The sequence below is a fragment of the Seriola aureovittata genome, chromosome 14 (genome assembly GCF_021018895.1).
Source record: "Seriola aureovittata isolate HTS-2021-v1 ecotype China chromosome 14, ASM2101889v1, whole genome shotgun sequence".
Lineage (NCBI taxonomy): Eukaryota > Metazoa > Chordata > Actinopteri > Carangiformes > Carangidae > Seriola > Seriola aureovittata.
Genome location: NC_079377.1, coordinates 19,738,185 through 19,799,132, shown reverse-complemented (window position 1 = coordinate 19,799,132; position 60,948 = coordinate 19,738,185). Strand labels below are relative to the sequence as shown.

The window sequence follows — 60,948 nt, the reverse complement described above, 5'->3', positions numbered from 1 at the left end:
GAAAAGAAAAGAAAAAAAAAACTGAATCAACAAAACAGCAAATTGAAACCACAAATTGAATACTGTCTGTGTATCCAGAGCCTGATGCATCTAATTCCTCTGTGCCATAGAGATCCACTATTAAAAACTGAGCCACATTGTCACACTGGCAAACAGTCTCATTCATTAGTATGAACATGGGCACTGTGGTTTCATTTTTTACACTGTCCTGCTGCTGTAAATACTCACCACTAGAACATTTATGTATTAATTCGCTTCGAGTTGATTTAAGATAGGTTGAAGGAGTTTCTCAATCAGTGGGGGAGCAGTTTAACTGCTTCATCATATCCAAAAACACTGCACAGCTGAATGTCCATATTTTATATGACAGACTGTATATGGTTTCAGCAGGGACACTGAGGCTCATTGCATCATGACCAGCATCTATTATAAAATGGATAGAGAGATGGATTTTTGTATTCATGTAACTAGAAATACAAAGTTTTAATCCAAACACGACAACTGGTTCTGAATTTGGTTGACATTTTGAAGGTACAAGGTGATACATAACAACACATAAAAAAGTAAAACATAGTTTTTGTTATTGCTTTCCTCCACATTCCAGTGTAACTTTGTTGACTTGAAAGCTAGTGTGTAGTCGCTCTACAGCTTTTTAGCAATGCATCTACTAATACTAGTGTCATTCTACAGGGAAATAAGGACATTGATCGGGTTCTTGCTGCTCTAATCAGTCTTCTGTGTCTATTGACAACCTCTGAATACGCACCTGTTTTTGTGGCGAGCTGAAGGAGGATGGTAAATGTGAAATTAGCATTTCTCCAGCTTTCTGCACCGCTGAGCAATACCTTATCAGAGTCATATAACCGTGACAGATTCAAGGTCCATATTTTCCTTTACAGTTTCTTAGAATAACAGTGATTCCCTGCAGCTTAATGGGTAGAAAACATGCCTCAACACTGCCAAGGCAGAATATGACTTATATAGCAACTGCCCTTATTTTACAGCATCACTTTCATTCTATTACAGTTAATGTGCACTTAAATTTTCCATGGTGTATATAAAAAATCTATCCTTGGAAAGAATCAACACTGATCCTTTAAGTCTTAGCGTACAGACAGATTTTGCCCGGTCCCGCAGGTCGTGGAAAGTGGCTGCTCAGCTGCATTTCAGCCGGGTTAGGACAGGTTCAGTGGCCATGAGCCAGACTCGCCACAGAGATGCTGGGTGGTGGAAACGAGGCAGTGGACTCAGCAGGTTGTTGTGGTTGTCCGGCAGCACAGATTCTCACTCTGTTAACAAAGTCAAGGTGACTCATGGCGGGCGAGAAGTCCTCTCTAGTCCAATCTGTGCAAAGCAGTAGAGGAAGGCCAGCATAGGTGGGGCCATGGTCGACCAGCCTGAAATGAAAAGAAAACTGATATACTCATCTGTAACAGGGAATATTCAGATTTACAGAAAGGATCCTATGTTATGTACCGAGACTTGCATTCTTTTACAAGCTCTACAGAGACAGAGAGTAATAGTTTGGTCAGTTCTCTCTGCTGCACTGTGTTGTGTTAGGGTTATTTTCTTTTTCTATTTATAGCTGCTTCTTAGAGGGTCGAGCCGGCAGGTAAGGACAGCTGTCTGCACCTCCTCCCCAACTGGCGTGGCTCCAGATTATCTCAGTAACCCGCACCTGCACCCACAATGCTCTTCAATGGTCTATTCTTTTCTATTCATGTCAAAATCTAATTCACATACACACATGCTGCTTTATGCACAGCTGTACTGTCAGTTTCCTGTCTGCAGAAGAGAAAGGTGACGTGTGTTAAGGCTTGCAAAGCCATATTTTGATGATAAATATTTTTATGGTATGCTGAAGTGAAGTTTTGTTTTGTGCGGTTTGGAAATAAGCATTATTTTATACTTCGCGTTTGCCTTTAAAAACAGCCTTGATGATGTTTCCAGTCCATGCGAGGTGATTATTAATCACATAAGACATTTGAATCATTTTCAAGCGCACTTTTTGAATATTATGTAAATGAATCATTCAAAGCATTTTACCCTGCGTGCACCATGAGTAAGCCTGCAGTCGTACCAAGACGTCCCAGTGTTTTGTCTTTGCAGGTACATACATTTCATTAACACCCTCAGTGTGAAACATATTTCCTAAACAGTCATCCAACCGTTGCAGAAGACAAGCAAACACCACTAGCCAAATGTTATTAGGAGGCAAAGCTACTAATTACTAAGCCTTGGTAAAGAGCTGGAGAGTGGAAGATCTTAAAACCTATTTCCTCCAGTTGCATGTTACTATGGCTCTAATCAAACAGTGCTGTAATTACACCAGTTTCTTTTGCCACTTGATTAGCAGAGTGTGTCTAGTTCAAACGAGGTGAAAAAGGCCACTGGCAGAGAAGCAGCTCAAGACTAAATATAAAGCTGATTAGTGATCAGGAGGACTGCGCCACTCAGTAAAGTAGAGACTGACAACTTGTAGGTTTAGCTCTGATATTGTTAGATGGACAGAAACTAGGAACAACTCGTGGGTTTTAGAGAATAATACAGCGAGACTGAGCTTTTTTTTCAGCCTTGCTAGTGGCATCGCTCGAGGAATGGCAGTGTCTTTCTGATGGTCCAGAAATATCTCAATATTGGATGGACTGGCATGAAATCTGCTGAAGATAGTCACGGTACCCAGAGAATGAATCCTACCAACACTGGTGATCCCCGGACTTTTGATTGTTTGGTCTAAAAAACATCAGAAAATAATGAAAAATGAAGATAAGAATTTCTCAGAGCTTGAGGTGATGTCTTCAAGTAACTTTTTCCATTTGAGCAATATCGAAAACCAGAGGATATTTAGTTTACTGAAACTTTACACTGGAGTAAATGGAAAGTCGTCTCACAGGAGAAGCTGCAACAATAAAATATTTGGCTTCTGATTAAAAATGGAAATAATTCATTGATTATCAAAATACTTAACGATCACTGTCAACTAATTAATTCATTAATCATTTCACTTTCTCAGTGCTGACTAATATAAAGTAGAAGTACTGATTGATGACATAGTTTGGAGATGAGGAGTTTTAAGTGACTTCTTCATTTGAACCATAACCATTTCATTTTCATTACAGCCATTATAATTTAATGGGATGATTAATATTATTGAACTAATACGAAGCACTGTGTCTACTGGTATGTTACATTCTCAGGACCATGTCTTCAGAGTGATCTTATCAGTGGCCACTTACACTTACATTCTCAATATACACATACAGCTATAGACACACAGTGTGATGAGGAATTTGTTTTTCAGCAGAGGTCAGAGTGCAATTACGCTACTGCCTGCACTTGTAAAAATCCCAGACAGGCTGATTTAGAAGCATTGATTTCATGTTAATGAAGCAAACCGCAACTCCCCCCTCGGTGATTTATTACGCAGACATCACAGACATAAGTAATGACTTCAGGCATTTCTGGTGGATCCATTATACCTCAATTTAAAGTACAAAAACACAATTACTCAGTGGAAGCGACAACATTATGAAGTTGGGTATTCAAAGGTCTATTTAAAATCATGCATTGCCAAGTTTTATCTTTATTTTTAGAACTTTAATGGTCCGAGTGAATCGCCGTAAAAGCAAACTGAGATTCCCTGTTAGTTTCTAGTTCTTACTTTGAATAATTCACAACAGAAATGTTTTTTTTTCAAGCACGCTGTTCTTATTTTTAGGTTTCTGTTAACTTATTTACACCCGGGCTACAGTATTGTGTGTGTGAAAGGGGTCAGGAGTGCTAGAGGAAGCATAGTATTTTGCACCATTTGCTGTGAGCCTGCCAGGCTTCCCACAAATGATCACTGTCACAATAAAGCCTAACTGGTGACTAGAATATGACCTTCATCAGGCAGCAGATGTTTGATGAACCCCCTGTGCTCTACCTGGCCGGCAGAAAACAGCTCACAGACAAAGTTAGCGCCTAGCAGGTGACCACGGTTGAGCATTTAGCAGCTAAAGAGCCGGATAATTCCCTCAGGATTTGGTGAGGCAAAGAGAGAGACACAGGGAAAGTGAATTATGTGCCAGAAACACAACTTCAAATAAAAGCTAAAGTTGCCCTGTCTCTGCTCAGTGGTAAATAGGCAACTGTTTGTTAACATGTAACACTAGTACCTAGTACTAGTAACTTTATAAGATGTCAGTGTTGTGTTTACAGCTTGTAAACACAACAGCTTGTTCTGCTGCATCTAAGTGGCAAAAACTCAATTACCGGTGCTTTAAAAATGAGTAAACCATGCATTCTAATTCAGCATGAATTAACAGTGCTTATTAATAAATTATATGAGTTATATGATGTTGTATCAACACCGGGCTGAGCTCTCAGCGCTGACTCTGCAGCAAAGTGAAGCTCAGACTGCTTATCATGTGTGGACAGGCTTGTGGAGAGCCTGCCATCTTGCTTTAGGTACCAAATGAGGCAAATAAAGACACAGGGAGCAAAACAGGGACTGGCACAACCATGAAGCAGATGTTTCTCTATTTGGGAGAGTTTGCCCAAGCAGATGCTGAAAATGCCCCAGTAATGACCGCTGCCTCACTCATCCACTGAAAATACTGCTAAATATACAGACCTACTGAACGGCAGCATTTTTAATCACTGCATTATATTTTATTTATGATTTTATTTTCAGCCTATGTGAGCCGGCCCCTCTGTTGCTTTGGACATACTATGTTTAGCTGGAGGGAGCATCTGTGATGTCCTACAGTTCAGCATAATGTCTAATGCTCCGCGCATTTATAAATGCCAGCTGAAAATAAAGCAAAATAAAAAGCACCCACAAATTCCTATTGAGTGAGTGCTGAGGACGGCAATTTACCTTGAATGAAGACACGCTTCCAGAAGATTCTGCCAACATGTACCCCCCCAAGAAACACAAGATTAGACAGGATGAGCATGGCAGTGGAGAAGGCAGAGAGAAAGGCGATGGAACGCCTTTTCATCGCCGGAGAGAAATTCTGCTCCTGGGAAATCAGTAAATAAATAAGTAAATTGCAGGAGGACCACTAGAGATTTTCATTGTAAATCGGAAAACACAAAGAACACCAAAGCACCTGGCTCTAATGAACTGTGTGACCATAAACTAGGAGGATTACACAGTACGCCATTAGATTTGATTTTTATTTTGAGAACACAAACCTTCTCGCCAAGGCTAGAGGCCAAAACAGCAAAAGCAGCCTGAATTAATCTATTGTTAATGTATTGGAAACAGACTCTTCACTGTGACAATTAGATGTAGGGATGGGAATCCAGAGCCGGTTCCAGTAAAGAACCTGTTCCAAAATGTCCAAACTATTGGAACCGTTTGTCTTAGCTTATCAATTCCTGTTATCGATGCCACACAGAAAATTGATCAGGAATCATTAAAGGAATTGATAAAAAATTGGACCAATAAGCAGAATCCATAATGGCATTGGTATCAATAAAATCTTATCAATTCCCATTCCTAATTACATGTGACAGAATCCTCGGGGCATTCTCTTATTAAATCAGATTATGTGACCCCATCATGTCGGCACATCTTAACTGAACATCCAGTCGATAGAATAACCAGGGAATTTGATCCATATACAGTTTTGCTTGGATTTCAAACTTACAACAGTGGAGTGAATCAAGGGTGAAGCAAAGAGAGACTTCACTCCGTTTTCCACCAGAACTCCCGCCCAGTTCATCAGGGCCCAGTACTGTAAGTAGTCATGGCCGCCGTGCCACAGACAGACGAATCCGAACGCAAGGCCAGTGGATAACAACTTGTAATGAAGGCCGTGTCGTGAACCTCCCAACGGCACATAGATGTATCTGAAACACGAGCACAGACATGGTAAAAAAAAAAAAAAAGTTCTTCAATGCTATTAGAAATAAAAAAAAAAATAAAAGTCAAAGAAAAGCAGTGAAAGAAATGACAGACAGGCAATATAGTGAATTATTCGTCTTTAGCAGGACAGGGATATATCGCAGCCACTGAATAGTGCAGATGTAAAACAAAAGAGGAGAGAAAATGGCACCACAATGCACCAATGAATTGCAAAGAACACCTGTCACAGAAATGATCATGTCATATTCATTGATTTTTAATCAAGTAAACGTCGCTCTGACGTCCAATGTAAAAAATAGACAGATTGAGGGCCGACAGTTAAATGAAAGTAAATATCAACCACATAACTCACGCATGTGAATTTACAGTGGTTTAAATGAGATTACATCATATGCGGTATAAAGCTGTATATTTAACTAGCCCACTTGATGTGAATAATATCCCTCCTATCAGTAAAGAGTCTGGCACATGTGGTGAAGAGAAATGGTCTCAGATACTGTGAGAACCTCGTCTGTCCCAGAGGGGCCGACAGTCTCAACATGCTACATCAGTCCAACGCACGTAGAAACAAACATCACATTCTATCTGGTGTTGCTGAGCTGGGAACTAATTATCTCAGCCACCCTGTGGCTAATCAATGTTCCTGAAAGATGAGCCAGCATTTTCTGAGCCTTAAATAGAGTGGCCAGCTTGGCCATATTGGAAGATGAAAGTGGGTGCAAAAGCAGATGGAGAGGTACCAGTGTTAGAGCCAGAGCAAACTGAATACCTAAACATGCACAGTATCTATCCATCTGGTCAAATTATTTAAATGTAAATGGGTTTAAATCAGATGCCAATCAAAATATGATAATTTTGAGATATACATTAATACCTGAATAACGTGTATATCAACGTGTTATGTAATGCCTGACTACTGCGAACCTTTACAGAGTGACAATAGGAATTAGAAAGTCCGGCAACTTTTATTGTTGTTTCCTGAGCTCTCATACAGATACACAGTTTACATGATCTTTCTTGCTTTAAGTCCAATTGGAGCCAAATTTGAATGATGACCTCTACCCAAGCCAGTCCACGCCCCCCACTTACTTACTTAAAACTAGTTTATCCCAGGATTTGGGATCAAACACTCCTTCTCATACACAGCTGCAATAACATCATTAAAAAAACACAGAGCTCTTTTGTTGGCCAGTAACTGTATATGTGTGTGAAACAGAGAACCTGAGACACACGGCGGTGTACAGGAAGGGGAAAGCGTAGTGGAATGGCGAAGAATGAGCCACTTAGCTGCCCAGGGAGACAGGGTGTCAGTGAATCATGTGGAGCACATCATTTAACACCTACGCACTCATCTAGCCCTCTTCAGACAACTTCAACAGAATTTCAGAACTGCATTAAAACCTCTTTAAAAGCACTTTCACAAGAAGGAACGTCGGGGCATTATGTCATGGGTATCATTTTGCATCTGCAGTAGGATAATTGCAAGCGATGCCATTAAGCAGGAGAAAACAATTTCCAATGAACACAGATTAAAATAGAAAGTTGCATTTGCAATTTAAATTCTAGGATCTTGAGCAAATGAATTGGAGCCACTGCCTGCTATGCCGTATTTCATTTTAAACTCATCTTTAACATTTGAAAAGCAGATGCACATGTATAACATCAAACGTGACAAAACAGAAGAAAACAACCAGACAACACAAATATTAATTAGCAAACAATAACCAAGACGAGGGAACATTTTCACAGAATATCTCTGACAACCGTGCAACTCTAGTGTTGCCTTAATGTAGCAACCCGCATCTACCAAGCGGACCATAAACTCTCAATAGGCTGCATTCAGCCAAGTGTGCATCATTAGCAGACGAGCTAATAGTGTGCGCTGTCCAAACTACAAGTGAGCAAACACATAATGCCCCCATTACATATGCACATATTAAACAAGACGGCATTTCTCCGGGGTGCAGGAACAGTAACACAACAGAGGAACTATTCACCAACAACATGCAACCTCATAATCATGAGAAAGCCTACATGCAAATGCAGCATCCTTGTCCATTGTGATGACACACACTGGCAGGCAGCTGGAGAATGGCACCTTTTTTTTTTTTTTTTAAGATATTCAACTGACAAGTTCAATACCCAACAGGAAATGAGCTCTTCACAGTAAGTGTGCAATAAATAACAGATACAGTATGATTAAACACACGCTGTTCCAAATATTAGAAATATAAGATAAGATAGATAGGTATCATTTGATTTTTATTAAATGACATTTCACACTTTTAGTGCACATTAACATCTGAATTAGTCTGTCCACCGCTCATGAAGTGGCTCTTACCTGATGAGCCATCGATACAGCCCCTCGTCAAAGTGCCTGAGAGTTAACAAAAAAATAAAGAATATTTGAGTCACAAATTTACATAATAATGTAGCACTAACACCTGAGCACTGGGCTTCATATAAACTGAGGCATGTGCAGTCTGTATGATGCATGTGTGTTTGTGTGCTCGCGCTCTGTCATTAAGAAGATTAGAAAAGGCGTTTTTCTTTTTTTATTTGCTCTGTCTGTCTATAAACTGGAGCTGTTTGCTCAGTGATGTCGGTGGACAGCTTTATGCATTCCATCAATGTTGTCAACATTGGCCAGCTCAGCACACACAGGCTGGGTTGGAGTGCATCAGTGTCAGCACATTGATGGCCGAGCTAGGCTACAGGCGATGCATTTTTACTGCAAAACCAAAAACACAGCCCTACATCTCAACTTTATGTTCTGCTCTGTATGAAGGCAGCATTTTCTCAGAGTTATTTACATTGAGGAACAGAGTGACACTGCTAATTTTATGGTTTTTATCATACGGTTTTATTGTATATTATGAGGTTTGCATTTAATTGCATGTTTGTTCTGTTTAAACCTTGTTCAGACCCTCAGTTGTCAGTTTATTAGGTACATCGAGCTAAAATGAATGCAGCTTAACACAACATTCCTGCTATAAATCCTCCCTTTATGAAGGTTTAATGTTCAGTTTGTATTGAAACTGTTTTAGAGAGATGTTAATTCAACTTTATGTTAGTGTTAGTACATTTGCCTCGCTTTACTTTAATTATTTTATTGCCTTATGCCTGCCCTTTGTAAAGCACTTTGTACATTCTGGCCATATAAATAACTTTATTATCACTATAATTTTTGAGGCTACAGTTTGTGCTGCTGTGCAACTGTATTGCATTATACAGAGAGGCATTTCTCTTATTTAGCCTCCCCTTATTGATATAAATGAAGTGGATTAAATAATAGAAACACCTGTCAGTATAATGCAACTAGTTCAACGACACCACAACCTGCAGTCTCCAAAATGATCATTCAGTTGAATCAAGGCAGTTTAAACACAAACTGAATATTACAACCCTCATGAATGTAGGATTTATTGCAGGACTGTTGTATTACACTACATTATTTTAGGCTAAGTGCAGCTAATAAACTGGCAACTGAATGTATGTTACAGCATATTTTGCAGCATATTTGTCCAGAAGTGGTGTGCATCCTGGAGGACCTTTAGCCTTTTTTTTTAAGAATATGAAGTCTTACTGATTTAGGATCTTTATCCCTGTGTAACAAACGCTGCAACGAGTGTGTTCATTAATATGAGCAATTGTGACCCCTTCAGCATAAACCAGGCATAGTCCTTTCCTTTGCTTTGTAACAAAAGTGTTGAAAGGGGTTAATAAATGAACCAGTTATAACGACATTTAATTTCATAATGTCCAGTTTTTTGTGGAGGACAGAAATAACTCATTACTGAACTGAACCGGAAAAACAAAGTAGCTTTCCTGTTTGGTGTAATAACTGGATTGTATAATATACTCATAAACTGGAAACTGTCAGATCACATTTAAAACTGACACACAGTTGTAATTCGCATTTTAGTTTTTGGTGATTTTTAAAATGCAGATGTGTTTGGTTTTGTTTCATGAATTATATTTCGGACAGCTGCTACAAACCTGTTTTTATTTAGAGAGGAAAAAAGGAAAAGATTTGGTCTGCAAACACAGAATCAGTCCTAGTGAACAAACCATTTCAGCTTGAGTCTGAAAGAATGATATAATATTCCTGGTGCTGAGGTGACCTATTGTTCTGATGGCCAGTAATAACAGAAGATGAGACAATTCACTGTGCCCAGTCTGAATCTGATTGCCAAAGCACAGTGTGCACTCAAAGCACTTCACATTACATGTACCTTTTCCTCGAGGATAGCAGGGATGCTAGCTTTACCAGTACCTGGAGTGTTGAGGAATTCTGGCTGCGAGACCAGTATAATACTATATTTATGTCAATGGTGTTAACTGGCGTGGGTTCCGGTATATGATCTTACCTCCACATCCCTGTGAAACTGTACATGATGCTGACACAAGAAGGAAGCTTTGGGGGAACTAGTTTATCCACAGTAGCCAACATGGAGGGAAGGCCAAAGAGTACCAGGTACTTCACATAGAAGAACTGGACCAGGGCCAGGGCCAGACCGCCTGTGAAGCAGAGAGAAGGTTTTCCAACAAATATAGGACTCCAAGTGAAAGGGAGCATTTCAAATACAAACAAAATCACACATCAGAAAAACTGGATTATGACTCGTGAGCAATGACTGAGTCAGTAATCAGCATATCTGATGGGAGTTTTAGAACCAACTAAATCCCGTGGGGGTAAAATGTTTTGAAATTCTGCATCTTGAAAACATGTTGAGTGTGTCTGAGTGGCAGGGGAACATTAAAGCTGAAATGATTCTGTGAATGAAAGCCAAAAATACATCCAGTGTAAAGACTTACCCAAGGCCCAAGGAGGAAGAATCTCTAAATAGGTCTCATTAGACTGGATGGAGTGCATGTACATTACATGGATCATGTATTCTGCAATGCACCACCACAGTATGATCCGTCCTGATCTGAGTACCAAGTAACTAAAAGCAGAATGGTCCCTGTCACTCTCCTCAGCAGACCTCCGCATCTGCAGGTGGAGAAAATGAGCATGTTGTTAACGGGTCCTGCATGTATCACCACTACCAAAAGACCAAATAATGAACATGCACAATGAACATGTATATATCAAATCAAAAGATGGGTATGAAAATGTTCACAAAGTGATGTGGAAGTGATCAGACATCAGTGACCTGAGAGATGACCTCCAGCAATCACCCTCCAGAATAAAAACAAAACAGGCTAAATTTCTTTTTTGTAAAAGTCTCTATTTCAGGAGTAACATCTGATGGCTCTTTTACCTGCTCAATGTAGTCTTTGTACGTGATAATGGGTCCATTGTAGAAAAAAGGATGATAGAAGGTGTATGAAAACAACCAGCAGAGCTGCACAACTCCACCATGTTCACTTGGGCACCAGCAATGCTCCAGACTGAAGCTGATGAAGCGTAGACCACAGACAGCAACACTGAAGAGCAGCAGATAGTACTCCTCCTCCGTCTTGTACCAGCCTCTCTGTGAAATACAGTGGGAAGGCCAATTATTTTAAGACATTTCTGGGGACTACTTATATAAATAGTGACAGTTTGACACTAAATTTTGATTCGCTTTTAAAATCACTCTTTACCAAATGAGAAAATTAGCAGTTTCCGAAATACTAATAAACAAATGCTTCAGCCAAATTTTCATGAGGTCAACCTTGGGAATGACATTGCTTTCGAAGCTGTGCTTGAACACAGGAATCAGTTGTATCCAATTGCATGTGTGTAGAGGGGGGTGAGCACAGGAGGGGAAGGGGCAGATTTTAAGAGGCATGCAGAGGTCTGTCGGGTCAATGTCACTTTCTAAATTCAAATTTCTAACTTTTGTGACTGGAGCACAGTTGCCCGGCTGTAACCATGCTTGATGTGTCAGATAATGTGCAGTTAAAGGATGTTTTCAGAGGAGATGATAGACTATCATACAAGTAGTGAAATACTAAGAGCCAGTTTTCATAACAATCATCGAAGTAATGAATGGAATTAAGTTCCTAATTGTGTTCATCATTGTGCTGTATTAAATAAACTGCAGTTTAGTTAAATTTAGTTATCACTGCAACGAATGTTTGACTTTGAGAATATGAGCACCGTCTGTCATAATCTGTCCCACTGCTTCTAACATTTTCACATTCTTGAAAGAAGATACTGAGTTTTTCATCTTCTAATCCTCAGGAAAAACTGGAACTAATCTGCTTGACACGTATGTTTCCAATAAATTCACTGAACTTTTACAGATATAGAATAATGGAGCTGGACCAATTGGCTTAACATCCCTTCAGTATCTTGCACCCCCTTGTGTTCTTTGTAAATATGACATTTAGTGATGATCAAATAGTGATAGCTGATTGAACAGTGATTCTCAAATTTTTATTATTAAAGGACTTGGGGGTGAATTGACTATGTGACATGCCGATCTTAAATTGATAAGAATGGTGGCCTTTATCGTGGAGAATTTTAATTTGGTTTAATAACAGTATTATTGCTTTATGTACCTGTTTAGCCTCATTTACATTGAATGATTTTATCAACATAGAAATGCAAAAGTAGTTACAGAAATTACAAAAATTTTTTTCTTGATGTAGTAAAAGTGATTGGTTTTTTGTATTATTTTTGTTCTTGTTTTAGAACCAAATTCACATTCACACACACACCAATAGAGATGCTGGCCTCCATTCATCCTAAATCTTATGGAGTTTTGTGACTCAGGAAAAAACACTGAAAAATATATTCAGAAGATTCAAATTTAAATGGAAAAACAACTTTTTTTATTTTAATTTGAAACTTTTAAATGCAAGATAAAGATACCCCCATCCGAAACCAGGAACAAGAATAAATGAGGTGATAAACCCACCTGGACCTCTTGAAGTGGTTGGATGTGAAGTGTAGAGAGCAGCAGCAGATTTAAAGCCCAGGACAGAGCAGGTTTGCGCAGTTGGGCCACTGAAAAGGACAGTCCCAGATGTACCAGCAGCACACTCACACCTTTAACCCCCAACACGCTGCTGGCTGCTAAGACGCCATATATGGTGAGTGCTGGCACCCTAAACTGTTGGAGGAACATGAAACGTGTTGGATTGAAACATCTCCCTGATAATAGCTACAGTCCACTTAACAAATACAGCACTGTAGAAGTTGCTTCCTACCTTGGGATAAAAGATGCTGGTCAATCTTGATATGATGCCATGACCAGTGAGGGTCCAAAGTAAAGATGTCTTCGCCCATTCAGTCCAGAAACTCCACTCAAAGTCTGATGGGTCCTGAAAAAGACAACTAACTTTAACGGTGCGATTAAGCCCTAATTTTTTAAAAACTGAAACTAAATTGAAGCAAGCTTTTTGAAGCTTTTTAGTTTCTGTGACACAAAATCTCTCATATTAGGACTGGACTTACCCTTTTAAAACCCTTAAGAAGGCCTTTTTCCAACTGCAATCCTCTTTCTAGTCCCGCTTCATGTTCTGAGGTACAAAAAGGAATTAACTTCAGTTTTCTTATAACATTTCACTTCAATTCACTGTACCAATATATTGATATCCGTCCATCTACCTTACCTTTGGAGAACCTGTGCAGTTGGTAGAAAGAGTAGAGATGCGAGCCAAAGGACAGCACCCAATACGCAAGGATCTCTGTCCATGGCAGGGGTGCCAACTGGGCCTTTGATCTAGATGTCATCAGGTTAAATCACTGTGCTATAATGGACCTGAAACAGAGTGATTGAGAAACATACAGTAGTTTGATTCTTTTTCAATTCACATGAACTGCTAAATGGTGCACAGCTGTTGAACTTCAAAATTATCGGCAAAAGAAATGCTAAGATGTGTAAAACTGTACTCATTTATAGACCCAGATCATACTAACCTTTAATGAAATTGAAGAACAATTTATGTTAATTTATCAATTAGTTATTTATTTATGGTATGGTTTATTTTCTGTTAGAGGTATATGTGATCTAATTTGTGATAGTTTGTTTGATTTTATTTTTATTCTTTGCCGTGTGTGACTTGCCTTGTTGTTTGTAAACGTATTTTCTCAATGAAGCACAAAAAACATATTTCACAGCTTCAGATTCAGAGAGCTAAACATGTTTTAAGTTGGTCTTTTAAAACATGTTTTGCTTTACTTGAAAAACAACGGAAACTTGTTGAGACTTGTTAATATTATTTTCACTGTACTTACTTACCCAAACGAGAATGTTTCAAACCGTTATCAAATAGAAATCACTGCCGTTGCTAGGTAAGATAGTTTTCTTTGCTAGGTAACGCTGCTGGTTCCCAGACGTTGCAGAATATGACGTCGCCCAACCGTCATAACCGCCCTTGCTTTCAGGTTGGAAAAAAAAAGAAGTATTTCCAGGTTGGGCAGTTTTTCTTTAATTGGTTAATTTCTCTTTAATTGATTGGGTAATAATTGATTCGGACGGGTTGTTATGATTTGTGATAATTTTGAACCATTCAGACGGTTTCCACCTACGAGAGGTTAGTCTAAATTCCAGGGGTTTAAACTGAAACGTGAGTCAAAGATTAGCTGTGGACGATCAACAGTTGCAGCAGCAGTGGTGGCAATTCAGGTAGGCTGCTTTACGAACCCCTAGCGCCCGTTTTCAGCAATTTCTGTGAAACATTGTAGTCTTAGCTCAGTTAAATACGAACACAGGATGGATAGGAGGATATCATTAATTTATCGCAAAAGAAACGTTCATAAACCCGTGTAGCATCATAGATAAAAAGGCGCACCCTATAACTCCAGAACTTGGCTGTGAATCATCATGTTTTTAGGTTTTCTTCCGCATCAAAGTAATTCGTTGATAGTTGTCAGAACAGCAAATAGCATGTAGCAATCACGAACATCTAACGGTGAATTCGGCTGACTTAGTTTCCCAAAATGTAAACAAATATAGATTAAAACGAGGCGATTGGGTTGGTTCTACAGTCAAATTGGGTTACTTTTTGTCAGACGAATATGGCAACACTGCGAGGCAAACGGGTAAAATAAAGACCAAATTCGGTAACGTTACTTGGCATCCTCTGGGCATTTGAGATTATGATGAGACCACTTAAACAAAGTATACGTGTGTGTACACATTTTCGTGCTCATTTGGCCATTTGTTTTATTCCCATATTGCTGAGTTACATGAAAACGTAAGCTATCCTCGTAGAATGACAGTTAGCTAACGTTAGCTAAGCAAGCTAATCATTGAAACAAGTTTGCAGTGTTACCTAATAATACTGGGCTGGTGTTCATTGCGCCGCTGTAAATTGTAGACTGCACTGTCTGACACTGCTTAGACCGTAGGAACATACCGCTAGTACACTCCTGTTTCCCACCTACTGAATTCTCCTTCTTTAACCCTGTTCCATTTTGGCAAATCACTTTTTCTCAGAGCATGACCGCCCCCATCTGTGCCGGAGTGGGTCGTCAGCTTATGCCAGGAAAACCTACTGTATTTGCTGTAGGTTTTAGCCTTATACTGTAGCCTATATAATATAATCTTCATATACAATCAGTGGTTTTTGCCTGAGGTGGAAAGTAATAAGTCATATAGTCAAGTTATAACACTCCTAACTCTCAGCCTAATGTGTATTTTTACTTTTTTAAATTTTAAGTACATTTTGCTGTTAATGCTTTTGTGCTTTTCTAAAATTATGGATGCATTTTTAAAATATGGTCATGCTATTTTTACTTAAGTAAAAGATCTCAATACTTCCTCCACCACTGGTTTTAGCCTGCATCTTTGATATGATCTGACAAAGGGAAACCAGTAATAACAGTAAGATGAAAATAAGAGATATTTCTCATGGAACGTCATACCCTGATATAATAACTGAAAATATGATTGATGACACAGTAGCAAAGTGGAGTTGACATTGGCCCTCCTTTTGATTTTTAAATGTGAAGCTATTTTGGTCAACACTATAAGATTACTGGTATTTGTGTGCAAATATGGAAAACCTGGGAAAACAAACAAACACAGGAAATTTAATTGGTAAGGATTTTCACACACACAAAATAATTTCCCCTGACATTTTAATCACTCTACTAGAGGACTGTTACAATTTAAATGGTTAACTGTGGATAAACTGTTGGTTAGTGAATCAACAACTGACTCTATGCGTGCATCCTGAATTAGACAGGTTTGTAGCATTTTCATAGCTCAACAAAAGATCGGAGATTCTTAACAACAAAAAAGGCACAAGGAAATAACAAATATGGTAACAAGTTGACATGAAGACAGTTTGTTCAACAGTAATTGGCATAAATCAATCCTTCATACATGATTCATTCTTTCCTCATTGACAAAATCTGCAACTTTTCACAAAAACAATAACTTTTCTGACAAATTAAAGGAGTGTTTAGACTCCACTTATGAACTTAACAAATTAAATGTTTGATGTTTCATATTCTTGTAACATCTAAACTTTTTTCTTTGCCTTACAACCAAATACAGAGCAAGAACATGACCACATTTCATGTATGATTTCAGTTATCCACACAGAGATTCAAATTCATCAGTACAACAGTTAATTGTAAGCTCATCTATGGTGTCTGTGCATGCTAGTGTGTATGCATGCATTCATGCTTGCGTGTGTGTATGTGCACAGTGAGTGAGTGATCACAGTATGAATATTTTTTTCACAGCTCGTCGGTCTCTCCATCGAAGGGCACAGCATCATTCTCCATATGGAAACTGCTGGGCTCACTGCTGCCCACCCAGCCAATAGGAGTGCGGTTGAAGGAAGGCCGGCAGCCGATCTCATGCTCGTACACCACTGCTGGTTCAGGCTCCTCTTTGGTCGGCTCGTTTTCTGGCAGCTGGAATTTCAGGAACTGGCTGGCCTTCTCGAAGCCACCAAAGGGCATGGCAGTCCTAGCAAAGCAAGGTAAGAGGATTATTAAAGCCCCTTTTTGTCACAAAGCTCCTACAAAGTCAGGTCCTTAGGGAAGTACCTGTTGAAGGATTTGTATTTGGGCAGATCCTTGTGCTCAGCGGGACCAGGCATTGCTGTTTTCAGAGTGGCAACCAGACCCGCATCACCCTTCATGGCCTTCTCCCATGGCGATATGTATGTCTTCACATGAATAAGCTTCTTAGATGTGTCATCTGTTCCACCTCCTATAAGTGCAACATGCACCGCGGGAGCATATGATATGATGTTTGTGGAAAAACATTTTGAGAAAAACATTTGTTTACTTTATTTATGTATTTTTTTTGGCTGAGAGTTATACAAGATACCACTTATATAATACCACTCTCATGTGTGTGCACTAAATATGTAGTTTGAGCCAGCAGGTAGTTAGCTTAGCTCAGAACATTTATTGGAAACATGGGGAAGCAGTTACCTTGGCTCTGTCCAAAAGTTAAAAAAAAAGTCTTCTTTAAAGTCCACAAATTAGTACATTATATCTCTAACACACTGTTACAGGGGTTATGTGCTTGACTATTTCTTGACGGGGTGCATAGCTTCTCGGTGTCTGCAGGTTGCCTGACCACCTCACAGGGACGACAATCTTTATGTCTGTACAATATGTTTAATATTTTCTGTGTTTATTTATTTTATCATCAATCCTTTCTTGTGGATGTGTATTTAAATCCTTTGTGCAGAAAGAGGCACCGTGCCATAAAACAGAATCCCCCTAAAAATGAGCAAAAAAGTGATACCAACCTTTTAGTGGAGACCACCCACCGGCTCCTTCACCTTTCCCATGGTCACCTCCACCCAGTCCTCCTGCACCTCCTGCTCCTCCTGCTCCTCCCGCTCCTCCTGCACCTGCACCTGCACCTTTACTTCCAGGCTTTGGAGGAGGCACAGGGGCTCCTCCTCCAGTGTGTAGCCCTATGAAATTCAGTCCACCCTGCTTGCTAACAAAATGCCCACCAAGGTTTATCATCTGACTGCCCATCTGACCTCCCAGAGAAGGAACAAACTGCTGGAGGTGTTCCTGAAAGAAATGTGATCAAAATAACCAACCATACATCAAACAGTACATTCATTTGTATCTGCTGATTAAATTTGTTTCTTCTTCTTGATGTTATACCTGACATTGCTGAGTACTCTGAGCCCTTTTTGTGTATTAGAGATCTTAACCTGCTTCCAGATAATTAAAAAAACATAATCTTGCTTGTTTGATTGATCAGTAATAATCTATGACCAAGAGTTTAACCATAATTGGTCCAGGTGACTTGAAATGTAAAAGACCAAAGACGTCCATTTATAGATGTCCTAATGCTATATTTCTTTCAAATGGTTTTAATATGAATGAAAATTAGATTATAAGGTGACAAAAATAAAATGTTTCTTCAAATATTGCCATATTTCTCCGAGTTTCAAGGTTGGTTGAAGGTTGTTTGTGGCATTTCTTGGTGCATTATACATATTGTACCATTTGAGAATAATTTACTTTGAAATTACAGAGAGTGATTGGATTTTGTTTTGTTTTTTCTCCACTAACTAGGCTCTCACCATTGACTCACTGCTGAAGATGTCAGGATTATTCTCATAGATGAACTTTTCCACTCTCTTCTGCCTCATCTTGAACATCTTGGAGCCTCGGTTCTTCATCAGGGAAAGCTCCTCCAGCATGATGTCTTTGGGAGTCCTGATCTTTGTTCCCAGGTCGAACTCAGATGCCTCCGGCTCCGACTCATACTCTAGGTAAGGGACACCCAAACAAATGGGCTAAGCATTTGAAAATGTGATAACAAAATTTTACTCAGAAGTGTAGAAAGTTTAACTCTTTCATATTTGATGAACTTGCACAAGGTAAATTGACCAGAGAAATGATCATTCACTGGCATGCTTAATCATTTCTGTTGAAAAGATTTGTCTTCATAAACAAAAATGTTTTGTTTGTCCTTGTAGCAGGATTATGATTCTCAGTAGTAACATGCCAATGTGAAAAACTAGGACAAGAATCACAAAAAACTTCAATCAATCAGCAACCAATCTTGTCTGATGATGGGTTGTTATGATATTGACATAACTGTAATCAGAACATTCACTAAAGGATAAGTTTAACCTGCTTGTTTAAACACACCTTCAGTATTCCCTCATCCTCTCTGTCTATGCATTTACTTTCCTCTTTCCTCTGAAACATTTAAAATAATAGATAATAGATTTGTACCCGCCTACAGTAACTATCACCTATCAGCCAGTCATTTACATAAACTTTGTTTATATGACAGAACTGTACTGAGCAAGGTATCCCAGCCATATGGAAATTTGATTTCACATTCATGTCAGCCTTACCATCCTGAGCGATATGTGATAGGTCAGTTATGATCTTGGAGGGCTTTTTCCGCTTGTTTACGGGGGCAGGTGTTCCCAGAGGCATGTCTGGAAGGCCAGGAGAGAATATTGTGTAAGCAGTAACAATTTTGGGTTGCAAACATACAGAGGAAAAAACCCAGGGATAGAAGTAATGAAAGTGAACCTCTTTCTTTCAAGAGACAAAAACAAAGTAATGTAAGAGTTGTTTTTCTTTGTTGTTAAGCGACACATTTTGAATGTCCAGTACAAAATTAGACTAAAGCAAGAAGAGGAATTAAAAGAAAAAAAGTAAAGCAAATAGTGTTTTCAATGCAGCAACTTGAAGAAGTTGTGCTTGGTGTCTTGAGTTATATAATATAATTCACATAACATTGGCCAAGGAATATTTATTGATAGTAATATAACTCTAAATCTGCATAGCCTCAGGTTCAGACTAAAATTCAAATGCACCAAAAGGATTGTTTTTGTTTTAGTTTTCAACCAGCTCCTCAAGATCACTCTTCTCCGTCAACACTTACAGCCATCAACAACCCCTGAAAGTGAATCCAAAGGACCTGAATGTAACGGACAGGCAGCACGAGCCCTGCTCATTTTTCAAGTTCAAGGAGGGATGTCAGTGCCCTCAGATTCCCCACATTCTCCAGTGAAACAGATGTCTGCCTCAAAGGAAATGTATAGCTTAATGCATGTTTCTGTTTTGTTTGGGGTTACAAGAGACTGAGTCAACATAAACAGAAGCATGCTGTGGTTTAGGCAAAATGGATGATCAATGCACCCTGGTGCTATTCTACTGCAGTAGAAGTGAAGGTCTCAAGATCATAAAATAGCATTTGGCATTATTCATATCATCTGATCATATTCCCCAATCTGCAGCCTGCATGGGAACATGTTGGCGGGGGAATCTGGGAGTAATACTTTGCTCTGTCTCATCTTTCAAGATATGAATCACTGTTGAAGCAAATTCGCATTAATAACCATTTTTTTCTTATAACCTCCCTAGTGTGGGATACGCATCTGGGTCTTACATTATCTCATTTGCTTATGTCACGCTGTTTTTTACCTTTCTACATGCATATCAGCACCTTCAGCTCTCAGTAGTTTCTTTAATTCCCAATCAAGTAGGAAAACATCACATCTCATCTACTGGCTGTAACTCAACCCACTGCAGCTATTTTTAAAAGCCATTTCCAGCCAAGACATTTTAGCGACATGTAATGGCGTCATTCGACTATCAAATGGGCTTGAGACAACCCTTAAGGACACAATACACACCTCCAGAAAACAATTCTGAGTGTATGTTTGAACTGCTCTCAAAACATGAATGAGGTCTGAGTAGTTGTAGATGTTTTGGACAGTGCTTTAATTCCCTTAAATAATTACAGGCTTAGGGACCACTTGTGCTCAGATTTAACAACCCCATGTCAGGGTTTAGTAACACCATATAAAATCTCTGTAACGCCCACAGAGAGGGAGGGTCAGCACATTCACTCATTCCCTTGGTCATTTTAAGACGTACCAAGAAAATCTAAAAGCAGTAAAGTGATTCCCAGAGCCATTTGTTGGGAGAATCAAAAGCGTTTTCACCAAAAGCAATAATCTGGTTTTCTGAGTTGTTGAGGTCTTCTTCTGTAATTTTTTCCGCTCCACAACTCAGAGAAATTATGTTTGGGAATATGTTGCACGTCTTTACTCTCGCTTTTTTGTAGGAGCCAGACTTAAAATCCAAACTGTTGGTTGATTAGTAGAACAAAGCACATCGATGGGATGCAGATCCACTCACCGGGTTTTTGTTGTAATCCTTGTAGGAGAAAGAGACCTATAAATACCAAACAGAGAAGAGGAGACCCAGGGTTCAATTCTGGTGATCTCAATCACAAGTTTACAAATCCCTCAGTGCCTCTGACCCTACGTATGGCTGGACCCAGGTCCCGAGAAGTGCAAAAGCCACCCTACACTCAGATGGCAGATCTTCCAGAGGGTTGGGGGTGTGGGTGGCAGCAGTGTTGGTGTCAAGAAGGGAGGAGGAGGTGGTGGTTTAGCTTAGGGGTATGAATAGGGATGGGGGGGGGGAGTCTCTGTTGGCCAGCTGAAAATGCTGATGGTGATATTAAGGGAACAAAATCATTCTCACAGATGGGTCAGAAGCCTATATTTAGTAGCAAAGAACGTGGAGAACAGAACTCAGCTATAAGATAACCTCAGAGGACTCTGGGGTGTGTTTGGGGTACACAGACCAACTGATAGAGAGGGAGAGAAGAGTATATACAAGTGGACAGTGCAAGTTTAAGGTTAAGTATATGTGCGTATATTAGGGCCAAGTTTGTGTTTCAAAGTGAGGGTTAGCTCCTTTACTCCCTACATTACTCTAACGTGACACTAGATTGTCACATTTTCAGTTCCTCTGGATCATCATGTGGATGTCATGATGGACACGTGGAGACAGAGCTGTCAGATACTCTATCTTTGTCTGGCTAAAACAGCTTGTGCAAACACTACTGTAGCATCCAAATACTAATACCAATTAAAGACAGTACATGTTTTATCATTCTGCTATGCTTTGTAGTTTTCTTCATTTTGGGAGTATTGTAGTATGAATGCATGAAAACAATTTTAATTTTATTTTAAGACAAAATTACCTTAAAGTGCAATAAAAACATCTGACATCCACGGCCATCATAAAGTGTGCTCACTCCAATTGAGACATTTCACTCAAAACCACAAATATGTAAAAGTGAGGGAATCACCAAAGTCTTTTGAATTCATCACCTCAGAACCCCAAATGTCTGAACAAAATCTCATGGCAAACCATCCAATACTTGTTGAGATAATTCAGTCTTCACCAAAGTGGTGGACTCACCGACAGACTGCTAACGTGGCTAAAATTTGTAAAATTTAAGAATAATGAATAAAAAGTAATTATAGGTAATTTTTGTGTAATTGTAGAATGTAAACTTCTCGTCATTAAAACCCACAAAGTCCTAGATTCTACGTGGTAGCTATGTTTTATATAACACTAAATCATTCTGTATATTTTTATAAATGAAAAATAATGATCACAAAAGTATGCATATCACGTCTTTCATTAGGGCTTATTAGTGTTAATATCTCATCTCGTCTTACCATATACTGCTGAAATGTCATGTCTGTGCAGCTTCAGTTGTGTTTTTGAGCGTGTTTTCCTTACCAATCTAAGTGTAGTTGTTTTATTTAAATGCAATACTGAACTTGCTGATCTCTAGTATATGTGTGGATCTGTATAACTCGTTTAGTTTTGTATATACAAAAGTGGTACATTTTTTAGCCTGGAATGTGGGCAATTGTCCAACAACAGTGCTTTTGTTTATCATAAGTTGGTCTTTTATATTTGGCATAGTTCTGCTTTATTTTAAGCATGCTCTTGTCCAGTCTCCTCTTGGAATACCAGGTCTTGACCCCTTGGCAGTAATTTTAGAGCCATCTCCAAATTGCTATTTAATCCAAAGTCTAGAGAAAGTTTTCTTTCATCTGCCGTATGATCACTTCAATACAGCCAACATATAGTAATCACTTCTTTAAACTCACTTACTGTACATAGGGCTTCTCATGCTGATTTTTATTTGTCTATTTATTGTGTTTTAGTTTTTTTTTAGTTTTTCTTCACATTTATGTTTCAATCTAATCTTCCTGTTCCTATATTATTTTAATGTTATGTTTTTGTGAATTAGTTTGTAACTGCAATTGATGATTATTATGATTATTTGTAATTTTTTGTTTTTGTTTTTGACACACCTCCACATATCTCTGGGGTAATTAATTCTTTGACAAACAGAGTGCTGACTAAATTTTAGAATAAAGAGAAAGAGGGAGACATAAGGAATGATGGTACATCAAGAGAAGTGATGATTTAGAACAACTGATGAATTATCTGGTTATATTAGTTTTGCAGAAAAGGCTATATGATTTTATATATAAGAACCAGGGAAAATACTGTACATGGTATTTTCAATACATCTTCAAATAGAAACTTTCCAGAAGCTGAGAGGGCAGTTTTATTATTTTTTATTTGATCTTTATTAAGCAGTTAAATTAAGAGCAATATTTTACCAAGAGTAGCAGCTTGGCAAAATGTCATTTTCACTATGAATAGTCTTCTGTTTGGATATTAACAGTCCTATATTTAGGCACCTCTGTGAGTGTGGAGGTTTGAGACAAAATGCACTCAGTCAGGGACGAGTCCAACGCAGACTCCACAGCACCCCTCAGTGGCAAATGTTTGTGTTGACAAGAAAAACACAATATTTCCATGTATTACTGGCTCCTATAGCTCCACAATGTCTAACTCAGTATATCAGTCTATTCCAATTATGTCAAGTTCAACACTTTTCCAGAAAATAATTCTTAATTTCAATGTGGGTGCAGTGAAAATGTAAACTCTTGCTTATGGTCACTTAGCCACTGATAGATACTGTGGTCTGTCAGTGAACAGGAGAGTCTCTCTATCTACCATGCCACCTCCCTGTGACTCAATGGATGAGTAGGAATCTATAAAAAGACAATTTGTGATTGTTGAAACTCCTAAAAAAGATCCTGAGAATGCAGTTTCTCTGTTTTTTCTGCAGTTTAAGTAGAAGATTGGTGGTGATGTGATAGAAATGTGGTTATACTCAAGTTTTCTGCGGTCGAATTGGCCTGGATCTCAACCCATTTTGATACAAAGGTGAGTGAGGAATCTGGCTTCCTTCCCATTCTGCGCAATCTCTCTATCTATCTATCTATCTATCTATCTATCTATCTATCTATCTATCTATCTATCTATCTATCTATCTATCTGTCTCTCCCTTTCTCTACTTCAAAAAAATCCCTTTTGACCTAATGGCAAAGAATTTCTTGCATTCATTCACATTACTTGTATTTTGATAGTTTGTTGCTCCTTTTACCACTAGAAGTTATCTCAACTTCTTGTAATGCTCTTCCTCTAATCTTCTCCTTATAATTTTATCAATTAATGTCTGAATATTGTGATTGTATCACATGACACTGACAACAACCCTGATGTATCAAATAGACACAATAGCCTCTTCATTATGAAATGCTCTTTAAATATTCTGTAATTTGTGTCTGGTGTGTGTGTGTGTGTGTGTGTGTGTGTGTGTGTGTGTGTGTGTGTGTGTGTGTGTGTGTGTGTGTGTGTCCTATAAAAACAGGCTATAAAGCATTTTCCTCCTTTGAGGGTAGAGTTAAGCATATTTTTTATTAAAATACATGCAGGTAATGTACATGAAAAGAAAAGAGCAGGTTCACACAAACAACAACAGGTGGCAGTGTAAAGTCAGAGATGTCAGACAACTGGAGAGCTTTCAAATCTAATTTTATTCCTCTAGAAATGTCTTGCCTCCTAATCAGTATAAACTTCTACTCAGCATTAATAACAAACATTTTCACACTTATTTAACGCATCTACATTCAGAAATATATATTTATCATATTTTACACCTCAACATAACTATATCCACAACCTAGTTTTTATGTAGCCATAATATTGTGAAAACAAGAAAAAGCTGCAAGAGAAATTATATTTTGAAAATGGTAAAAAATAACAAAAGTATCTCCCCAAGAATTCCATAACTGAAAACAACATATTCATTTCTTTGTTTCATACCGGTATCCATTAACATACTCAGTCTTTCAATGTATATAGCCATTAAATATGTTTACCTTTTCCTTATTCCATTGTGACACCAGCTAAACGTCTATGCTTCTTTCTATCAGCTTCTTTTTTTTAGCTTTTCCAGTAAACTTCAGGTACTTTCTTGGCCATCATTTTTTCATTGCTGTTGGCTGTGGGATCAGCTCAATCTGAAATCTCAGTTTTACTACATCTGATAATGACTCTTTCTGTGAAATGGGCTGTGATCGAAAATGTTCAAAGTGAAATCCCATTAAGTAACCTGGCCTTCCTGTATCTGGCTCATACCCCCCTCCACAGCCACTGTCATTCCTTGAACCCTTTTACAAATGCTGGTGCCACTCGATTTGTCAACTTCCCCTTGCACCCCTTCAGATTAAATCACAATTAAACAAAACAAAATACACATTCCTTCATCTGTGTTATTTGTTTAATAAAAGTTAAAGAATTTACATATATCTGCAAAGATCACACTGATACTAAGGAGGCTCTGGTGTGCCTAAGGGGCAATTGGAAGCTGTGATATCCAGTGACAAGTGTACATTCAGTGACAGCCCGGGCACTCTTGAATGTGACCCATGCTAAAAAGATTTCTCTCTGGCTATAGTGAGCAGAGATATTTGGCACAACCTCACTAACACTTTGCAAGAGTGAACCATGTCTTCACATGTAGTTCCACAGTACAATTTTCAACTGGTCATGCATCATTTTAACCCCTGGAGACTAGGTCGTCATAGGCTTCTTCTTGATCATGATACAGAGTGGGTAAAAAACATTTTGTGCACATCATTTAGTAGTACAAGTATCTGAATAACAGAATACATGTTCAGAGATAAAAGGCTTTATCCACCTCCACCTGTCAACATGATTTAATCCTACGGTCAGAACCGCAACTATTCATTTTCAATATCTTCACTTCAAGTTTCAAAGAAAAATTCAGTACAGGCTCTGTTTAGATGGTGTTTCTGCTAAATTAGTAGAAAGAGATCTCCAGTAGCCTTACACAAACCTCCCCCAGGACAGGCATATGGTGGACTATACAGCATACACTATGTGCTAATATATTCCCTATCATTATTATTATTATTTATTATCATTATTATTATTATTGTCACTCGGCTTAACATGTGAATAAATGTGTTGGTAGCAAAATAAATGTGATAAGCAGCATTTTGAACAGCAAGTAGACATATATGTATCTATTACCATTATTCAAGTTCTAACACTTTTTTAAAAACTTGACCGATTTCTAGATTTTAATGTCATACTGAATCATGACATTGCCTTATGTTTACAGCTGAATTTGCAGCTTAAATTACTTTAATGCAGGGCTTAATCAGTTAATTTCTTAGAGAATTGCCCATCACAACTTCCCAAAACCTAAGGTGATAAACTCAAAATGCTTGTTTTCTGTTCGACCAACCACCCAAAGCCCAAAGATTTTCCATTTACAATGATCTTAGAAAAGCAGAAAATTGTCACATTTGAGAAGTTGAAGCCAGTGAATATTTGACTTTTTTGCTGAACAATGATCCAATTAACAAAATTGTTGATTAGTATTTTGTCAATAATCAACTAGTCATGTCTGCGCTAAATTAATATTACATGAAGATGTCCAAGGGTGGTAGTGACTGAGTCACTGCTGTTCACATTGCCCCTGGCCTCCAGACACGGGGCTGGATGCCTCCCTTGGTGGCAACAAAACGTGGTTTAGGTGCCTGAACTGCATTGGACTTGACTGGGGGCAAAGATGAAAGGATACTGAGCTCTGGAGCACTCTGGAACTGCTTGGCTGTCTGGAGGCCAGTAGTGTAGGATACTGGAGTGTAAGGGGTAGGAACTGCAGGGGGCACCGGGTTTGGAATAGGGGTGGCAGAGAATTTTGGGAGGCTGGGCAGTCCAGCTGGGTGGGAGGGAGGTGAAACTGGGGTTGGGGCACTGACTGCTGCTGGTGTTAGGAGAGGGGCCGGGTAGGGAGTGAAATGGACAGGAGGTGGGGAGGTCATGGAGTGAGTCAAACGTTCTCCAAGGGTTGTGGCTGAGCGAGGTACAATGACTTTGGGAGCCAAAGTGGGAGCTGACATGGGTGTTGGTGTGGAGAATCGCTTGATCTCATAAACACGGGCTGTTTTGAGGGGGACCTGTTTAGGCGGGGTTAAAGAACTTCCCACCATTGTTGCTGAGTAATGACCCTGCTGATGCCTCTGGGCCTGGTAAGAAGGCATGGCTGATAGATTAGTAGCACTTCCCCCATAGTTGAACATGGCAGAGTTGAGCTGGTAGGGCTGCCTTCTCATGAAATCCAGAGCTTTGATGCCCTCTCTGTGGGAGCCTCCACTGCCCCTACTGTCTGGCTTGCTTGCATCTCTCTGAGGCCCTGTAGGGATTGAGGGAGCCAGTAGTGGATTGTACCCAATGGGTGGAGGGGCACGAACATTCGGGGAGTATTTCCACTGAGAGGCAAGGGAAGGATTGAGGGAAGAGTCAAGGGGCTGGGCTGCATTATGCAAAGCCATTTCCTGCTGGTATGGGGTCTCAGGTGGGGTGTCCACTACATACATACCCATGCGGCTCTGCCTGCGGGCAAACAGCTGGGCCCCCTTACCCCCTGCTTGAATAATCTGTGGGACTTCGTGGATGACACGAGGCTTGGGTGCCACTGGAGGAGGCACCCTCCCCATGCCAGCCTCACCACTCCTCTCTTCCTCTGCAGCATCATAGTTAGCCTCAGCGGGTGGTTGGCCATATTTGTATCGGGTGGACCTGTCATCCAGATTCTGCACCATAGACAGTAGCGCAGGATTGGGGGAGTTCTTTTTGACATCTGGCACATTGAACATAGGTTTGACTTTGCCACTACGCCGTCGAGCCTCGAGCAAGAGTCCTGTGCGACCTGTTGGACCAGGAACAGGGGTTGGAGCTACAGCTTCTGGCTGGGAGACCACCGACACTTGAGCTACAGGTGCCATGGAAAATTGAGGTTGAGGTGGGTGAGAAACTGGCACTTGAAGTGGAGACACTGGGGCAACTGTGTTAGCTGAACCAGGAATTTGGGATACAGGAGGAACAGGGACTTGAACCATTGGTGCTTGTGGAGATGGTATGGATGACATAGACACTAGGGGCACAGTTGCAAATGGAGCCTGATGAACAGTAGTTATTGATGATGCTGGCCGCATTGTTTCTACAGAGGTAGAGATTGCTGGAGGATGAAAGGTAACTGGAGCTTCTGGTGTTGGAGCCAAGGGACCTTGAGGTATAGTGCATGGTGGGGAGAGGACTAATGGAGGACCAGGGAGTAAGTGTGATGTTACTGATGTAGCATTAATGGCTTGTTCAGAGGCAGTGGAGAATGGTGGTGGCAAAACAGCTGCTGAGGCAGGACGCTGGGTCGTTTTTGTGACGGATGGCCGGAACGTTACGGGGGCAGTTGCAGCTCGGATGCTGATGAAGCCAGGAGTGAAAGGACGTGCCGTTCTGTTTAGAACATTACTAGCAGGTAGCTCAGGTAATGGTGTTTCAGCTGATTGTGCAGGACTGGTCAGAATAGTCACTGAAGCAGTGGCTGGTTTGGATGCCACAGGTGGAGGTGACATTACCATGCTAGCTGTGCTAACTGCAGAGTAGGATAGATCCCCATTAGACACCCCATGGGTACCAACAGCAACTAGACCTGGACCCTGGGAGAGTTCTTGTTGTAGCGTTGTAGGCCCAGGTGGTATAATCTGCTGTGGTTGCAGGTTTGGTTGCATCTGTGGTTGTATTTCTGCATGCACCTGGTACAACTGAGCCTGCTCTTGGACTTGAGACTGTGGATGAGCCTGTGGCTGTGCTGCCTCCACCTTTTTGGCATGCTCAGCAGCTCTCTTTCTCTGCTGCTCAAACAATTGGGCACCCTTGCCTGCAGTGTCACTCAACCCTGGACTTGGAGCGTCCTCTGCCCCATCCCCACGACCTTCACTTCCTGCAGTTGCCCTCTTCTCCAGCATATCCAAGTAGTCACTATCCCAAGTTGGGTCAGGAACTGCTGAGAAGCCATCTTCATCAAACTCTGACTCGCTGCCAGGGAATACCCCATCCTCCTCTTGTGAGTCCCGACACGTGTCCTCATCCACACTACCAAAGCTGGTGAGGGTGTACTTCTTAGAGCGCTGCCGCCTCTTCTTGAACATCAGTACCCCCTTGGAGTGAGGGTTGGGAGCATCAGTCAGCAGGGATGCAATTGTTCGACACTTGCTTTTGGCTTCCTTTACATTCTTGTCTTGTACTGTGTCTCCTCTGTTCAGTTCTGCAGGGTATGAAAGCCATAGCTATTAGGAATAATTGCACAATAATACAACATAGTCTGAATTTAGAGATTTAACCTTTAAACCAAGAAATAACTCTGACAAAAGCATCTAAACCTGTCCTGACCACCATGCCTTCAACAAACATCTATCTCTTAACTCGCCACAGGAGCACTTCCGGGAAAATTCCAGGCAAGTCTTCAGCTTCTCACATTAGCTGGGGTGAAGGATAAATTTGCACATTATTAGGCTTATGTACTCTGACATCTAAATTAACTGAAAATATTTGCAAGCTAGTGGAAAGTTGCGTATTCTAGGTGACTGGAAGGAGAACATCAAAGGGCAGCCCGAACATATCCCTTAACTTGTTATGGTATTAAGCAGATTATCATAGGCAGCCTAATTCTGTTACCCAAATATGCACTGCCACGTGAAGAGAGTTCTCAATTTGTCGACGACAGGGTTTCTAAGTAGGACTTTAGAATGTTAAACCTGCACTCAGTGATGGCAAGGGGGATTTACAAGAGTAAATTTATTTAAGTTCTTAAAACAGCCTGTTGACTTCAAATAGCCTAGCTCTTTGCTTTTCATGGGCCTATTAAGGATGATTGGCTGGATGACAAGTTGTAGGAAAGAAGGCTTGGTCAGTGTCTGTGCTCTCTATCTGTTGCATAACTGTATCATTGCAATTTTTGACCTCTCTTCAAAGTTTGTGAAACAAGAGGACATAACTGGTTGATATTTCAGCTGCGGTAACTAGAAATTATACATTATAACATATGGTAAACACTGTGAAAGATCAGCTTCCTATTTGTGACATTTTAGATTTGCAAACCATCTTCAACTGCAAGTTCAAGTGACTGTTCCCTGTTATATCTGTGACTTACCATCTTTTAAACACATCTATTTATATTGGTGCCTTTTCCAGAAACATAACAGTACATTTGTCACAGTTGAAAGTCAACCCTTGTCATATTTAATGTTGCAAAACATATCATGCTTTTGTGCTTTCATAAATATTTGATAAAATACCAAGACAAAAACACAATGAGAGAAACAGTCAGAGAGAGTAGAGACGGAAAGAGGGGCAGTGAAAAAGAGAGTATCCCTGCTTTGCTACTTGATACCTAAAAGCAGCTGCAGATGCTTTTCAGTGCTCCCAGACTGATCACTGGGGGTTTCACATGCGTAGCTTAGGTTGAAACCCGCTCACACTGGACTTGGTTTGGTTAGATGTGGTGGTTGACTATTTGATTAAGTGACTTAAATGATTAAATGATTAAATTACTTTTACACAGTGGCTTTCTTCATTAAGACTCACATCAAGATTAAGACAGAACTACTCAAACACCACTCATATTGGTACTCTAATAAATGTTGGTATCAGCTCATATTTTTAGCCATCAATGGGCATAAAAAGGTATTGAGATATTTCAAATTATGCCTCATCTTATCTGTATATATTGTAGATATGCATTTTAAATACGTTATTAAATAGGGATGGGTTTATTACAAAATTAAGTTTACTGTTTGCTGATAGTTATCTGTTTGACCTATAGAGTTTGCAAAAGTTCTGTGACTCTTGAACCAACCAATGACATTTATCAGGAATGTGTGGAGGACCCGTGCGAAGCACAGGTCCATGAGATTGTATTTCCTCATCTGTACTTACTAGCTTGCTTGGCTTTTTCCATGTAGGTTGTTGTAAGCTCCTCGTCGATGGGTTTATTCACAGGACCCACCATGGGTACAAGCTGGCTGCGGGAGCCCAGCATCAAGGCCTCCTTTGCCCTCTCAGGGGATACCAGTGGCACATTGGCTGGTTCTAGAAAGCCACTGTCCTCCTCTTGCCCCCCATCCCGTGGCCCCTGGTCATCTGCTGAGGAGATGATGGAGGAGGTCTCAGTGGATGTCTGGGAGGACCACATTCCTGGACCAGGAGGCTGATATATCACCTCCCTCCTTGCCACCCCCGGTAGCCCCCCTCCTCCATCTCCGTCTCCCCCACGTGCATCCAACAAAGAGGGGTAAATGTGTGCATCTGGAGCACTGTCATAGCCACTCATCTCTGATGTTTCCCCGCCCTCAGGGGAGGCTCGTCCTGTCGGTTTCCCAGGGTTAGAGTTGCTGGGGCTGCGGCGTTTCTGTCGGCGCTGCCTCTCATAGCCCGCCACGTCTGCATCACTGTCAGTCTCACCGTAGTAAGCCTCGCTACCAGGTGGAGATGTCAAGCCACTGGTTAGAGAGGAGCGGCTACGGTGGACCTCACGGACAGGTGCATGGTGGGAATGGGCAGGTGACATGGCACGCAGAGCAGCACGGTACTCTTTGTCTATACGGGGAGATGGGGCACGGGTCACAAGCACCACAGACTGAAAACCAGCAGGCGCCCTGCAAACAAGTTTGAAGAGGGTTTAATGAAGGACTTGGATTTGATATTGGAATCTAATTTCTTAAAACTGGATTCTGACTGTTCTTGTAGTAAGTAGGATCTCAGCACAAGCAGCAGGAAATGTTGGTTCCAATGCATTTTGTTTCATTTTGGGAATATAATATTCAGTAGGCCTTGTATCAAACATATACACATTGTAGATAGTACATGTTTTGTGTCAGAGTTGAGTCTCTCACTAAATATATTTTTTCCGGGTTGGTTTATCATTAGTAATAGTATGATTTTTTTGTTCTTCTGACCTTCTGACCCGGATGTGCAATATCCCAGAGGAGCTGTCGATGAGGTTCATGGCTTGGGCATGGGATAGTGTTCCACATGGCTGTTCGTTGATGGAGACCAGCTCATCAGCCTCCCGCAGCCCAGCCCTGCATGCTTTACTGCGTTTACGCACCTAAACAAGGAAAGGAAGGCAAAATTTAAAAAAGTTCACATGGATGACAAGTTACATAAATATTGAGTTGTGATTGGTTGTATCAAAAAATATTATCAATATCAAGCTAATCTGTTTAGGCTTTCTAGTCTTTTGGGAAAGTCCAAGACAACTTTCAAGTCAAGTCTCGAGGCTTTGAAGTCAAGCTCAGGCCAAAGGGACAAGGTGTCTTTCACATCTGAATGCTAACAATTATAGGCAAGGGCATATTTACATTTCCCTGTTACATGATAATAGTGTTTATTATACTACCAGGACCAAAACCCTTCAATACACAGGGATTATACTGTATTCATATTCTATACAGTCAATTCTGAATGAAATTGAATTAAATTACATCAAGTCTCAAGTCTCTAGTCTACAGCTCTGATATGAAAAGCTATGATATAGAAGATATTAGATACAAATATTAACACTTTTACAGTCTTTGTCCCCAGCTATTTTATTATTTCCCCTTAGAATTGCATGTTTGGCTTTTTGCAACGACAGGAATAAAAAAAAAAAACCTGGCAGAGCTGTGCTTCTGTCTTGTCTTGGTTTGTGATTGTGACTGACAGAGAGCAGATTTTGTCCTGACAGCTTGATCTTGCTGCGGACACATGCCACATATTGCAGCTCAAGTAGGGCACTTGTGCACACTTTAACAGGGAAATGCCAGCCAGCAGCCATCTTCATTTGGTGCTTTGCTATTTGCGCCTGAGGTCAGTCAGGACTGGCGTTATGCCCACCCTGAATTTCCTCAGATTTATGTTAGCCATGTCAACAAGTCCCATAAAAGATTCAAAGCAGATCTTTGAAAAGACAGCAGTGTTGATTGCTCTCTATGAGGGCACTGCTGTGTATTGAATGAGTATTGTATGTTAGATTTCAGAGATAAGGAAGTGTTGCTTTGGTTGGCCTAATTAGCTTTATTTCTAGCTATTCTGGTTTGCCTGTAATGAAATCCCACCTCCCCATTTAGCTAAGCCTTTCAAAGTGGCCTGTGCCTGCTTGTATATCAGTTATTCAATCAGTCAGTCAACTTGTGGTTGCAAGTCATAACAGTTATAATACCCTTACATGCCCGCGCACACACACATACAGCACATGGACTGATACAAAAATACACATAAACTCTTATAAATAAACACACACAAGGCACAAACCCAGCACTGACACACCGGCTCTTTCAGTGAAGCCCTGAACGGGTCCACCTGTTAGGGACAGTGCAGTTTGAGACCTGACAAGATTACGCCTTCCTGCTCTCAGGGGTGAAGGAGCGCGCTGTTTTGGATGGTCAGACAGAAACAGCTGTCCAATACCGTGAAGGTGATTCGGTGTCCTGTGGCTCTCTCGTGTACATACCACTACATTCTGCATAAGTCAACTACAAGTAGGATTAACATTTTAAAGAACCAACATTCATTTGATGCTAAATGCCGTTCTGTGAATATGGCAGTTGTCTCAGATATATAATCTAGAGTTACACGATCCATAGCACACTTTCTGATAAACAAACAAAGCAAAGGTTAAGTTTCTTCAATTACACTGACCAACCAGAGGGACAATCATTATAAACTCCATGTTATGTGAGCAACCCCTACAAAACAAAAGTTTTCAAAGGCTGAATTTTTAGGATATATGAACAAAGCAATCAGGTTCATAAAATGTAGAGCATTATATATGATATTATCACACTGGAAAAAAAAGTTTTAAAAAAGCTATTTTAAGATATTTAGTGGAAGATTTATTGAAAATCACTGCAGAATAGGTTGACCAAAGCAAGCTGTTTTCTTCCTCCTGATCATTCATGCACAATTCATGTTGTCCCAGAACAGGAACAATGACGAGTACAACAGAGGTTTAGCGATCAGAATTCGCTTTGCATGTGAACCTATGAGAAAGATTTATATCTTCTTCTATAATCAGCAGCATACTGACTAGTACATGTACAAAAATAGTGTATGAGGTAAATTTTTGAGTGCTGCGCTGAAACGCACACCTTGGCTGACCCTATGACCTGCTGCTTCTCGATCAAAAATAGCCAGCTGGAAAAGTAGTTCTGCCCAGTCAACGATTATTGCAAGTGTCTGTGGGTATATATGTATGTATATTTGTGTGATGTGTGTAGATGTATGCATGCATAATCTGTGTGCAGGTGTTCTAAAACGGGAATAATCATATCCAGAAATAAATTCACTCTGTACAAAAATCTAATAAGAGAGAAAGTCGGCCCAAGTCTCTTTGAACAGACAAAACAAGGTGGGCAGAGCGAAGTCACAGATGGTGATGGCATAGAACTGATTGGATACAAACAGCAAAGGATCAATATTAACTCAGAAAATATCATGTTTTTTTTATTTTTTTTTATATTTACTTCTATTTTGGGTTTTTTTTTGGGGGGGGGTTCTTTCAAACCATTTCAGCTTTATCTCTCAGGTGCTATTTTTTTCTCCTTGCAAGCCTAATAAATCCTTTTATCCAGTGTATAGGCCCTATTCCACTTTGGCTAACATATTAATTTAGGAGATCAAGATTCAAATCTGGACTGTTTCAGTGGTGCCAAATGTAGACACCTCTTTCTTGTCCATGAAGAATTTGCTCTAGTGGAGTAAAATGAGCTGCAAGCCTCCATATGAGAGTTGTAGGGTTAAATGTTTCCATTAAACAATGAATATTTCTTACAGGGAACTTTATTTAAGAGAGAGTAGTATGTAATTCTCACAAAGCAATATTATTTTGAGCATTTCACACCAATGTGACTTGGGTCTTGCCTGAACCACAGTGATTTCAACCACTGAACTAAATCCACACTTTCATCACATTCATTGCTCACCTGTGTGGTTTCTACTGTTGTGTTTCCAAATAAATCTCAGGTTACCTTCCAGCTTAAACATGACCTAGCATGGCTGCAGTGATTTCTTACTGAAATGATGACATAGTGGAAACATGCTAGTTGAATAGCACAAAATCAGATCATGGTCATGTGTCAATAGTGAGCAGTATCCGTAAGCCCCTCCACAATAAAGACGCAGTTTATAAAGCAATGACCTCAGTTTACCAAAAATCTCTCTCAAATTGCTCAGAGCACTACTGAAGCATAGTGTCTGTAAGTGGCACAAAGTCAAAGTTATTTCTTAAGTTGTTTGTCAGATTTTATGGTCAATGTTACTCTAGTTTCAGCAGCATTCATTAACAGATATGCAACAGGGTTGCCCCACATTCCCAGCTGAACTTGAAGTTTAAAGTTCACCCAATCAATCATCAGAGTGCTTCTGCATTAAGACCGTTCTCAAACAAGATGATGATTCATATTCAGGTCCCAAACCAACCACCATGGTAGCCAATATTCCATTTCAACTTTCCTTCAACTTTCCATTTCCTTAAATCTCCTCCTAATATATCTCAGCTGATATTTCACTTCTCTTAAGCGAGACTGTTGAATCTAACACAATATTCTACTTTCCGCGTTCAGCTCAGCAAATCACAAACTGACTGCTTCTGTCCAACCTGCTGAATGACCCGTCTTACCTTCGCCACCTGGAGTGGCTTCTGATGTTCCACACCTCCCTGGAGACGAAACCCCCATGGCGCTCCACCGGACAATGTAATTATCACTTCCTCCGCAACCATTGTTCTTCTCTGTCAGTCTTTTTTTTCCTAAGCTTTTCTTCGTATTCTTGCTTATTTTCCACTCCTCTTTGGTTTTTATATTTTGTCTGGGGGGCCCTCAGTGCATTGGCCCCATGGTCAGCGGTCAGGGCCCCCTCAGAGAGCTCTGACCTACTCTTTGCCTGCCACACTGTCTGGGTGCTGACTTCTCTCTGAGTCCAGCTCCAAGGCCGACGCTCACACCTGAACGCACACACATGCACACACACACTTCTGTACACCCACCCATACCCAGAGTGGGCCAACTATCATAGCCAAAGGAGGGAGAGAGGGAGAAGGGGAGAGAAATATGATGGGACGGGGGTCTGTGTCTGCTTACACTGAGGAATGCCTGCCCCAAATGAGTGAGGGGAGGGTCCAAAGCAACACTTGTCCTGTCACTCAGACCTATGCCACTGGGTTGCTGATAGCCCCTCCAAAAATAGGACACCACCATCACCAACTCCGCTGCTTTGCCTGCTTCTCTGCAGACCAAGGGAAAGTTAACATTCAGAACATCCAAATGGCACTATTTCGTTTCTGGCTTTACAGCACTGAGGTCATTAGTAACCTTTAGTAGGGCCACAGGCACACTCTCAGGACTGAGACTTTCCATGATAGGACATTCCAGTCATGATTAGTTACATTCAGATATCCATTGTTTTGCATGATGTAGACAATGAGTGGATTGATTTTGGTGCTGGTTAGGTTTTAACTGCTGCTGTGTGCCGTGTCCGGTCATCTCGATCTCGAGACATTCTAGGCTGTCATCACAGAGCCTTTAGGATAAATCCAAGCTCTGGATGAACAGGCTGCATAGTTACATTGAAATATGTCCTAAGTTAATAATCCAAAGTGTTGACTGAATGAAAAATACTTTGAGACACAGAAAGGACCCATGCTTGATTGTATAAAAATTATATAGAGTGTCAACTTGGCACATTGAAACACCAGGAAAACATGCACATGTCAAACTGTTTCTAGTTATCTAGACTTTGCTGATGAAAAATCACAGGGACATTATAATATCTGTCTTTGTAGGCCTGCCCTTTGTAGATATGCTAGGACCCAGCTAGTCCTGGATACTGTGGAGAGTCTGAAGGAAGACATTTAATACACAAACAAATCTACAGGCCAAGCCAGTGGCATCGGTCGACATCAAACAGGAAGTTCACCCCAAAGAGCACGAGGTAAGAGGAATGACATATGCTTCAGTTTGATTTAATATGAGGTTATAAAATTTGAATGAGTAATATATTATGAGTAACAGTATGATGTAATACCAAAATTTTAAATTAGAACATTTTTTTGTGTCCCAAATTACCAAACCATGTTCTCTGAGCTGATGAGAAACCACAATGTGCATGTTGTGTGCATTTTCTGCAGACAACACCGACATTCTGCTGCCAGCAGACAGGTCTCCAGAAGCTTCTGTTTGTTGCAGTGTTTCTCAAAGGCATGGAAAAATGCAGCAACACCTCAGAATGCCCAGGCAGGCATTGACAGGTCTCCGTTCACTCCAAGCCTGACTACTGATGGAGAAGAAGCTCTAGATATTGACAACACTGTGGCTGCAGAGAGGGAGAATGCTGTGAATGAGATGGTGACCCCTCAGCTGGACATCTCTCTCAAACCACTCAACCTGGACGTGCCAGCAGCAGTTGATCTAGATGTGTTTGCCACCTTCGACCCCACGGTGGCTCCCTCCACATCTACCCAGACTGCTGATATGATGCATGCCGATCCCAGCAACACAGTTGAGGTGAGGACGACCAGTTTTGATGATCTCATCACACTGCATACCCACAATCACTCCTCCGCCAGCAAGCCAAAAAGACCTAAGCCTCCTGCACCATTTCAAAAAAGACATCAATGATCGGTTGATGATGTTGGTGAATCGATACATTGATTAATTTATATCTATTTTAATACTGTTGGCTGATGAACTGATGAAAACATGACTCAATAGCCTAGCCTATAGGGCCTAACCCTACCTGTTAATATAATAATCCATTTAGCTATCATAAGACATCATAACAGGCTAATAGAGTATCAGGTAACATTAGATATTTTTTAATTGTTAACAAGATAGAAAAAAACTCCCAGTATAGCTGAATTCACCCATACATGTGTTAATTTAAATTTAAAACTCCCGCTAATCTTGATCTAATGAAAGCACTGAAAAAGTAGACCTAACAACTATCGGACAAACACAAACAACACAATCTCCATTGCACACAGTCCCAGTGAGCATAAGTTTCCTTTGGGGCATTAACAGGCCTTTAAACCTGTTGATAGAGGCTGGATGATCCCCTTGCTAGTAAGGCAACACTGCTATTATCAATGTTGCAGGAGGTTACCAATGATAGCTGCTCCCTTTGGCAGCCTAGCTCTGCAGCTGTCTCCAGACCTCAGGATAGTAACCAAGATCAGTCCTGGGTCAGACACTCAAAAAAATGTCTCCCTCTCTTCCTGGAGACATTATCAGATCGAATAGTACACCACAGTTAAAACAAGTCCTCAACCACACAGCTACAACTGATCCAGTTTATATCAGATATCTGTACTGAAACAGGGAAAGTGAACTATTAGCTACATATTATGAACCATGTAGTTGTAGATCAGTTGTGCCAACCACTCCCCCTAGTGGTTAAAAGTAGGTTAGTTGTTGGCCCTGTGGAGCTGATTGATCTCTGTTTACTGCTCAATAACGTTACTATTTTAGAGGTAAATTCTTTTTATGGCTGAAAATAGCTAACATTAGATTTGACTGATTTTAAAGTATTCTTCTTGTATTTTATTTTGAATGTTTCACTTTACACAGTAGGGTGCACTTCATCTACCCTGCATGTCACTACATGCGCAGACCCTTTAATTAAAGTATTTTAGGAGATGCAGAAACTAGTTTGGACCAGTGTTTTAGCCATTCTAAAATATTAAGGTTATCTAAACAGTGGAAAGCTTACTAGAGTCAAGTGCTTTACAGCTGTCCCAGTATTGTTGGGAGAGACTTGAAAGACCCTGTGACTTTGTTAGCAGTCAGATAATTTCCAAGTAATCTTCACACAAACACTGCGAGAGGAGTGAGAAATCTAAGAATAGAAAAAAGACATTTGTGATGTTCTGTGACAAACTTGTTCAGCTATACCAGCACAATGTGCTTTTGCCGCTAGTGACTGTTTACTTGTCAAACTGAACAAAGACACTGCACTGCAGAAAGCTGTGGGTTCAGTGGGCAGGCCCGCGAGGAGTCAGGGAGAAGTCACTCTGCCCAGGGCAGAAGTTGGATGTCTTTCAAGAAAAGTAAAAAGGTCAAAATCCATATGCAGCAGCATGGCTACAATGTTTTTCCTTTCTGCTGTAGCTCCATATGTTTTTATTCCATATGCTTTCTATTGTGACGTGGAAACAGAATGACTTGGCGATTGTTGCTTTAACTCAGGAAATAGAGGAAGCTGAGTGTTTTTTTCCTGCGGACATGGGTGAACTGTTAAGTGAGGCAACAGCTTCGTCCCTCTCATGTTCCCCCTGTTAATTAGTTTGTGTCTGCCTATCTCTCCTTTCAAGGGTTTCTCTCTCACTGTGTCATAGTTTGTCTTATTTTCCCATCTTTTTCAACCATTTTACTGTGAAGAGCTTTAGACATTTTCGCTGTTCTCTCTTTGTCTCTCCTTTCTCTGTTTAATGACATCTCTGTTGGACAAATTGCCTTCCCAAGAAGACTTTGACAGACAGATTTGTAGAGTAGCAGCAGGCGGAGACCCAGTGCCCTTTAACTGAGGGTTCTGTGCCAGCATGGCCGACACTGCCAACCAGCCACTGCCAGCCCTGCCCCCCCTCCCACCAGCTTGGATGAGGTGAAAATGAGACTGCCATACAAAGAAACATGATGTAAACTGAGCTTTCTAAAAAGGGCAGTACACAAAGTGAACAGTGTGTAAATTTACAACATTTTAAACCTTCTAGTTTCATTTCTATGCAGGGAAATGCATGAAATATAGCCTGTACAAATTGAAATTGTATTTGTAGAAGAAGCTAATTTGCACAGAGATAAAATATAGTACTCCACACCATACTGTACCTTTTTTGGGTACACATTTTATATGACCCTTGAGAGTCTCACATTTTTAAAATGTCAAGTAAAAAGGTTGCTTTCCCCATCTAAGGAGGAATAATTCTGACATTTGATAATATATAATTAAACTACCTTTTTTCTAAGGTCCATCATTTGCAAGATTTCTTCTGGGGATTAATGATGTTATTTAAGCAGACTTTTGTTCAGAATCTAGCTTTATGTATGAATCATGTGTTTTGATTCTTCTTTACACTGTCATGCCATTACCAGGATGTCTTTTTCTTTACTTTATGAGATGTGTGTCAGCAAAAAGTTACCACTCTAATTTCAACCACTTGGATTTTCCTTCACACTGACAGACTCTCTCGTTCTGTGCCACCAGCCCGTTTCCCGCTCATATGCTGAACTCCTGACCCCGGTTTGTGACAGACTGTGCTGCATCTCTCCCAGGACTCCCACTGTCCTGGGGGGGATGAGTCCTGTGTCATCTTCTTCATGACACAGAGGCGGCATGGTGCCAGGTGACCCCTCATAACCTCTGTGTGCTGTCAGCAGTGAGTCAGAGACACATACACACACGCAAATTCACACCAAACAATGGTGCAGACCATCTGTCTGAAAATACGTTATACAACAGGTAACTCTAATTGATCTCTGATTGGTCAGTGACAAAACCAGACTGATAGTTCCCTTCACGGGTTACTGTGCTGTTTATATTCTTGTGTTTGTTTAAGTGTACTTACATTCATATGAACTCATTCATACTCTACCACTCACTTTCAGGCTGTATAATCTGGAAACTAACCACTGCATAAACGGCCAGTCATCCTTTATCAGTATTTGTGTATAAATGTTCTCAGTGACCCTTATCCTTCTTATCCAGTCCACTAAACTCATATTCAGTTGTACAGTATCACTAAATACTCACTGATGAGGAAGAGTCTTTTCTTGAATCAATTATTTTGGAAAAGCCTAGTGGCCATCAGATCAGATAGTGGTCGTATTTGGCAACATCAGTGTGTTGATTTGTGAGTAATTGTGTTTGTGGACAGGGCATTCCTGAAAAACATAGGTTAGCATGCTAACATTTACCAATAAACACTAACTGTATAGTACAGCTTAGGCTGATAGGAATATCATTAGTTTTAATCATAAATCAAAGTATTGTGCTACAGTAAATGAAAAGTGGTGGACCAACATTTATTAAAAATGCATCCTGTGGGGAGCATGAATGCCTGAATCAAATGTCATGGCAGTCCATGCAATAGTTGTAAATACATGTCACTAAAAACCAAACATTACAACCTGTTTGTTTACACTTAGATAACATGACATAAACAATTAACAGGGATACTAATTTGGCAGTTTCCCCTTTGAATTTACTATATATTTTTTCCTCTCTGATACTAATTAGTAGAATCACCATCTATAATGTTTGGATGGAAAGTAAATGTGCATGTTTGTGAGCCTCCATGCCTTATTTTTGAGAAGAATGGCCCTTTACTGTTCCTCCTGTATCAACTATGCTATCGATCTGCATGCATTATTCCTTTAATCCTCACGGTGGCACTCTTCACTGACAGTACCAACACAGTACACGCACACATACACACACTGAGCTTGTGTAATCCCTTTCATTTTTGATGAGTCAAAGCTAGCACTCACTCTCCTCGGGGGAAATGTCTGATAGGATGGAACAGCCATGCCAAGGAGGTACTGTAAAGAGGAGGAGGAGGAGGAGGAAGAGGAAAAGTTTACCCAAAGTTTGTGAATTTGACATAAGGCCACTACCATCCTCAGTGTGGGAGGTTTGTTTGATGTGATGAGACTGAGTGCCCCCCCAACCACCCACCCTCTCAGCCTCATCTTGTCAATCCATCACTGAGTAAAGTGAGGAGAATAGGGAGTGGATTGAGTTTCTGCCGGCTGGAAGATGATCCTCGAGTATTTCAGGAGCAGCAGAGGCAGAGTCCCTGTCAGTGTCACCTTCAGGGCTGGTGGGAGTGACGATCTTTGTTCGATGTCTCAGGGCCCACGTCTGCCAGTTGTACTGATGTATTGAAGAGAGACAGACCAAACCTTAGATTACATCGTCTGTGTGAGTCAAATTAGTTTTCAAAACAAGTATAATGTATGTATATATGTATGAAGCTGGATGCTAAATGTACTTTGAAGGAATGCCTTTTTCCTCAATTTGGTGACAGCATGTTTTGATAAGAAATTATTACACAAACACATGCACACACACACAGTGTTAGCTCTTAGTACTTATTCCGGTTGGTCCGTTGGTCAGTTGGTCCCCCACTTTGGTCCAGACTTAAATTTTGTTCAGGCATTCATCGTCCTCAGAGGATAAAGCCTACACATTTTGATGATCCCTCGACCACCATGAGGTTGACACTGTACCGATATATCTCCCCAACCACTGTATGGATGGCCATTAAATTTAGTAAAAATGATGCCCATACATTGGACCCTCGAGACTTCAGTGATCCCTGACCTTTCCCTTTGCGCCACCAGCAGTTTGATAGCTTGGTTTGATAGTTTGGTAGCTTTTGCTACCTGAGCTATTTACACACCCAACATTTGAAGGGCAACAATAGCATCCACCTGAAGTCATGTTTTTGGCCAGCAGGTTTATGTTAGTCCAATAGTCTTGCTCCTTTTAGCTCTAGTTTGGTCTAAAAATAACTCCTGAGGGAAATATCTGGATGTTTATCTTCTAAATTCTCACCTACAAAGCAAAATAGGGAGGGGTTGTTTGCTAGAGTAAAGCAAAACGAGCATTACCTTAAAAATGCTTGTTTAGTGTTTTCAAATATTAGTGCAGACTTTAAGCTAGCCACTGTTATCGTTTAGCTAATTGCTAACTAAAAGGTACTGTGTAGCATGTGTTGGGCATAATGTCAGAGAAGTGTTGGCTGATTTTTATGTTATCTAGACTAACCACACTCCTATTATAACTTCATAAAGTTACCTTTATTGAACCTTGTCTTGCAGCACGTGTCAAACCAGCAGGAGGGGGCCTTTTTCACTGTTTTCTCTTGTCTACAGAGATAAAACCATTTGTTGCAAAAAATAATGTTAAAATTCAACCTACGGCTGTGCCAAGGTTTCCAGTAACAGCTGGTAAAACTTCTCAGTTTAACCTTTTCATTAAAAAATGTTACCTGTTGTTGTCGTTCAGAGCCGTCAGCATACAAAGTTACCAGGTGCAGCTTTAGATAAAATCTTTTAGAAAGCCAGCCGGCCCAGAAAGCCAGGCTTGTGTTTTGAGTTAAGCAGGAATCCATAAGTATCAATGAGATCATTTCCCATCAGCCAGTACCGATCACCATCTACTGTACCATGAATACATCTGTGCATATGGTGGACTATTTGAAATACCAAAAAAAAAATCTCAGATGAGGGCTTTTTAATATAAAAGTAAAAGTACGGCTTTTTATTTTTATGTTGAATGATAGGCTTGAAAATGAATGTAATTTTAAGACACAAAGAGACACACACACACACACACACACACACACACACACACACACACACACACACACACACTTTAACTCTAGCTCAACAGAGTGAGTCACTTATTCGTCGTCATGAATAAATCACACCCACTGTTTCCCTCTTCTACTCTGCACCACTGCCTTTTCCAAAACACACACACATATACACACACACACACGTTCACACGCAGATTACTGTACAAATACACACTGAGCTGTAAGTTGCATTCCTTGCCCTACACAGACACAATGTCCAATTTCCCCTTTGCACAGCATGCGCTTTTACATTGCTTTTTAAATGTTTATTTTAATTTTCACTATGTAAATTTTTCTTTGCTTTTGTTTTACTTTTAAAATAAGGCTTTCATCATTGTGGGACTTCGACCTCTGCAGACACCACAGAACATCCAAAAGAAAACAAGAGAACACAGAGTTTTCGCTAATATCATCTTTTTGTGTCCCCTATATAGGCAGTTGAGGAAAGAGCACAATCCCTCGCTCTCTGTATTCCTCAAGAAGACATTTGTCACTTTCCATTTTTACAGCCTCCCTCCATGTCTTCCCCCCTCTTAGCAGTAAAACGGAGTTCATGTCGCCCTGCATTTCCCTGAGGCAAACTGATGGCTACACCCAGAGACCCAGACGTACATACACAGCAAGACAAAGTGACTGCTCCTTTTATGCCACTTTGTTTATGTTGTATTCTCTCATCTTAGACAGTGAAGCTTTCTTTTTCTCACATGCACATTATTGCTTTCTGTCTCACAGTTATGCATCTTTTTCCTTTCCTTTCTACCCCCCTTGTCACTTTTACTTCTCTTTTTTATTACGTTATATATTCCTTTTCATATGTTTCTATTTCCCACCAATTGTTTCATCTAATCCACCTCAGTTTATCACCTCCTCCCCCACTTGGTTAGCATCATTCTTACCTCATCGTTGTCTTTCCCTCTCCCACCATTGATCTCAATCTCTCCAGCATTTGCCTCACTCTCACTGTGGGCAAAAAGCCTGTGAAATTTCCCACAGGGTGAGACAACATGAGTTTCCTTCTACAACCTAGGAAATGGACTCGTATCTGAGGCATTGATTTCCTCTCAGTATTATGGGAAGGAGACAGCAGTGAGGTGAAGGCTAAGAGCCATGCGGTCGATACGCATTCTCATCACAACACAGGATGTTCCTCCGTAGTTGGATTGGTTTCACCGCCCCAGCACGGGCGGTAATTGTCATCGGGTGACTCTATTAATTGAGCAGTATCATGCAATAAAAATAAAGAATGACAGGGATTATTTGATTTTCATTAGGGATTTACAGTATACTTTGAAATATGCAATACGGGAAATCAGTGGAAATATTAGCTGTAGCAATCGTAATAGCACTTTGATAGGAGTGGCAGTCAGAAAGAATAGCAGTCATTACAGCGTTAGTGACAGTAATTGTAATAACAGTGGTCATATCAGCGATAGTAGTAATACAGATTGCTTCATTACAGATTGGCTTTAAACCGTTGCTTCTGCTACAGTAAGTTACAATTTACATGGCTTCTTATTACCTGTCGTGGTTTCTAGCTACTTTCACTTCCCAAGTTTTGACAGATTTCCTCTGCCACCTGAATACAATGGAGGTCAAAGGAACATTTGTTTCTGTTGAAGAAATAGTCCCTATGAAAACAGCTACAGTGAGGTCTGTGGATCATCCAGAGAAGCACATTTTCTGTTGGAGCCCTCATAGGAAACAAACACAATGAGCCAAGTTAAATTTTGTTTTTTGAAAAAATATTATTGCTGTTGCAAATCAAACATTTTTACACACAAAAGACGGGGAATTTTGAGAGCAGCACAGGTCTCTTAGTGTTTCATTTGGTGTGAGCGTCACCTGTTGAACTTTTTCTTGCCAAAACTCGGCCCTTTTTTTCTTTCTGTATAAATCTTGCTAACGTCAATCATGATGACCTTGCAGCTATCAAAGCACTCCTGTTTCTTTATTGTTTTCCAATGTGTGTGTGTGTGTGTGTGTGTGTGTGTGTGTGTTTATTTGAGTTGCTCAGATCTTCCCAGCCACTGTATGAGGCGCCTGGAAGTACCTAGGAATGTAGCAAGGTACTGCAAAGAGGGAAGCCTCTCTCAGTCTCTCACACACACACACATACACCCCTTTTCTAATGTCTTGCCCATCTTAGAGACAGCAGTTTTTCTCCACCCACCACAGCAGCTGGCACCAGCTCAGCCCCATCTCACAAAACCAAGAATAATCCCCAGAAAAAGATGACAACTCAGACTTAATGGACAGATAAGGCTTTTGGACGAGCTCCTCAGACGCACAGATCTGCCCATTTTTCTGCAGGAGTGGTCCGGCCTGAGATTTATTGACTGCAGACATAGCAGAACAGAAAATACAGACTTCTGTAGATATTAGCTACAGAGGTTTTTCTGGAGATGACGGGAAGAATCTGCTCAGTGTGTTTCCTGGTGATTGCCTTGACCTTGCTCAGTGGCCTTGGCTGCCTGAGTGAAGTATTGTCTTCAAATGAAGGCGTCGGCGTCGAAGAGGTGGAAGGGCCCAGACCTCCTCACCTTATCTTTATCATGGTGGATGACCAGGGTTACGGAGACATTGGCTACCACGGCTCAGACATCCGCACTCCTGTGTTGGACCAGCTGGCAGCAGAGGGGGTCAAACTTGAAAATTATTATGTCCAGCCTATCTGCTCACCCTCTCGCAGTCAACTCATGACAGGGCGGTGAGTAATTTCCTCATCATTACATCATTATTCTGATGGGATAATCATTCAGTTTCTGCAGCAGTTCTCATATAATGTAATTATGCATAATAAAGATAGGCTTTTTGTCTTTTGGTAACATGAAGAGTGGTGGGGAAACATCCATCCAAGGCCAGAAAAGAAATAAAATTATACTGTTGTTCCTCCTGTAATGCTGAGATCAACCACTAGATTATTTATCTTATCTAATCACCGGAACAAAATGTGCTTGTATTTTAAGTTATGCATGGGTAAAAAAAGAAGCAGTAATCAAACAAGCATTATTTTCATTCTAAATCCTGTTTTATTGGAATAAAATCCTGTTTTGAAACTTTTTATCATGATCATGACAGAAGCAGAACGTATCTGTATTATTGACTTTCTGTCTTCTGGCAGAAATTTTGCAGACACAAAGTGGGTAAAATGAAAAACTCAAATTAGAGCTCAAAATAATTCTTTAAAATCACTGAACATTTTGGCTCGATGATGAGTAATACTGTGAGAGCATCCAAGGGTGCAACATTTCTTAAACCATCTGTGAAAGTTCCAGTTATTGTGTTGTTATATAGATCTTATCAAGACATGTCTTTTTTCACTTCTCTTTTCACACTCTCCCGATCGTGCCAGCTACCAAATTCACACTGGACTCCAGCATTCAATCATCCGACCACGTCAGCCCCTCTGCCTCCCCCCTCACATTCCCACCCTACCAGAGCGTCTGGTTGAGGCCGGATACGCCACCCACATGGTGGGTAAATGGCACCTGGGCTTCTGCAGGACAAGCTGCCTCCCCACAGGGCGTGGCTTTCAGAGTTTCCTGGGCACATTGACTGGCAGTGGAGATCACTTCTCCTATCAGAGCTGTGATGGGGCTGAAGCCTGTGGGTTTGACCTGCATGACGGAGATAGGCCTGCCTGGGAGATGACCGGCAACTACTCCACTTCGCTTTACATAGACAGGTGAGCATAAATTAAATTGAACAGATTCATATATTAAGAGAAACAAACATAAAAGTCTTTTAAAAACCTTCCAATGTTCCCTCTGTCCAACCAGAGTGAAGCAGATCCTGAGGAGCCACGATCCCCATAAACCCCTCTTCCTGTACGTGTCTCTTCAGGCCGCACATACACCCTTGCAGGTACCAGATAACTTTCTGCACCACTATGATTCCCAGGGCAATCGTCTCAGGCGCCACTACGCAGCCATGCTGAGCTGCCTTGATAACGGGGTTGGAGAAGTGGTTCAGGAACTGAAGACTAGTGGGCTCTATCAAAACTCAGTACTGATCTACTCAGCTGATAACGGTGGGCAGCCGCTCTCTGGAGGGAGTAACTGGCCGCTGAGAGGTGGCAAGGGGACCTACTGGGAGGGGGGCATCCGGGCTGTAGGCTTTGTCCATAGTCCCCTCCTGAAGAAGAAGAGTGTAGTCAGCAGAGCACTGATCCATGTGTCTGACTGGTATCCCACATTATTGGGGCTGGCCGGGGCCCTGGAGTCCCACCGTGGCCTTGACGGTCACAATGTGTGGGGCACTATCAGTGAGGGCCTACCCTGTCCTCGTACTGAAATCCTTTTCAACATTGACCCAGTCTCCAGGAAGCCCGGAGAGCCGTATGACAAGGCGTTGGTACTCAACGGGTTTGGGATCTGGGACACAGCTGTGAGGGCTGCGATAAGGGCTGGAGACTGGAAGCTACTGACAGGAAATGTAGGGGACGGGGACTGGATACCACCACAGGCTCTTCCTGTTGGTCCAGAACGGTGGCAGAAACTCGAGAAGCGGCGCAATGAGCTTGGGAAGTCAGTTTGGCTGTATAACATCACCTCTGACCCCTACGAGAGGTCAGACCTGGCTGAAGCTCGTCCAGAGGTAGTAAAACATCTGCTGACCAGGCTGGCGGAGTACAACCAGACAGCTGTGACGGCCAGGAATCCACCTGATGACCCTATGGCTGACCCTGAGCTCCATGGTGGGGTGTGGGGCCCCTGGCTCGGCTTGGATGGACAAGAGGAGAATAGTGTAGAGGTGGATGGCAGGAAAGAAAGGATGATGAAGATTAAGCACTGCAAACTATGCAAATTAAAAGCCCTTTTCAAGAAGGTGGGTTCACGTCTAGAGAGGAACACACTGTTCTACTAGATATGTCATCTGGCACCATTAACTGGACTGAAAGGTGTCAGTATGCTTCAAATAAACTAGGTTGTGTCATCTGAACACATCTGAAGGCAAGTCTTAATACCTGTTAGGAATGATCACACTCAAAGGCGGAGCTGAATACTTTTTTATCAAAGAGAGGTGAGATGCAATGTATTATTCAGATGGGTATGCAGTTTGAAGACAGTCTCTCCTAAAATGTATTCATAGTGTTGCCCTTTATTTTACACATAAAAAGTGACACAAGTAATTGTGTGAATTAGTTGTCTGAAGAATGAAAGAAGAGAGCTAGAGAGAGAAGTTCAAATTATTCTTACTTTATCACCTCCAGACATCTGGTCATGCGTGAAGTTGGCATGTTTGTCGTATCATTGGTTTAAAACTTTTTGGGGATAGGAGGTTCCAGACGCTGTTCAATGATCTGAAAAGGACTTTACTTAAAGCATACTGACACCTGAACCATGAGGAAGTGGAAGGGAAAGAGAGATGGAGGCAAAGTAAAATACAGACCAGCGGATGACCGAGCAGGTCAGATAGACAAGATAGACCCACAATCAAATCCTGAAGGTCGGCAGATAAACAGGCAGCCTGATAGACAAAGCAGACAGCGCTGTGTGGCCGGCTGAGCGAGCTGACTCATTCACTGTCCTGCGGCCAAACTGCAGCAGGGTGACTTTGGTCCATCGTTGGCCTGCATAGGGAGCAATGTGTGTGTCATCACGCATGTTTGCCTGTGTTCGTGAATGGTTTGATTAATACAGATAGAGATAGAGTGCGTGCATGTGGAAGTGAGGCCTGAAGAGAGGGGAAGAGGAAGAAAGTCACGGAGGGTGACCTCTCCATGTCTCCTGTCCTAATCATCCTAGAGGACTCTTAAAGGATGACATAAAGACACCCACGGCGGTTGTGTTTGTCAAATGTCACCGTGTTCTTTTGTTCTTAAGGGTTATATAGAGTCACTTCTGCTCATACTGTGGCTCACTCCTCTGCCTTTGAAAGACCTCTGACTACCACACAGTGTCCAGTCCCTGCAGCAGTGACTAACCAACAAAAGCTCAGTAGCTGTAGCAGTAGGTCTTTTCTGGACTGATGGTATCGAATGTAAACTTATCGACTGTGTTGTAAAATGCTGGGAATCTAATTGAAAGGATCTAAATAAAATCATAAATGCAAAAACTCAGTGGTAAGTGACTGCACAACATCTGTACAGAGAAGTCATGGACCAAACCTGTTTGCATAGGTTTATTTTACAGGTCTGGAATTTTCTAATTATTTAATTTTCAAGTTGTTTCTCAGAAAAGACCATGTAATTCGCTGATTATAGGGACATAGAGTGTTTAATTGGTACATTTGCACCTAATTAATTTAAAATAATTGCTGGTGTAACTGAAATACATGCAAGAAAAGGGAAATTTGTCTAAAGGCATGCATACAGTTCAACATATATGGAGATAGAATTTCCAATAATAAATGAAAAAGAAATTAACATTTACATGAGCTTCACTTTTCTTGTATGTAAATTCCAATTTTCCCTATAATTAATACCAAATCACACCAGTCAGTAATTTCTTAGTTAAGCCTTACACCGACACCACTCTCTGTCTTTATGATGGATCTTTTTCCAAAGGATATTTTTCACAGCCGTTCCATATAATGATGGGGTGCTTGTTATGCTACACCTGTAAAATACAAAAATGTACCTCTCTATTACATTCAATCACAACGTCTTTAAAACCCTCACATTTTTGGATTATCTACGAATGGCAACGACAGTATGGTTACACTAAGGGAAAGACTGTGGTTATGGCAGATAAAATATGGTAAAGGAATAGTTGTGGTCTTTTGTAGCTTCAGAGGGAGCTGCACGAAAATCTGATATAAATAACTCAAGTGATGTCACTGGAGAGAAGGACACACTACTTCCTGAGCTGGCGCTGAACATTGGCAAAAGACCTAAAGCATGAGGTGCAGCACCATCTAGTATGGATGTAATTCCTGGGGATACTGTGCCTGGGAAGCATTAGTTTGGGCTCATGCTGTCTGATTAGGTGTGATGCTGATGTAACTTGATAGGAACGGATCAGTGAACAGCTTCAGCATTGTTGAGCGTGGATGTAGAAGTCTTTTAGTGTCACACAGTAGCAAAAAGACAGTAGATTTCTCCCCAGTGGCCTGATAATGAATATTCAACTGTCTTTCTTCACCATTTCTTCCCCTTCTGGTCAACTCTCACGTTTGCCTCCTCTTCTTCCTCCTCCTCCTCCTCCTCCTCCTCCTCCTCCCTCTCTGTCACCCTCTCTCCCTCCAGTTATCCCTCAGCTCTTTGCTCATTCCCTCTGCAAAACCACCCCCCTCTCCCTCGTCTTTCTTTCTCATTTTGTTCCTCATCCCACTCACTTGTTTGTGCTCATTTGAAAGATCGAGTTAGAAGTATTAGCCGTGTTTTGCTCAGAGCTCTGTGGTGTACAGTGGAATCAAAAGAGTGGAGGAGGGAAGAGAGAGTTCCCCAGGGGCTGCAGGGGGCTGTCATGTCTGAAGTGCTTGTAGATCAGATTAAGATGTCTTGTTTAGTGAAAAAGCGTCAGTGCATACATAACACACGTCAGCTAGTTATAGTGAAGATAAAATGAAACTTGGAAAATCCTCATGTTTACAGGATGAGGCTGGAGGTATTCTATATTTTGTTAACAAATCCCATTAAAAGAACAAAATCAATAATGCGTTACTTTGTCGTAATAATTTTTGACTTCCTTACGCTGTCTGTGTCTCCACTCGTTTCTACTGAAGATATAAATCTTAAAACGTGGGTCACAAATAGTATAGTTTTCAAAAAAGGTTAAATAATTTCCTACACCACCTGTGCACTGTAGCTTTTAGCTTTTAGTAATGTAGGACTCAATAGCCATTCACAAAGAGATGGGGTTGGTGGTTAGTAGCACACTTGGATTTGTGCGTCACTGTTTAGCAAAGACTCTGAGTCTGCAAGGACGTGTGTACCTGAGTGCATTGGTGCAAGATAACAGCTTAAGTATTATTAATGAGTACGGTGCATACAGTAGGAAGTGGACAAAACAGACACATGACATCAGAAGCTGCTGCTGATTTACTGACTCCCAATTACAAATGCAGCAACTCAAGTGTTTCATGAGTCATGTACACTTAGTTCAGGTTGGAGGATTTGTTGACTTGAGTTTTTTTCCAGCTGTCTTTTAGGAAGGGAAACTTTTTTCTGGCAGATTTTATTAGAAAACCCTGGGAGGGGAGACAAAGGCCTTGTTTGTAATGCAATGTTATATGTACAATAAGCATTCGTTTCACCACTGGTGTCTTATAACTCCATGAGGTTTGTCCATATGACACAAGTGAATCAGTATAGACTGTTCTTGTGTGTTTTATCCCCAATGGTGGAACAAGCTAAATGCTCTCAGAGCAGGGGCGTCCCTCTCTATCCTCAACAATCTCTTGAAGACTCATCTTTTCCAAGAGCACCCCTTCTCCTAACACCTTAAACACCATGACATGCCTAACCAGCACTTACAATGCACTTTCGGTGCACTTCTTTACTTGATCTTCTTGCACTTATTAAACAGATGTAGTACTTACACGAAGCTCTCTGCATTGAGCTTTAGTTTTGTCCCATGCTTGCGTGAGTGTCTGCCAAATGAGTAAATGTAATGTAAATGTAATTTGGTCAAGTCTGTCGAATAGCTGTGAGGCTTCAGCCCTTCCAATTAGTTTAATCCATGGATATCTGTCAGAGTTGAGGCCTTTTAAGTATAAAATTTCCCCCTTTTGTTGCTGTTTGTTTACTACAGCTCAACGGGGAAATGCAAAGAGGCAATTTTATACTAAAAAGACATAACTTTGGAAGATATCCACTTGATATGATCAACTTAGGGACCTTAGGGAAACTTTAGATAGACCTTTGAATTCATTTGAGAACAGAACAAGAATTGAACTTTGTCCCTCCATCGCTCAGATTGAAATCTTTCTTTGGTCTGTATGAACAGGGGGTGTGATCACAATTCAAGACTATAAATACACAGGGAACTAATTAACTAATGAGACATAGGTGTAACAGAAAAATGGCGGGAAAAACCCCCCACAAAGAACGGAAGTGAAATCAAAACGGAAACATAGGGAACGTAATTTCAAAGTGAAACAGGAAGTTCACATGAAGGGTCAGATTGTGACAGTTTCAACATTTATATGGGCACCTGACTATTGTTTTAAGACACAGAGCTGTAGACTCTTATCTTGTAAATGAAGTAGTTGCAATAGAGAAAGAAAAAAAAAAATACAGAGCAGCGAGTCAGAGACTCGTTCTTTCCTACACACACAGTTTTGCTAAATCAAAACATTTTCTGTGACCAGTCTTCATGAGAAATACTGGAAATCTAACAACCAGGGGCTTTTTTATTCTCAACGAATATCCATCTGCACAGTTCATGGCCTGTACGACATCCCTCCAAGGAGCACTGAAGCTGAAGGCACTTCGTTCACCTCTGGTATACGTGCAGGCACAAAGAAAACCTCACACCATCCAAACTAGACTCCTGTGATGAAATTAGATGAGACTGCTTCGGGTTAACAGTAGCGATGTTGCTCAGACACCTTCAGAGTCTCATACATGTGAGGAACTGATGAAGACAATGGTTAGATGCCCACACATCTGATTCCCAGTACACTGCGATGGCCCGCAGAAATAAGGCACCGTCAGATGATATAAATCACGGAGGAGTCGTCACACAAACACACACACACACACACACACACACATGAACACACAGTGCTATCCAGTATGTGGGAGGGAGCTGTCATATCCACTGTTGGATAATCATTTGAAGGTAAGGCTAACTTCACATCTGAAGATTCTTTGGTGAAGTCGTGATGTTAAACACAATAGGCTCATGACACTGTTTAAAATATAACTTTTTTTATTTTCTTGTGATGGACACTGTTCTGTTCTACCAACTGTTCCACACTGAAAGTGAATGCAGCACTTTCTCAACGCTCACTCAGTGAGACAGAGGGGTATCAACGACTCGATGGGGACACATTCACCAGAGTCTCTTGCACCGTAAATTGCAGCCCATTAAGCACTGAAATAGCCCTGATGTACTATTAAATGCTTACTTGGGACAATGTGACAATTTAGTAATTGACAAAAAATGATAAGAGATCTACTCTAATGTGCTGTACATGACAGACTGTTCCCAAAAGAAACTTTTAAGGTTAAAACCTGAAAAAAGATTTACTGAATGGGATCTAATGAACTGTCTCAGTGCAGCTCAGCAGCAGATAGGAAGGGTTGACCCCTGGGTGTTTGTGCTAAGGAATGACAGTGGTCACAGCACACACACACACACACACACACACACTCACATTAAAAGTCTTGTGATGTTACTGTTCAGCATGAGGCAGGAGGGGCTCGTCAAAGATACGCAGAGCAGCCATGAGTCAAGTTGAAAACGTTCTTGTTGAATGAGTCACTCCCTTTTGGCTCCACAGCACTGCTGTTACTGTATCATCACTACAAGGAGGTTTAGCTTTTGGAGCATATTGCACATCGTAGGACTACTTTAAATACCCCACCCTGTCATGCTATGTACTGCAGGAGTGTTTGTCATTTTGTTTACTGTCATTTTTTCCCCTCCTTTGTATCTATTTCATTTATATTAAGCTTTACAAAGTCAGAGTTGGCTTTCCATAGTATGTGAATGAAAACTACAAGAGTGAGGGGTCCCCCCATATATGATAAGATCTTGCATTTTTGGTATTCACATCAAACCATACAAGTTTGATGGGGAGTATATCTACGCCTTTCCTAGTGACCAATATGGTCTAGCTGGAGGGAGTAATATCAGCTGTTTTCTTTTGTACTTGGACGGTGTCTCTAAAAAGTTAAGAGTGTAAGACTGGCTCTATGATGGGGGATGGTCTTTTTAACCATCTGATTCCCGCTGATGATGAGTATGCTCAAGTTATGGTGTGAAGTATGACATTAAATTTGACTCTAAACAGAGTGTTGTCATGATTGTTAAAACCAGGGAGGATCAGAAGCAAATTTTTCCTTCATTATTTATGGCAGAGCAAGAGCTAAATGTAGTGAACAAAGTAAAATATTTGGGTCACATCATCAGGACTGATCTTTGCAAGGACGACGATGTGCAGCGCCAGTGTTGCAAACTGTATGCACAAGCCATTTTGCTCCCATTTCTATCAGTACAGCAGGTACTGGAATAGTGCAAAATGCCCCGCTACATATTTTAACGGCTTCATCTTGTACAATATCCAGTTTTGGCCAAACATGCCAGAGCAATCTACTATCTACCTCCAGCTTTAGACAAAATCATCAAATTTAGTTTCATACCATCAGTAGTAATATATATATATATATAAATTATACTTACCTTAAATAAAGCATTACAGTTTTATTTCACAACATGAGCCACGAAATGCTGTTTCAAATACTGTCTCCACACAGGCAGGAGTTATAAGCTGGTGAAATAACACTGAATCCACCATATTTTTTAGTGAAAAAGTAATCAAACTTAAAAATAATGAGTCTAAGAATAATGGAAATCAGCCTACAACTGTTTTATAGAAGGCAAAATCCCCCATAGTTGTCAAAAATCACAAGATTCAAGGAAAAATATCCCCATGTCTCACTCCCCAACTGACTGGTCTATCACACCACTGGTTGCAAAGGGTTGCATGATAGCGCATAGAGGTGGTGACTCGAGATGATTAACAGTAGGGCCAAAAAAAACATTTTAACTGGTTTTAATACCAGTTACAATTACCCTACTCAAACAACACAATCAGGTTAGAATGGAAACCACTTTGCTCAGAACTCTTGGGGAAATGCAACTTGCGACAAAGGTTTGCAAGTAGATACTGCTTTGTTTTAAGGGGTCACGAGCCTGACATGTTGGAAACTGCTGCTCTACACTCAACTGTTACCACCCACCCTTCAAACCTGCCACTGTACAGCCTGTTCAAGACTCATCTGACAGGCACATCATAGAGAAACACAGCAATTCAGCAATTACCACGACGGTACCTCTGCACCCTCGCTAATTAGGCTTTCATATCAGAGCGGCTCCCTGTAATTATGGCAGAAACTGGTTGCACTGCTCCTGTGCTCACTGCAAACACTCATTAATCGCCAGCAATGCTCTCTAAACACCGTTCCAGATATTCACTCACAGTTCAGTGGCATGGCAGAGAGGAAAAGAAGAGACAGGAAATTCACATGTTTGCATTTACACATACTGAGCATTTAAAATACACCGTACTGCATTATTTAGCACAGAGAGAGAAATATTACATTTATTAAACAAGCCTCCCACTGTTTATTTTATCAAGAAAATTCTTGTCGACCTTTCAGTTTTACAGTCTGTAGTACTGGCAACAGGAAGCAGAAAATGGAAGTGTTTTAAAGGCAATGAATGCATTGAGTAAAGGGTGGCAAGGTTACATACTTGAACAGACAAGCAGGCAGAAATGGCAGGAAGACAATAGCTACATAGCAGAATTAATAATTTGGCAAACGAAAGGGCAAACAGCTTTCTATTTATAGTAGGGAGCTAATGACTGAACCGAGAACAGCTGTGGAGGAAGGTGGCTAGTCATCAGATGACTGGCAGTGGTGAGAAAACTTCACGGGGTGACTTGTGGACAGAGTGGCACGACTGACAGTCCACATACCACAGCTCGCAAACGCTTTTTGTGACTATCTACGAGTCTTTCTACTCTTGACTTAAGAATTTTTAACCACTCTTCCTGCAGATCACTTCAGGTTCTTTCAGGCTGTCTTGTATCCAGAATTTGCCCCTACAAACACACCTTTGATGATTGTTGCCCAAAAAGCTTGATTCATCCACCCACAGCACTTATTCCCAAAATGACTGGTTTATCCAGGTGTTGCTTTGCAGACTTCAGACTTTTGTGGTGAGGTTGCAAGTAAGGTTTCCCTCTGATGACTCCTCCATGTAGACCCTGTTTGTGCATCAGCACTGCACAGTGGAACAGTGCACCACCACTCCTGGGTCAGCTAAACCTTCCTGCAGCTCCTTTGCAATCATCTATGAAATCTGCTGAAGACCATGTGATCTGACCAAGAGCTCCAGAACAGCGACTAAATTGATCTTGGGGTGAGGTTGTTTTCTCAACCGCTGTTTCTAAGGTCAAGAATTAACTTTATAATTATGAGCAATAAAACCTTTTTTAGGTTTGTTGGTAACATAGGCTTGTCATGGTAACCTTACTGTGTAGCTGGGATCACTCACAAACACATAGCAACCAATACTATATGTTTAAATTCCCACAACAGCAAATCAGTGAGAAGGTAAGGACTGATCGGTAAAATAAGATAGCCAGGTGTCTTAAAAACATTTAACCTCCATAAAAATGTAAACACTGTGAACAGAGCAATGGTGATGATGATGATGATGATGATGATGGTGAGGATGATGATGGTATTCCTGATGAGGCGGGTAGAGGTGGTGTTACAAGATACCCGTGAAGGCATATGCATTTAGGTGTGAAGGTGATAGCCTATATGCAAATGCGCTGTCACAGTCAAACAGCTTTAAGAGTGACGCTAACACAGTGTGATGTCACAGTGACTGGACATTATAGGTGAGTCGTAAAGAAAAGAAAGAGTGTGCAAGGTCTTTAATGTGTATTTAAACATAGGTCAATCTCTGAAGGACAAATGTTAAATCTTGTCCCTTCAAGTCTTAAAATAGCCTCAGACAAATGTCACATTTCATGAATAAATCTGCTGTCTCTCTGCTTCAAGACAAAATGTCATCACCAGCGACAAGTTCAGAAACACAAAGTTAATGCCAACCACCGGAGAGGCTTCTGTGCGAAAGAACTGCTGCAGCGATTATTTTTATCATCAATTGTAATCTCCTGATTATTTTTTTCAATTAATGATTTTATCAGCAAATGACAGCAGAGATATTCAGTTCACAATCATGAGTGACAAAGAAAAAGCTTCAAATCCTCAGATATGAGAAGTTAGAAACAGCAAATATTTGACATTTTTGCTTAATGACTAAAATTGTTATTCAATCATCAAAATAGTAGATGATTATCTTTTTGTTGACTAATCCATGAATCGACAAACTGTTGCAGCTCTAAAAAAATCTGCAAGACTAAAGAAAAGTTCAAATGAAATGTACAGAATTATTTTGATAGGAGGAGTTTTTTTTAATCAACTGCAGGTGCCTGTTAAACAAGAAGATTTTAATAAGATTTAATTGCTGAATATAATTTATAACCTGGTTTAAAGTAGGGAGGAAAACAAACAGCAGAAGGTGCAAATCCTTATTGTCTCCTGATGCTACATTTAGAGGAGTTCCTCTTTTTTTGGGAGGCCCAGTTATGAAATAAAAACCATAACACTGTGGGCATGCAGCTCATTGCTTTGTGCCAATATTAAAATATTGCGGCATCACATCCCACTACATGGCTTGGTCCATCAAGGATGCTGCTCTTATCAGCTGTTCTGGTGTCAGCTTTACCTTTGAGAGCATGGAGTGGAGATGTAAGGCAAAGATGGGGAAACTGAATCTGGATCTGTAGCTCTTGGCACAGCAGAAAAGATCTCGCGTGGCTTGCATCCCACCTCTACCTCTATTGCCAGAGAGGAGAAAATAGAAAGAGGACTCACTCTGCCCACAATTTCTGGTTTCAGAAAACATAAACACAGGCTACGGTCACCTCCTGCTTTACATTTGTATGTTTGATGTTTTCTCAGGTGGGCTTTGATTGGCTTTTATTCATCCTATTTTCATCCAGTCTACTGTCTCAAAAATTACAATACAGTCCAATGAAATATTGTAACAAATACTGAACTACTTTGGTTTCACAAAGGTATTATGAACTTAGGAACTTCACCATGTAACCTTAAGGATGTGGGCATTTACCAGGCAGGGAGGGTTTTACAGTCTAATGCTATTGGGTTGCATTATGGGAATTGTAGGATCCGGTGTTTTTGGATTAAAGTTCTTTGCTTCTACTGCTTCAGCTTGGATGGCGACATTGTTTTTATTATCTCTCTTTTGAGGGCTCCATGTATTGAAAGAGAAAAAGTATTTCCTTTAAAATTATTTCAAATAAAAGACATGATAAAAGTAATGTATGAAATAAAGAAATATAGCTCATAAATTTCACATGAGGTCTTAAATTGCATTAGATGATAAACACCCACTTTTGCGAAACAGTTTTCATTTTTATTTCCCTTTATTTTCAGTCCAGACTGAAATATCTCAAATATGGATTGCCTTGAAATTTTGTACAGATGTCCATGTTTCCCTGAGGATGAACCATATAAGGACTTTGGTGAACCCCTAACTGTTTCTGTAGTGCCACCAGCAGGTCAAAGGTTTCACACTGACCCCTAAGCCTTAAGATACTTCCGTACTACCTTGCCCAAAGTTTTCAGAGTATTGATTTCTTGACAACAACAGCTGAAGTTTTCAGCCTAGTTACAACAACATTGCAATAAATCAGCAAAATATAAAATATATAATACATAGATTATGACACAGGGTTTCTCTATAACACAAGGCCACATTATGGATCTTGTAGATATTGCGTAGATGATTTTGGACTAATTTCTGACAAATTTTTGATGAATCAAATTATGTAGACCTAATTGATATGGAGTTAACCTGAGGCTTTTGGGGCCTCTGGACAGTTGTGCTCTTTTGCCTCACTTTGCTTTATGTACATTTTTCTGATGACACTTCCACACTTTGACCTAAGTATTACTTTTGAATGCTTAGCTTAAATCATCTGAACACTTTTTATGCTACTGCCAGTTGAATTCTTAATTTGCTTTCATTTATTTCATTTTATTCATTTATTAAAAAAACAAACAACAACAACAAAAAAAACACAGGGTGACACATCTTCTCAATAGAGGATCTTTGTTACTACAGCTCGGCTCCCCCTCCGCCCCCCCCCTTCTCCGCCCCCGCCCCCCCTCCTCTCTCTCCCCTCCCACTCCCTGCTCTGCACTCTGAGCTCGAGCCTCTCTTCCCCCTCTCTGTCTTCACGAGTTCTCCTCCCGAAACCTGCGCGAGGCGTCCACTGAAAGCGCGAGACGATTCCCCCCTCTCCCCTTCACTTCAGTCAACATGGCTACAGTTGTAACCTCGACCAGATTCACAGACGAATATCAGCTGTACGAGGAACTCGGAAAGTAAGCGACCGTCACCACCACCACCGCTGCTGCTGCCGCCGCTCTTGTTGCATTCAGTCCGTGTGTATGTGTGTGTGTTTGCACGTTTCTCTCCTCTCTGCTGCTGCTGCTGCTGCTGCTGCTGCCATTGTGCGCGTTTACTTCAGTGTTGACAAGGCAGGAGAGGGGCTGTCAAAAAACAGGGAAGGGTAGGGGAACCTCCTGAGCAACAATAAGCTGAAGGCAGGTTCACGTTAGCGCCACAGAGGCTCGTGTTTAATCCTGAATGTTGTTTTTCAGAGGTGTATCGCAGCGCTGTGGCGGCTCGGTTTGTGACCCAAAAGGTGTGAGGCACGCGCTCATTGGACCAACTTGTTTTGTCAATTTATCTGCAGGCAGCACGCGTCGAAAACTCCTTTGCATTTACCCGTTGCCTAGTGGCATCTCCAGGCTCCTGTTCAGTCATTCAGCTCTGTTGTGCATTTCTGAGCAGACTGCAGGGCTACTGTATATGTCAAGCCAAAAAAAAAAAAAAAAGAAAAAAGATGAAGACAAGGCTTTGCTGCAAACAAGACTGTGGGGGTTGCTCATTTTGGTTATGCACCACCACTGTATATTCAGGATTTAAACACCAAAGGACCCACAGGTTACAGTGCATATCCTCTCTACAAAGCCACTCTAACATCTAATCTCTCCCTGTGGCTAATAGAGCTGCTCCATCTACCAATACAGCTCAATTTCAAGGAGGCATCTGAGCAAAAAAAAAAAAAAAAAATTGACACAGTTAAATAATTCTGCCTTTCAGTTGCTTTTATTCTCCTGTAACCCTACTCACGTTTCTCCCTGTGAGCTAATGACTGAGTCCTTTCACAATGAAACAAGCCCCCTCCCTCCCCTGTCACGCACTAGCAGCCAGGACCTCTTCTCACATCTCATACACAGTATATCAGACTGTTTTAATTATGCATGTGACTTCCTTTCCCTTCTCTTCAGGTATGTGTGTGATTCATGCGTGACCTTAGTGTGTGACAAGTTCAGCGCACAAACATGCACTTTGCCCCCCCCCCCTCCCCCCCTTTGTGTCACACAGATGTGCATGTGATGGAGAGCTTTTGTTACGTTTGAAGTGCTGTCACTGATCTGTTGTCTGGGTTATCGATTTCTCCCTGCTCCAGGGGTGCCTTCTCCGTCGTCCGCCGATGCGTCAAGAAGTCCACCGGCCAGGAGTATGCTGCTAAAATCATAAACACAAAAAAGCTCTCTGCCAGAGGTAAGTGCAGCAGATATCCATTGTGTGGCTCGGCGTTCCAGTCAAGGAGTAACATGAATTTATGCAAACTGAAAGCTGACAAGAGTAAGCTGCTGTCCACGCTGCTGTAGCTGCTCAGTGAAGTCAGTTCAGCTGCAGGCTTGTTAGTTTATTTCCTTAAGAGCAGCGAGCCAGGCGCTCGGTCCCATCCTTGTCAGCGGAGATTCCTGAAAAGCTGGAGGGCACTTGGCAGAGCTTTGCTGCTGCGGTTTGAGTTGTGCAGTGAGGTTCAGTGGGCTTTGGCAGTTGTCTGCAACCATTTTTGGTTTGTTATGGTTACTGTCGGTCTCTCGCAAAGGACTGTGTGTGCACCACCTTGACCTTTTAGTCTAAAATATTCTCTGGTATTTCAGCA

General features: G+C 40.9%; 5 protein-coding genes across 45 annotated transcripts in view; 2 read left to right on the top strand and 3 right to left on the bottom strand.

The window, feature by feature from the left end:
* Positions 1-464: 464 nt before the first annotated feature.
* On the bottom strand, positions 465-15,221 carry hhat (hedgehog acyltransferase). 3 transcript variants are annotated; one of them, XM_056396138.1, is made up of 12 exons: positions 15,074-15,221; positions 13,409-13,557; positions 13,251-13,315; positions 13,004-13,117; positions 12,712-12,906; positions 11,125-11,337; positions 10,676-10,853; positions 10,228-10,378; positions 8,199-8,234; positions 5,640-5,841; positions 4,862-5,006; positions 465-1,397 (listed from the first exon to the last, which is right to left on the bottom strand). In XM_056396138.1, exons 2-12 carry the CDS (start codon positions 13,527-13,529, stop codon positions 1,312-1,314), a joined length of 1,506 nt encoding a protein of 501 aa, XP_056252113.1. In that variant the 5' UTR covers positions 13,530-13,557; positions 15,074-15,221; the 3' UTR covers positions 465-1,311. The 3 variants fall into 3 exon arrangements, with proteins under 3 accessions (XP_056252113.1, XP_056252114.1, XP_056252115.1); XM_056396139.1 differs by lacking the exon at positions 15,074-15,221 and adding an exon at positions 14,038-15,040; XM_056396140.1 differs by lacking the exon at positions 4,862-5,006.
* Positions 15,222-15,864: 643 nt separating this feature from the next.
* Positions 15,865-21,132, bottom strand: myoz1a (myozenin 1a). Its single transcript, XM_056396141.1, has 6 exons — positions 20,904-21,132; positions 19,103-19,189; positions 18,317-18,504; positions 17,519-17,795; positions 16,803-16,968; positions 15,865-16,722 (listed from the first exon to the last, which is right to left on the bottom strand). Exons 2-6 carry the CDS (start codon positions 19,185-19,187, stop codon positions 16,488-16,490), a joined length of 951 nt encoding a protein of 316 aa, XP_056252116.1. The 5' UTR covers positions 19,188-19,189; positions 20,904-21,132; the 3' UTR covers positions 15,865-16,487.
* A 2,569-nt stretch (positions 21,133-23,701) lies between these two features.
* On the top strand, positions 23,702-49,261 carry si:dkey-174i8.1 (arylsulfatase I). 13 transcript variants are annotated; one of them, XM_056395037.1, is made up of 11 exons: positions 23,702-23,819; positions 35,411-35,542; positions 36,628-36,776; positions 36,973-37,348; positions 39,305-39,443; positions 40,044-40,215; positions 43,635-43,829; positions 45,215-45,266; positions 45,379-45,907; positions 46,553-46,885; positions 46,980-49,261. In XM_056395037.1, exons 9-11 carry the CDS (start codon positions 45,603-45,605, stop codon positions 48,064-48,066), a joined length of 1,725 nt encoding a protein of 574 aa, XP_056251012.1. In that variant the 5' UTR covers positions 23,702-23,819; positions 35,411-35,542; positions 36,628-36,776; positions 36,973-37,348; positions 39,305-39,443; positions 40,044-40,215; positions 43,635-43,829; positions 45,215-45,266; positions 45,379-45,602; the 3' UTR covers positions 48,067-49,261. The 13 variants fall into 13 exon arrangements, with proteins under 13 accessions (XP_056251012.1, XP_056251009.1, XP_056251011.1 ...); XM_056395034.1 differs by having other exon boundaries at positions 45,376-45,907; XM_056395036.1 differs by lacking the exon at positions 45,215-45,266 and having other exon boundaries at positions 45,347-45,907.
* synpo2la (synaptopodin 2-like a) lies at positions 24,335-35,839 on the bottom strand. Its single transcript, XM_056395025.1, has 4 exons — positions 35,467-35,839; positions 31,766-31,917; positions 30,747-31,465; positions 24,335-29,076 (listed from the first exon to the last, which is right to left on the bottom strand). The coding sequence occupies exons 1-4, from the start codon at positions 35,566-35,568 to the stop codon at positions 26,435-26,437; spliced, it is 3,615 nt and encodes a 1,204-aa protein (XP_056251000.1). The 5' UTR covers positions 35,569-35,839; the 3' UTR covers positions 24,335-26,434.
* Positions 49,262-59,104: 9,843 nt separating the features above from the next.
* The window catches only part of camk2g2 (calcium/calmodulin-dependent protein kinase (CaM kinase) II gamma 2), a 65,555-nt gene continuing 63,711 nt past the window's right edge, over positions 59,105-60,948 (top strand). For 9 of the 27 annotated variants that reach the window (XM_056395444.1, XM_056395445.1, XM_056395442.1 and 6 more), the window contains exons 1-2: positions 59,105-59,305; positions 60,460-60,554. In XM_056395444.1, the coding sequence (XP_056251419.1) occupies positions 59,241-59,305; positions 60,460-60,554 (160 nt within the window). In that variant the 5' untranslated portion in view covers positions 59,105-59,240. The remainder of the gene's footprint in view (positions 59,306-60,459; positions 60,555-60,948) is intronic. The other 18 variants (XM_056395453.1, XM_056395452.1, XM_056395450.1 and 15 more) reach the window with 3 other exon arrangements.

Excerpts from the sequence above, each read along its gene's own strand:
- hhat (XM_056396138.1), bottom strand. The coding sequence starts at position 13,529 with ATGACATCTAGATCAAAGGCCCAGTTGGCACCCCTGCCATGGACAGAG. Across the intron at positions 11,338-12,711 it reads AACCACTTCAAGAGGTCCAG|AGAGGCTGGTACAAGACGGA; the intron begins GTGGGTTTATCA and ends TGTATTTCACAG. Across the intron at positions 1,398-4,861 it reads GAAGCGTGTCTTCATTCAAG|GCTGGTCGACCATGGCCCCA; the intron begins GTAAATTGCCGT and ends TTTTCATTTCAG.
- myoz1a (XM_056396141.1), bottom strand. The coding sequence starts at position 19,187 with ATGCCTCTGGGAACACCTGCCCCCGTAAACAAGCGGAAAAAGCCCTCC. Across the intron at positions 18,505-19,102 it reads ATCACATATCGCTCAGGATG|AGTATGAGTCGGAGCCGGAG; the intron begins GTAAGGCTGACA and ends TCCCTTACCTAG. Across the intron at positions 17,796-18,316 it reads TCTTCAGCAGTGAGTCAATG|GAACACCTCCAGCAGTTTGT; the intron begins GTGAGAGCCTAG and ends CATTTCTTTCAG.
- synpo2la (XM_056395025.1), bottom strand. The coding sequence starts at position 35,568 with ATGGTTGCGGAGGAAGTGATAATTACATTGTCCGGTGGAGCGCCATGG. Across the intron at positions 31,466-31,765 it reads TTGCACATCCGGGTCAGAAG|GGCGCCTGCTGGTTTTCAGT; the intron begins GTCAGAAGAACA and ends ACTTGTTTGCAG. Across the intron at positions 29,077-30,746 it reads GGAAAAAGCCAAGCAAGCTA|AACTGAACAGAGGAGACACA; the intron begins GTAAGTACAGAT and ends CATACCCTGCAG.
- si:dkey-174i8.1 (XM_056395039.1), top strand. The coding sequence starts at position 45,603 with ATGACGGGAAGAATCTGCTCAGTGTGTTTCCTGGTGATTGCCTTGACC. Across the intron at positions 45,908-46,552 it reads AGTCAACTCATGACAGGGCG|CTACCAAATTCACACTGGAC; the intron begins GTGAGTAATTTC and ends CGATCGTGCCAG. Across the intron at positions 46,886-46,979 it reads ACTTCGCTTTACATAGACAG|AGTGAAGCAGATCCTGAGGA; the intron begins GTGAGCATAAAT and ends CTGTCCAACCAG.